At 50.6% G+C, this 59,407-nt stretch overlaps 1 protein-coding gene across 1 annotated transcript; it reads right to left on the bottom strand.

Annotated features, from left to right (window-relative positions):
• Positions 1–6,408: 6,408 nt before the first annotated feature.
• On the bottom strand, positions 6,409–40,057 carry DOC2B (double C2 domain beta). The gene is made up of 9 exons (XM_019755457.3): positions 39,447–40,057; positions 31,017–31,096; positions 27,972–28,046; positions 25,790–25,899; positions 25,496–25,622; positions 22,566–22,723; positions 10,988–11,069; positions 10,101–10,197; positions 6,409–9,483 (listed from the first exon to the last, which is right to left on the bottom strand). The coding sequence occupies exons 1-9, from the start codon at positions 39,817–39,819 to the stop codon at positions 9,347–9,349; spliced, it is 1,239 nt and encodes a 412-aa protein (XP_019611016.2). The 5' UTR covers positions 39,820–40,057; the 3' UTR covers positions 6,409–9,346.
• Positions 40,058–59,407: the final 19,350 nt, after the last annotated feature.

Consider the following 59,407-nt stretch of genomic DNA (forward strand, 5'->3'; position numbering starts at 1 on the left):
GCTGTCAACCTTGTGGTTGAGAGCCCACTGGCCCATGTGGGAATTGAACCGGCAGCCTTCTGAGTTAGGAGCATGGAGCTCTAACCGCCTGAGCCACCAGGCCAGCCCCCTGACTGGTTCTTTTTTTGTTTCCAGCTCTTTGTTGAAGTTCTTCCTGAGATCACTGAGCATCATTATAAGCAATGTTTTGAACTCTGCAGCTGGTAGATTTCTTGTCTATATTTTGTTTAGTTCTTTTTCTGGAGTTTTTTCTGTTCTTTTATTTGGGACATATTTCTTTGTCTCCCCATTTTGGCTGCCTCACTGTGTTTGTTTCTGTGTATTAGGTAGAGCTGCTATGTCTCCTGGTCTTGGTAGAGTGGCCTTATGTAGTAGGTGTCCTGTGGGATCGAGTGGTGCAGTCTCCCTGGTCACCTGAGCTGGATGCTGCAGGTGTGTCCCTTGTGTAGGTTGTTTGTGCCCTCCTGTTGTAGTTGAGCCTTGATTGCTGTTGGCATGTCAGTGGGAGGGATTGACCCTTAGGCTGATTGGTTGTGAGGACTGGCCGTGACGACAGTGGAGGAGCTGTGATGCAGGGGCTGACCCCATGAATCAGGAATTGCTTTAGTGGGGCTCTGGTGCCTGCCGAGTCTGCCCTTCGGGTGTGTTTTTTCTGGAGGTGGTTGAGTGGTGCTCTGGTGTTGTCTGAGGTTGGCCACTGGGTATATTTGTTCCAGGGCCTCTTGGGAAGTGCTCTGATGTAGGCCAATATTCATAAGAGATACTCATCAGTAGTTTTTTTTTCAGTTTCTTTGACTGGATTTGGTATGAGTAATACTGTCCTCATAGAATGAGTTAGAAAGTATTCCCTCCTCTTCAATTTTTTGGAAGAGTTTGAAAAGGAGTGGTGTTAATTCTTCTTTAAATCTTTGGTAAAATTTACCAGTGGAGCCATGTGGTCCTGGGCTTTTCTTTATTGGGAAATTTTTGATTACTGATTCAATCTCCTTACTAGTTTTACAGGTCTATTCATGCATTGCTGGTCAGTATGTATAGTGCTGAAGCCGCTGCAGAAAACAGTTTGAAAAAAGTTAAACATAGACTCACTGTATGTCCCAGCAATTCCACTCCTAGTTATATACTCAAAAGAAAACAGGGACTCAGATTCTTATACAACAATGTTCTTAAAAAGCAGCATGATTTGCAGTAGTCAAAAGATGGAAACAACCCAAATGTTCATAAACAAATGAATGGGTCAACAAAATGAGGTATATCCATACAGTGGAATATTGTTCAGCCGTAAAAAGGAACAAAGTTCTGATACATGGGACAACATGAAGGGAACTGGAAAATACTATTCTAAGTGAGGCAAGCCAGACTTAAAGGGACAAATATTATATGATTCCAGTTATATGAGGTACCTGTAATAGGCAAATTCATAGAGACAGAAAATAAAATAGGGGGTATAGGGGCAGGGCTGAGGGGGAGTGGGGAGTTATTGTTTAATGGGTACAGAGTTTCTGTTTGGGATGATAAAGTTCTGGATGGTGGTGATGGTTGCACAACATTGTGAATGTACTTAATGCCACTGAATTGTAAACTTAAAAATGGTTAAGATGATACATTTTATGTATATTTTACCACGGTGAAAATATTGAAAATGAAAAGGATTGTACTCCACACTCAATTTTAATTCTTTTTTTCCCTTCACTTTCTATTACCCTTTTCTAGAGTACCTCGCCATGTTCATAATTAAAAATGGAAATGGCTGCATGCCTTTCTAATCTTCAGATGGATCATAATGGAATTTATTCACTCTTTGTTAACCATTTAGTTTGTTTCCTGATTATTTTAGTTTTTTGTTCTTGGCTGTTCTTTGTTTTTTGTGTTTTTTTCCCCCCCAATTTTTTATTGGGGAACAGTGTGTTTTTCCAGGGCCCATTGAAGTCTTTGTCCTTCAGTCTAATTGTGGAGGGCGCAGCTCAGCTCCAAGTCCAGTCGCCATTTTCAATCTTAGTTGCAGAGGGCACAGCCCACCATCCCATGCGGGAATTGAACTGGCAACCTTGTTAAGAGCCTGTGCTCTAACCAAATGAGCCATCCAGCCGCCCCTATCCTTTGCTTTTTGAATGGTTGCTGCCCTCGCCGACAGCTCTTTGGCCTCTGTCCCTTCTTTCCCTCCTTCCTCCTTTCCCACTGGCTCTGGGACTTCGAGAGACATACTTGTCCCTGTGTGCTTTGCCATCAGCCATGGTTTTACCATGTGACCTCATTCCTGGGCCTTTGACCCAAGGAGGTGAGTCGTAACCTGGAGTGAGCCATTTCTCTCTGGAGAAGCTAAACAAAGAGTCATAAAATGTTCCTAGGTAGCTGTGGGGAGCCAAGCTGAAAGGCACCCAGACTTGGGGCTGAGGCCACCATTTTGGATCATTTATGTTCTGACAGATCAGCTGAGAAAGCGAGTGTGCTGAAAGGCAGGCCGATGGAGGAGGATGCAGAGTGGTGAGAGAGAAGAAGAAGAGAACCCAGGAGGCTCTGAGAGATCTTGATTTCTCAGTTTTCTGATTCCCACAATGCAGTAAATTCACACTGGCTCACATTTGGCTCCAGGGAAGCCACACAAATGCTCCCCAGTTCTACATCTTCTCCAGATAAGAGATCTTGCCTGGCCGTAGCCAGGGGACACACAGAAAGGAAATGGGGCTTGTGACAGATGGGAGCCCATTGGGCAAAGATGAGTGCTGCATTCAGTCAAGACTGACAGCTAGGACCCTGGGTGAGCCCTGGGAGATCTTTCCTGGCTAGTTCTGGAAGCTTGGAGGCAAGGGAGACGGAACCTGCAAGGGACCTGGGAGTCTTCTACGAGGCCTGGCAACATCATCTTCATTCAGCTGCATAGTGTAGAAATTAGAGTATGGATTCTGGAGCCATAAGGATTGGGTTTAAACCCCAGCTCAACCCCTTACTTATACTTGAGAATGCTCCTCTGTTCCTCAATTTTCCATCTGTAAAGTGGGAATTAAAACAGTATCTCATAATTATGAGGATTAAATTAGTACAACACGTAGAGCAGTCTGCATGTCTTACTGAGAGCTCTATATGGGTGTTATTGCTTCTAATATTGTAATTCTGGCACTATCTGGTCCCTGTTATTTTCTTAGTCTTTAAGGACTCCCTTCCCTGCTGAAATGGCACAGGAACTAAATAGCACAGGTCTGCTCCCAAATGGTCCTTTTCTTTTTACTCCCTCTGTTCAGGGCTTAGCGGGCAGACCTATGAAGTTGCTGCCTTATTGTGGTGGAATATTTAAGGGGAGAGTGGAGTCTCTGGAGGAGGCTGCCACACCATAGCCTCTGCCGGGACTGTAGCACCCTGGGGCATTGGGGACGGTTCTAGTGTGAACTTGTGAACAAGCAGTGTCCGGGTCAGGTCTTAGTGTCCACAGAGGGCAATGCAGCTCCCAGAAACCATGTATGCCCACGTCCCACCCCTCACTTGTCCCTCTGTCACGCAGCCCAGGCCTTTACAGCCTCAGGATTGAACTCTGAGCCTTCTGTCAGTCTTACCATTAGTGCTCTACCTCTTCACCCACCTTTAGACTCGTTCCATAGTTTTCCTGGCTGGGAGACGGTCCATTTAACTGTCTCATAAAAGAGCCTAGCACAATGCCTATTCATGCCCCAGTGAGTCTTAGCGATCAGGAATAATACTACTACACTGGCTCCACTGGACAACACATCTGCTTCCTTGTCCCCATTGCTGCTGGCCCTGGATGTGGGGACATGCCCCTCATGCTGTGATTTGTTCCTAGACCCCTCTTCAGCCCCTGCCTGGCGCCCTCCCCAGGGAGTGGACACTGTGAAGAGAGACAGCCATGCTGGGCTGCCACTTTCCCTGGTGCCCTGTGTGCAGTGGACCAGTGTGGCTGGCCTCCCTGACTCCTGCCTGCCTTTTCAGCTCTTCCCGGGCCCATTCCTGCCACCCCTTTTCTTCCTTTCCTGCTCAGTTCCCCTCGGCCTTCCTTTTCTCTTTCTCCTCCTTTCTCCCCCTCCTGCTCTTATTCCCTCCCTTTCTCTATTCAGGATAACCTTGTGGTACCTGGAGTCCTTTCTTATCTGTACCCCAGGCGTCTTTGGAGCTAACAAGAGTCTTGTGCACACTGGGCTTAGAGCCAACATATAATCTCATGCTCCAGACACATGATTTAGCTCCTTTCAAACAATGTCCATGGTGGCAACTTTTAAGCCATTCATTCAACAAATACTTATTAGAAGCATGCTCTATGCTCAGTCGTAGTCTGGGGTTACTGAGGTAAATAAGACAGATGTGGCCCCAACTCTCATGAAGGTTACTGATGGGAGAAAGGAGTGAACAAAGACACAAGATGGTTTTGTTGATAAGTGCCATGAAGAAAAGAAAGCAGGGTGATGTGGGAGAAAGTGACTGAGGTTGTCAGGGCAGGCCTCACAAAGAGGTGACCTGAGTTGAGACCTAGACGATCAGATTGCATCAGAGCACCAGGCAGTGTTCTTTGTCAGAAATAACAGGATCTGACTCTGGTTAACGTAAGCAGACAAGGAATGCACTGGAAGGATATCAGGTAGTTCAGAGAACGGGCGGGAGGCCTGGAAAATCAGGCCGGTACAGAGGTGGTTGCTAAGGGAGATGGGTGGCCAGAACCTTGACCAAAGTCATGTCTCAGCAGGCTCTGGTTAGGACCCAGCCATCACTGCTCTGGATACTGGACAGAATTTGGACCTTGAACCCTGGACCCACTGGCATGCCACCACAAGAGGGACCTCTGCCCCAGACCACAGGTTTGTTCTCTACTGGGTGGCCTGTTAGAAACGAAGTCAGCTCCCATCTCACACAGAGTGAAAGCCAGTCTTTAACTATAAAGACTTGATCTGGTCTCTGGTATCTCCGTGCCCTCATCTATTGCTTGTCCCTTGCCTCACTCTGCTCCAGCCACATGGGCCTTCTTTTTTTCTTCTTTTTTAAAGATTTTATTGGGGAAGGGGAACAGGACTTTATTGGGGAACAGTGTATACTTCCAGAACTTTTTCCAGGTGAAGTTGCTGTCCTTTCAATCTTGGTTGTGGAGGGCGCAGCTCAGCTCCAGGTCCAGTTGCCGTTGCTAGTTGTAGGGGGTGCCGCAGCCCACCATCATTGCGGGAGTTGAACTGGCAACCTTGTGGTTGAGAGGACACGCTCCAACCAACAGCCATCTGGGAGCTCAGCGGCAGCTCAGCTCAAGGTGCCGTGCTCAATCTTAGTTGCAGGGGGTGCAGCCCACCATCCCTTGCAGGAGTCGAGGAGTTGAACCGGCAACCTTGTGGTTGAGAGCCCACTGGCCCATGTGGGAATCGAACCGGCAGCCTTTGGCGTTAGGAGCATGGAGCTCCAACCACCTGAGCCACGGAGCTGGCCTCCACATGGGCCTTCTTGCTATTCGTTACACCAAGCCTGCCCCACCTACAGGGGCACTGGCTGTCTCCACTTGGAACACTCTTCCCCAAGTATCCTCAGAGCTCCTTCCCTCACCCCCTCCAAGTCTTAGCTAGAAGTTACCTTCTCTGGAGGCCCCCCTCATCTCCCTATTTAAGCCCAATCTTCCCGGTTCACATGATTCCTTTATGCCCATCCTTTTTTTTCTTGTCATCTTTTAACATATTATTATATTTACTTTTTACTGACTCTCTTGCTGATGAATCTGCCCTAGGTGCCTTGACTAGTGCCCGGTGTTAAATACCCCACAGGTGTTTGTTGAATGGGTAGTTGATAGCATGGAATGCTGATCCTGGTGTAAAAAATCTTGGGAGGCATGAGTTGAATTCTGGTTCTATCACGTCCAACTGTGTGATTCTGCACAAATATTTTAACCTCTGTGAATCTCAGTTTCCCCATCTGTAATGGGAATCTACCTGAAATGGGTTCTTGGTGAAGAGTAAATGAGAAAATGTTCTGAGTAAGCCCCGGTTGCTATTCTCTCCTTTTCTGCCCACCCATTCAAATCTATTAAAAGGAGTCTCCCGGCCTGCCTGGTGGCTCAGGTGGTTGGAGCGCAGTGCTCCTAACGCCAAGGTCGCCGGTTCGATTCCCACATGGGCCAGTGAGCTGCGCTCTCTACAGCTAAGATTGTGAACAACAGCTCTCTCTGGAGCTGGGCTACCGTGTGCCGCTAACGAGCGGCCGCCAGCCAGCGTGAGTGGCCGGCAACCATCGTGAGCGGCCGTGAGCTGCTGTGAATGGCCAACTGACGACTAGCGACCAACTGCCCCAGTGTGTGTGGGGTGGGGAGCACAAAGCTCATAACACCAGCATGGGCCAGGGACCTGTGTCCTACATAACTGGACTGAGAAACAACAGCTTGAACTGGAGGGGCCAGGGGAGGCAGAAGAAAGGGAAAAAAAGTCTCCCAAGCCAATATGATCGCAATGAACGTTTCCATTTACTTTGGATTATATGTCATTATAAATATTAACAAATAAGACTTAAAAAGGACACCTTCGGGTAGGTCAGACGAAAATACAAAAATTGTGTGTGGGGCTGCAGTTAAGGTTCGATTTCTGCAGCCATCACGTGGTAGCAAAACGGTATTAAGCAGTGCACGAGAGTCTGCATCGACGACAGCCAGAGTCCATGCATTGGGAGGTTCTCTCGGTTGAGAAGGAACAAAGGCTGGACATGCACGGGCCGGGAGGTGCAGTTCCTCGCTCTCGCCACTAGAGGTCAGGAGGTTACCGCTTCAGGGTTGGAAGACGGGCCCGTTGGGGATTGGCTAGTGGTGGTGATGGGTGGGGCGGGGACCAGGAAGGGAGGTGGGTGCAGCGCATCGGGCGACGCCCTTATTACTGACACCTGACTTTGAAATGACTCTTCTCAAGGAGCTTTTTCTTTTACAAAGATACCATCTACAAGGGGTCTAGAACAGTGCCAGGGTTCTGGTGAAGGTCCTGTCGCTTCCTGGGAGCCCTCCTGTGCCCCATCCTCCACTTGAGCTGCCTGTCAGGAAGCCCAGCCTCCCTGCCATAGTCCCTGTGGTCAGCTGGGACCATCTTTCAGGGAAGTCTACACTTGCACAGCCTGAGACAGTAGAGGGCCCTGGACTGGGTGCCAGCAGTCCTGGGTTCTTGTCCCCGCTGGGTTTCAGTTTCCCTATGTATCTAATAAGGAAGTTGTACTAGGTGACCCACAGCCCCTTCCAGCTTTGCCATTCAGCATTTCCATGTCTTCACAGAGAGGCTGTGAGGCTTATCTCTGAACGAGGCCCTCGGAAAGGCAAATTTAAGAAGGTACCCAGAGCTCATCCAGCAGCAAGTGTGAAGATTCATTAAGACGACGCACGTAAAACTCTTAACATACACAAAGCCAGAATTCTTAAACATGGGAAAACCAAGGCTCCATGACCAGCGGAAGTTGCCAGGTACTGTGTGGGGCTGGAGTCCCAAGTTCCCTGCAAACGGGGACAGGGCTGATGGGCACTTGGTGGGATTCGAATCATCACCCCAGGCCTCAGATGGTGGTGTGCTTTGTGTTTGCAGCAGAAGGTCCAACTCCTGTGCCCTTGCTGCTAGTGTGGGTGTGGGTGGGCAGCAGGTAGGGGTGAGCCTTAGGCAGGCGGCTAGCAGGACCTTTCATTGTGAGCCCGGCACCTTACCTTCCCCTGAAGTGTGGTGTCCAGACCTCTGGGTTGGGGGTGGGACAGGGGCCATGAAGCCTAATTCACCCCCCTGTGGTAAGGCTGGAAGGCCTTGGGCAGGTCATTTTCCTTATGTGGGCTCTGTTTCCCATCAGTGCAGTGATAGGTTGAACACAGAAATTCCTTGGTTATGCATTTGTCCATCCAGCATTCCTGAAGGCCCTTTGGTAGGCAGAAAAGTTTGGGGCTTCAGACCTGGGCTCCAACCCTTCAACCCTTCCCTGACTCAGGGTGCTGACAAGCCCACCAGGAAGGGTGTCTCCCTCTCCGCTTTCCCCGAAACAAGGCCCTGGACTGCTGCCCAGTATTCCTGAGAGGGACATCGGTGGCCACAGTAGGGCCAGGATGCAGGGGCAACCACCTGGGGTCCTGCCACCACCCAGCTCCGAACTGAGAAGGGCCCAAGAGGGAGGCAGGGGAAGGGAAGAGGAGGGCAAGGAGGACATTTGCTTCCTTTCATACAAAACAAAGGACCCTTTCTCTCCTCCTGACTACAGCTGACTTGATGCTTAAGTGGGAAGAATGAGAGGCAGGATCCAGCCTCCAGGTTCCTCCGGAGAAGAAAGACATCCAAGGTGGGGGAACTGGGTCTGAGGACTGAACTTGACCCTGCACCAACCTGTTTCACCATGGTTCTTCCAGTATGTCTGTCACTTCCCCCAAAGCTATGAGTCCAGGCTGGCCTGGCAGCCAGGGGTGGGGAGGGAGAAGGTCTGGGGGCCATTGCCCCTGGCCCCCAGATAAACCCTAGGTCGCTCACAGCACCCCCGGCCTAATCACCGTTCTCTACCCTCCAGGCCTATGCAGACCATTCCCACCGCGGGCACTGCCCTTCCCTTTGTCTGCCTAGAAACTCTACTATCCTTTAAGGCCTTGCTAAAGCATCACCTCCTCTGGGAAGCCCTCCCTGCTCTCCCAGCAGAAAGCACTCACTGTTGGGCCAGGCTGGCCTTGGCATTCCTCAGTCCCTGTTGTAATGGTTTGTTTTCAGTTCCCTGACTAGACGGGAACTCCACCAGGGCAGGCCCTGGAGCTCAGTCATCCCCAGGGGCTTGTGAAATCACCTAGTGAAGCGTTTGCCAATTGAAGCATGTTCACTGGGAGCTTCTGGAAACTTCACCAGACTCCTGGCTCTCAGGTCAACTTTTTTCCACCTGCCCAGTCATGCTAGAGATGAATGGATGTAGTCAGAGTCCTGTCCTGCCCACAGTCTCCTCCCGCCATGTGCCTCTTCCTAATGCTCCTCTCAGGAGTTCTCACTGGCCCTGTGAGGGCACCCCTGTACCGCTGTTCTCTCAGCCTGGGGCCCCCTGTGACCTTCTGCTGACTTTTAGAAGGGTCCTTGTTGTAGGGTCTTTGCCCCTGGACAGCCCCACCCCCTTCCCTGGGGTGGGTGCTAAGGCCAAGCTCCTCTCTTCCCACCTCTGGCCTCATCGGGCCCCAGGAGCTGAAAGAAGGCCCGCTCTGTCCTCGCTGTCCCTCGGAGTGGCTGGGTCCTCCATGGCCTCCAAGGGGGGGCTGCAGTGGTTCTGTGTCTGAGCAGTGTCCTGGATTTCCCCCAACATGGGGGCCAAGGCCCTTGGTGGCAGCTGAGGAAGCCCAGGGCCAGGCCTGGGCTGGGCCAGGTGACACGTAGGGGTGGGTGTGGCAGCAGGTGGGGGCCGGTCAGTCGCTGAGCACAGCCCCAGGGAGTTCATTGGTCAGCGTGTGCCAGCGCTCTATCCGCTTGTCCTTGTTCTTCAGGCAGTCAAACCAGTGCTTCAGGCGCTCGCCCTTGGCGTTGATGCCCAGAACCACACCACCTACAGGAGGGGAGTTAAGGGGGCAGCCAGGGGCCGGGGGCAGGTCCTCCCACAGGCCCATTCCCAGGGCGCCCACCACGCCTTCCTAGATTCCATGCTCTAAGGCCAGACCCTCCACCTTACCCACCGGGCTCTGAGGGTGGACAGTGTTCTGACTGCCATCCCACACTCGGTTCCCCAGATCAGGGCCTGGGGATCCTGCTCGTCCTCTACCCAGGACCAGAGCAGTACTGGGGCATGTGTTAGGGGACAAGGGATGGAGGCAAAAAAGAGCAAGAAAGGGCCAGGGCAGTTCTACTGTGCACAGCGCCCAAGTCTACCAGGGTTTCTGGGCCACAAGGGCTCAGAGTCCAGCCTGAGGTACTGACCATCACCACCTCTCACTCCTGCTCCACAGACTGCTGGGTGACCCTCCAGGCCTCTTTCCCTCTCTGGGCCTGTTTCTTCCTCTGTCGTATGGGGTCAGGCTGCTCTCAGGTGTGGGAGCAGGTGGTCTATGGCCCCAGATTTCCCCAGAGGCCAGGAAGGAGAGGCCCTGGCCTGATTTGGGGCTATTGCCGTTCACTGAAATCAGAATGGGCATGTGGCCAAACGACATTCTCGTCATGTCCTCTTACCAATGAAATCGTTGGATTTCCCAATGTCGTAATCCCAAACAGTGACCTCCAGGGTCTTCTTGGCCAGGTCCCCATGCTTAATCTCGTAACAGAACTCCTGGTGGCCAGAAGGGGACAGTCAGGGCCAATGCCACATGGCCAGGAGGGCTCTGAGGTATGGTGAGGGCATGAACCAAGGGAGGGGTGGGTAAATGGGAGGGTGGTCAGTGCATGGTGGTGGACAATGGTGGTGTCTCACCCACCTTGTCCATGTCTGCCTGAGAGCCTGGCTGGGGTCCTCAGCGTCCCTTTCACTCTAACCGACCTGCTCCTTAATCACTGAAGCCTCTCTCTCAAGATCCCCCGAGAGCCTCCTTAGTGCCAAAGCAACTCACATTCGGCAACCTTGGCGTGCATGACCTCTCTCGGGTCTGGTTCTGCTGACCACTCCCTTCTTTGTGGAACCTTCTCTCCCTCTGATTTCCATGGTGCTCCAACACCTGGTACCCACCCTCAATCCCTGGAAGCATCTCTTCAGTCTCCTCTGTTTGTCCTTGCGTCACTCAGGCTCTGCCCAAGGCCTCTGTGCTCCTTGCCCTGAGCACGTCCCCCCCAGAGCTTCCCCCGTCTCCCTCACCCCTCCCACTCCTGCTGCTGGGTTCCCCCACTTTCAACTCCACATCCAGTGTGGCCACAATCATCACTTCCATCCATCCTCTGCTCTTTCCAGGCCAGCCTCTCCCCTCCATCTGCACCACCTGGCTCAGGTTGGCCTGTGCCTCTCCCCTGTCCCCATGGCTGGGGGCTCTCCTATCGGCCCCTCCCCACCCTCCAAACTCCCACAGTGACCCTTGAAAACCCAGCCCCGCCCAGGCGCCCTGTCTTGTGGCTTCACCAGCCCCTCGTACCTCATTGAACTCTGGGTTCAGGGTCTTCTTCTTTACTGCTGTCTTATGTTTGGATTTCTTGTCCACATCTGGCTTCAGGTATCTGGAATTATAACCGATGGATGGGCAGAGGGTGGGGAGACGCTGTGGGTACAGATGGAGCCAGCAGGGCTTGGAAGAGCTTTTTGTCCCTGGAGAGATATTCCTGGGTCCCCCCTAATCATCATATTCCCCAGCACTACTTTGTGGCAAAGGTGGATAGTCAGCTACAGAGGGAGAAACAAGCGGTTCCTTCATTACCTGGACAGACTTCCGTTCACGTGCCCTTTCCTGAAATTAACCACGGAGCCCCCTCCTTCTCTCTAGGAAAGAGGATATTCCTCGTTTCTGCAAGTCTGATTTTCACAAAGCTCACATTTTTCACCAGAAAAACATTTTTAGCAGAGTTGGTCCCTTGTTAGAGCTTTTTTTTGTTTTTTTTTGTTTTTTGTGGCAGACTTATTGAGATGTAATTCACATACTATAAACTTCTTTTCCTAAAGGGTGAAATACAGCAGTTTTTAGTATATCCCCAGGGTTATGCAGCCATTGCCACTACCTCACTGGAGCTTTGAGGAAGGACAGTGACAATGATGCTTCCCCAAGAGAGGGAAGCCCGGCTTGTGAGCCAGCTCCTTCACAGGCATTAGCTCCTTAGACATTGATGCAGGACAGCTGTCTTTATCGGAGGCTCAGAGAGGTAGAGGGATTGCCCAAGGTCACACGGCTGCTCAGCACAGGGCTGGTGTTCAGATGGCAGGACAGGAGGCCCAGACCCTCTCCTTGGCAGAACCCCTTTCCTCCTGTCCCTGCATAGATAATTGAGTGACCACTGCTCTGCCCCTGCTGAGAGATCTCTAGGGGTGAGGACCGCATCTGTCTCACCCATCACCAGCTTCCTGGGACCCAGCTCAGTGCCTGGCACTGCGTAGGTCAGTAAACATCTGTTGAAGGAATGACTAAATTCCTAGAAGTGAAATTACCCATCCAAAGTCACACACATGTCAAGCTTCTTGCTTCGTTTTGCCAAACCGCCCTCTGGAAAACGCCATACAGTTGATACACAGTGCCCTTGACAAAATTGAGTACCATCACCTTTAAAATCCTTGCTAGGGATGGCAGCATCATGGCAGAGTGAGAAGACTCCTTTGTTTCTCTCTGTACATTTACAAGTTAGGTGACTAGAACAACAAAGGATCCTCTGCTCAACACACAAACATACGGAATATCTGAAGGTGGGCATATTGGATTGAGTAGGGGAGGTGGGTGAGAGGAAGGACAGGGATGGTGGCTGCAGATGCAGTTTGGCACCCACCGCGGCTCCAGCGAGCCTGGCACTGATGTAGAAGTCGGGATGCAGCCCTCACATTACAGCCTCGAGTGTAAGAGGGGCAGAAACAGTGTTCCCCTGGGAAAAGGCCTCACTTCTCCCTATCATGGCAGACCTCCATAGGAGTGGCTGGGAAGTCTTACACAGCACAAGGGTGCCAATAGCCATTGCTGGCAGGGGGGCAAAACTGCGAGATCATGAACTTGCCTCCTTTGCCCCGCCCATCCTAACAGCCCAGGAAAGATAGTAGAGAAGACTCAAACAGCACAGTGGTGCCAACCGCCACTGTTGGCAGGGGCCAGAGCTGCGAAGCATCAATCTGCTCTCCCTACCACACCCATCCCAGCAGAGCCTGGTAGAGGCAGTAGAGATGCCTCCAGAAACACAGTGGGACCAGTGACCATTAGTAAAAAGGAGGGAGTGCTGGGAGCACCCAAAACCGGTTCTCCACACACCCACCCCAGTGGTGGTGCCGCATAACCAAGGTGAGCTGGTCACAGAGGGGACACCCACCATCCCAGTGGGTATGTGGCATTTTCCTTAACTGAAGTGACACTACTATACTGTGATCCCAGAAGCACAAATAGTACAGGTAAGAGAAAACAAAACTTGTGCTATAACACCATCTACTGGAAAACAAAAGAAAGTACCCTACCTATCAATGTGCTGAATTGAGAGCAAAACAGTATCTAAACAAGAAATGAGTTCACTACCTCAAATGAGCAGGCAGAGAAACAATCCATCAAATACCATGAACAACCAAGGTAGCATGGCAGCACAAGAAAAAAATGAAAAGTTTCCAGAAACCAAACTCAAAGTCATGGAAGACTGTGACTTAAATGGCAGAGAATTTAAGATTGCAGTTATGAAGCAGCTTAACAAGATACAAGAGAACTCAGGCCGTTCAATGAGCTCAGGAATAAAATTAATGCACAGAAGGAGTACTTTACCAAAAAGATTGAAACTATAAAAAAGAACCAAATTCTGGAGCTGAAGAACTCAATAAATGAGATGAGGAATGCATTAGACAGCACTGGAAATAGAGCAGGCAGGATGGAAGAGAAAATTAGAGAGCTCAAAGATAGAAACTTAGAAATGACCCATGAGGAGGAGAGAGAACTGAGAGTTAAAAAATAATAATAAAAGAACTCTATGAAAACTATCTGACTCTATTAGAAAGAGCAACATAAGGATAATGGTTATACCAGGAAGCGAAGAGAGGGAGAAGGGAACAGAGAGCCAACTCAACGAAATAATTGATAAGAACTTTCCAAGCCTATAGAAAGAACTGGACTTTAGAACAGAAGAAAGTAACAGAGCACCTAATTATATCAATGCACAAAAGACCTCCAAGACACATTTTATTTAAACTGTCAAAAATTAATAAATAACTCTCCAGGCAGCCAGGGAAGAAAAGACTGTAACCTACAAAAGAAACCCTGTTAGATTATCATCAGATTTTTCAGTAGAAACATCATAAGACAGGAGAGAGTGGAAGGAAATATTCAAAATATTGAACGAGAGGAGCCATCAGCCGAGGATAATATATCCAGCAAATTGTCTTTTAGATACGGAGAAAGAAAGACTTTTCCTGACAAACAAAAGCTGAGAGAATTTACCATAAGACCTGAATTACAAGAAATGTTTAAAGGAGCTCTTCTATCAGAAACAAAAAGACAAAACTATATAGAACTTTGCGTATGATGACTAACAGACAGGAGCAGGAAAATGCAACTCTACTTCAGAATAGGATATTAAACAATTATAAAGGTTTAAGGGGGGAACGGGGGCATTAAAAATAACTATAACTGCGGTGGCCGACGGCTCAGTTGGTTAGAGAGTGAGCTCTTAATGGCAGGGTTGCTGGTTCGATTCCTACATGGGATGGTGGGCTGCGTCCCCTGCTACTGAAGATTGAGGGTGGCAACTGGACTTGGAGCTGAGCTGCGCCCTCTACAACTAGATTGAAGGACAATGACTTGGAGCTGATGGGCCCTGGAGAAACACACTGTTCCCCAATTAAAACACACACACACACACACACACACACACACACAAACAACAAACTACTGCAATTAGGTAACCAGTGTACAATATAAAAAGATAATTTGTGACAGCAAAATCATAAAAGGGAAGGGAGAAAGGGACTGAATATGTATAGATGAATGAAGATAAGAGGAAGTAAGAATAAAAGGGCTATTGCATGTATGAGACATTGTACACAAACCTAATGGTAACTACAAAACAAAAATCCAGAGCTGAGACATGAAACATAAAAGAAAACAGAGACCAAAAAAATCATAGAAAACTGCCAAATGAAAGTAGCAGACAGAATCACAATGGAAAAGAAACAATGGAGATACAGAGAACTCAGAAAACAAAAGATAAGATGGCTGTAGTAAGTCTTCATATATCAATAATTACCCTAAATGTAAATAGACTGAACTCACCAATCAAAGGGCAAAGAGTAACGGGATGGATTAAAAAACAAAGACCCAGCTATATGTTACCGCAGGAGACTCATCTCAGCTCCAAAGGTAAACATAAGCTCAAAGTGAAGGGGTGGAAAATGATACTCCAAGCAAATAACATCCAGAGAAAAGTCGGGGTGTAGCAGTACTTAAATCAGACAAAATAGATTTCAAGATAAAAAAGGTAACAAAAAACAAAAATGGACGTTTTATAATGATAAAGGGGACAATTCATTAAGAAGACACAACACTTGTCAATATATATGCACTCAACCTGGGAACACCAAAAAATATAAAGCAATTTCTAACAGACCTAATGGGAGAAACTGACAAAAATACAATTATAGTAAGGGACCTGAATACCTCACTTACAGGAATGAATAGATCATCCAGACAGAAAGTCAATAAGGAAATACCAGCATTAAATGACACGAGACCAAATGGACTTAACTGATATTTATAGCTCTTCCCATCCTGAAACAACAGAATACTCATTCTTTTCAAGTGCTCATGGAACAATTTTCAAGGATAAACCACACATTGGGGCACAAAACTAGTCTCAATAAATTTAAGAATGAAATAACATCAACCATATTTTCCAATCACAATACTGTGAAACTGGAAATTAACAAGGAGAAATCTGGAAAAACCATAAATGTGTGGAGATTAAACAACTTGCTACTGAACAACTATTGTATCAAAGAAGAAATAAATAAAAGCAGAGGTCAAAATACATAGAGACAAATTAAAATGAAAATAAAACATACCAAAATTTTTGGGATGCAGCAAAAGTGGTACTAAGGGAATTTTATAGATTTATAGGCCTACCTCAAGAAACAAAAATCCTAAATAACCTAACATTACACCTTAAAAAATTAGAAAAAGAAGACTAAATGAAGCCCAAAGTCAGTAGAAGGAAGGAAATAATAAAACCAGAGCGTGAATGAAATAGAGAACAAAAAGACAATAGAAAAAAATTAATGAAACAAAGAACTGTTTCTTTGAAAAGATAAACAAAATTGACAAACCTCTGGCTAGACTCACTAAGGAGAAAAGACAGAGGACTCAAAAAGAAATGAAAGAGAAGTTACAACGGACACTACAGAAATACAAAGGATTATACAAGAATACTGTGAAAGGTTATCTACATTTGATAACCTAGAAGAAATGGACAAATTCTTAGGATACAACCTTCCCAGATTTAATCATGAAGTAGAAAACCTAAATAGACTGATCACTAGTAAGGAAATTCAAACAATAATAAAAACAAACCTCCTCAAAAACATAAGTCCAGGACCAGATGGCTTCACTGATGAATTTTACCATTCAAAGAAGATTTAATACCAATCCTTCTCAACCTCTTCCAAAAAATTGAAGAATAGTTTCCAACTCATTTTATGAGGCCAACATTACCCTGATACCAAACCCAGGCAAAGACAACACAAAAAAAGAAAATTACAGGCCAATATCATTGATGGACCTGGATGAAAAGATCCTAAACAAAATACTAGTAAACTGACTATAATACATTAAAAGGATCGTACTGAAGTGGGATTCATTCCAGGGATGCAAGGATAGCACAACATCTGCAAACCAATCAATTTGACATACCACGTTAACAAAATAAAATATAAAAATCATATGATCATATCAATAGATGCAGAAAAAGCATTTAACAAGATACAACATCCACTTATGATAAAAACACTCAATAAAATGGGTATAGAAGAAAACTACCTCAATATAATAAAGGCCATATATGTATGATAAACCCTCAGCTAGCATCATCCTCAGTGTGAAAAACTGAAAACTTTTCCTTTAAGAACAAGACAAGGATGCCCACTCTTGCCACTGTTATTCAACATAGTACTGGAAGTCCTAGCCAGAGCAGTTAGGCAAGAAAAAGAAATAAAAGGCATCCAAATTGGGAATGAAGAAGTAGAACTGTCACTATTTGCAGATGACCTGATTTTATAGATAGAAAGCCCTAACAACTCCACCAAAAAACTATTAAAAGTAATAAATACAGTAAAGTTGCAGGATATAAAATCAATATACAAAAATCTGTTGCATCACTATATACTAATGACGAAATATTAGAAAGAGAAATGAAGAAAACCCATTTGCAATCACAGCAAAAAGAATAAAATACCTAGGAATAAACTTAACAAAGGAGGTGAAGGACCCATACACTGAAAACCATAATGCATTGAAAGAAACTAAAGACATAAAGAAATGGAAAAATATTCCATGTTCATGGATTGGAAGAATCAACATAGTTAAAATGGCCATATTACCTAAAGCAATATTCAGATTTAATGCAATCCCTATCAAAAGCCTAATGGCATTTTTCACAGACATAGAACAAAAAATCTGCAAATTTGTATGGAATCACAAAAGGCCCTGAATAGTCAAAGCAATCCTGAGAAAAAAGAATAAAGCTAGAGATATCACACTCCCCAACTTCAAACTGTACTACAAACTATACTACAAAGCTACAGTAATCAAAACAGAATGGTATTGGCAGAAAAACAGACGCACAGACCAATGGAACACAATTGAGAGCCCAAAAATAAACCCACATATATATGGGTAACTACTTTTTGACAAAGGAGCCAAAAACATGCAATGGAGAAAGGCAAGCCTCTTCATTAAATAGTGTTGGGGAAATTAGAAAGCCACATGCAAAAGAATGGAAACTAGACTGCTATCTGACACCATACACAAAAATGAACTCAAAATGGATTAAAGACTTGAATATAAGACCTGAAGCTATGCAATACATAAAAGAAAACATACACACTAAACTTGTGGACCTTGATTTCAGAGGAGTTTTTGTGAACTTGACCCCAAGGACAAGGGAAATAAAAGCAAAACTAATAGGGGCAGCCGGATGGCTCAGTTGGTTAGAGCGCGAGCTCTGAACAATAGGGTTGCCGGTTCAGTACCCGCATGGGATGGTGGGCTGTGTCCCCTGCAACTAAAGATTGAAAACAGCAACTGGACTTGGAGCTGAGCTGCGCCCTCCACAACTAGATTGAAGGACAATGACTTGGAGCTGATGGGCCCTTGAAAAACACACTGTTCCCCAATATTCCCTGATAAAAATTTAAAAAAAAAAGCAAAAATAAATAAATGGGACTATATCAAAGTAAAACGCTTCTGCACAGTAAAATCAACAAAACAAAAAGGCAACCAACTGCATGGAAGAAGATACTTTCAAAATGATACCTCTAATAAGGGGCTAATTTCCAAAATATATAAACAACTCACACGACTCAACAACAACAAAAAAATCAAACAATCCAATTAAAAAATGGCAGAGGACCTGAATAGACACTTTTTCCAAGGAAGACACACAGATATATGAAAAAATGTTCAACATCACTGGCTAAGGGAAATGCAAATCAAAACCACAATGAGCTACCACCTCAGACCCATTAGAATCGCTGTTATCAGTAAGACAAAAAGCAATGTTTTGGAGAGGATATGGAGAAAAGGGAACAATCTTGTACACTGCTGGTGGGAATGTAAATTGGTGCAGCCTTTATGGAGAACAATATGGAGGTTCCTCAAAAAATTAAGCACAGAGTTACCATTTGAGCCAGCAATTCCTTTTTGGGTATCTACCCCCAAAATTTGGAAATACTTATTTGTAAAGATGTTTGCAACACTATGTTATTGCAGCATTATTTGCAATAGCCAAGACATGGAAACAACCTAAGTGCCCTTTCATAAGAGGAGAAAATCACTGTGAGTAAATTATACCTCAATAAACCTGATTTTTAAAACAAGTTGAGTGGTTCCCTTAAAAACCCTCCACCCAGATATGGTAAGTTTCTTCAGTTCCTTAAAGGTTCCATATGCTTGTTGACCATGTTGCTGTATTTTGTTTTCTGACTTGTCCTTTGCCTATTTTGCTTTGGTGTGAGAGAAGGGACAAGGGAGCCCCACACAGTGGGGACATCCCTCACGCTGCCTTTGGAAGCCTCTAGAAGGAAAGCTGTTCTAGGATCCCCATGCCCTGAGTGCTGCACGGCCGCTGTCTACCTAGTGACCCCAAACCCGGCCACCAGCCTCAGGGCCTTCAGCCACAGATGTTCCCCTAGGATCCTCCTTTGTGCTGCCTCTGGGCCAGCCCTTTGTGTGGTTTGCTCTGACTGGAGCCCCTTGCCTGCCTCACCTCACCACTCCGGTGAGCTCCCTCCCAAGTGTGACCTGGGTAGGCCAGGAGAGCACCCTGGCAGAGCCCGAGGCCTGCCCGGTGGCCTCTCTCCCTCCCTTGCTGTCAGGACCCCCTCTTGGACCCCCAGCAGGGCTCATGGAGCTCCCCCAACAATGTCACCTCTGGTCCCTTCTGTACAGTGACTACTGTTCGCCTAAGGCCCCTAGAAGAAACCAGAGGGCCAGAGAAGGAAGGAGCTGCCCAGGGTGGCACAGCAAGTTGCTTGGGTTTCCTCAGCTCCTCTAGGTGTAACATGGAGGTAGTAATAGGCGTAACTGTGTAGGGTTATGGGGGGCAGGGGGGCTGAAGAAGCCCAGCACAGCCCTTGACGCAGCGATTGCTCAGTACCCGTTAATGATTATTACCATCACGGTCACCTCTGGTTTCTTTCCATCATACTCTGAAGAGCTAGGTTTGGGGTCAACTTTCAGCCTGGGGAAACTGAGGCACATGTCACCTGGGGTGAGGTTTATAAAAAGAAAGGTGCTGACAAAAGGTCTTGGCTCATCTAGCTTTGGCCCTCAGCACCTACCATCTGGCACTTTCCTTGATGGATCTCTTTTTGGGGTCACACAGTTCAGAATCTAACCTGTGCCTTTATTTCTCCTGCTTTTAGTAAGAAGCCCATGGTCCACGAAGGGGCTTCTCAGAGATAGGGAACCATCAGGAGGCCTTGGCAGCAGCCCCGATGTCTCACCCAGGGAGTTTTAACCAAACGTGGGGTTTCCAGGTCGATGTGGGGCCCCCCAGTGGAGTGCCACGTGGCTCTGATACAGGGAGCCACCCACATATCTGTTTGTCTTTGAAAGGCACACTGACCTGCCCTGTGGCTGGGTGGTGGGGCGTGGTGGCCATGTCCTGCCAGCGCCACCTCTGCCTGACCGTGGACCATCTGTTGTACCAGTTGAGACCCTGCTTTCTGGGTGACTCAGCACAGGACCCTGGAGTTCCTGTCAACCTGGCAGGTAGCCGCGGAACCTGATTTAAAAATTTCACACCATTTTGGCTTCAGACTATATTTCCTGCTGTAAGAGAACTCTAGTATCACAGGTACAGGTAGAGGTACCTTGTTCCCCTCTCCATTCGCTTCACCCTCCGCCCTCCCCAGAGACCACTACAGTGAGATGCTCTGCAGGGTTTAAGAAATGCCCAGAAACAGCATCACCCTGTGTGCAGCGTTTTGCAGTTTGCTTTTGGGCTTAGCGTGTTTTGGATAGCTGTCCATGTTAATTTGTTTAGTCCTAATTTATTAATTTTAATTGAATAGTATACCATTCGATGCATATGCCACATTTTACTAATCTATCCCTCTGCTGATGAATGCTTGGCTATTTTCAGTTTATCGCTATGACAAGCAATGCTGCAATGAACAGCTTTCCACCCAGGCACGGGTTTCTAGGATACAAACCTGGAAGGGAAACAATGCAGCAATGGGGCGCACAATTTCCTACTTACTGGATACTGCGGACTTCCCCTCCAGTGGTTATTAAGGGTCTCCTGATTGTTTTCTGAACTGTAACAGCACTTCCCCTCACAGTGGTCTCTAGCTCATTGAAAATCATTGTTTTGCTAATGGTTGGCATTGGGGCCCAATTCATTGTTTTTTATGTGGAAAATGAGTAGTCCCTGCGCCAATTGTGGGCAACTGCCTTCCCCCAAGGATGCTGGTCACCTTTCCATTACACAGGGGCACTGCTCCTGGGGTCTGGTGGCATTGGATTTAAAAAAAATAACAGCTTTACTGAGATGTAACTCACATGCTGTACAACGGACCCTTTGAAAGTATATAATTCGAGGGGTTTTAGTATTTCACAGAGTTGTAGAACCATCACCATGATCAATTTATAATTTTTTTTTTTTTTTTAAGGAGGGCGCAGCTCACAGTAGCCCACGTGGGGATTGAACCGGCAACCTTGGTGTTATTAGCAGCACGCTCTAACCAACTGAGCTAACTGGCCACCCCAATGTATAACATTTTTATCACCCCAGAAAGGAATCTGGCACTCATTAGCAGTCACTCCCCATTCCCCCACTTTGCCCCCCCAAACTCCCCCCAGCCCCTGGTAAGTACTAATCTTTTTCTATTTCTATGGTTTTGCTTATTATGGACATTTCATATAAATGGAAGCATATAAGGTATGGCTTCTTTCACTTAGCATAATAGTTTCAAGGTTCATATTCATACATGTAGCATGAATCAGCATTTCACTTTTTATAATACTTCATTGTGTAGCTAGACTATATTTTGTTTCTCTGTTCATCTGTTGATGGGCATTTAGGATGTTTCTCCCTTTTGTTTATTGTGAATATTGCTAGTACCGTGTTTCCCCGAAAATAAGACCAGGTCTTATATGAATTGTTGCTCCAAAAGACGCATTAGGGCTTATGTTCAGGGGATGTCATCCTGAAAAATCATGCTAGGGCTTATTTTCCAGTTAGGTCTCATTTTCGGGGAAACACGGTATCAACATTCATGTACAAGTTTTTGTGTGGGCGTCTGTTTGCAGTTCTCTTGGGTTGTACACCTAGGAGTGGAATTGCTGGGTTATATGGTATCTCCATGCTTAACCTTTTGAGTAACCGCCAACCCGTTTTCCATAGTCTCTGCATCATTTTTGTCATCTGATTCTACAAGTGACAGAAATATGATAGTGGTCAGTGGGAATGGTGGCCCTAGAGTTGTGCCATGTGGCAGCACTGGCTTCCCTATGGTGTCAAGACTTCCCCATGGCCTCTGTCACCTGGGCCTCCCTGTCCCTCAGACCAGGCCCATTCCTGCTTCTGTATCTTAACTCCTCTGTCCTCTGAACAGCAACACTTCCTTTCTGCTGAGCCAAATTCCTCCCCAAGTACCCCCCTTCAAGAGAGTCTCACTGAATGCAGACTAATACCTATCTTTTGTTTGTGGAAGGCCCAAAGCAGTGATGGTTGTCACTGCGACAGCTGTTTCATCCCTATCCAGAGGGCCACCAGCTCCTGCCTGCCCCTCAAAGCTAGGATCACAGCCTATCCTGGCTGGGGTTCACGGCTTGGGGCCCAGGTTGCCTTGCATGGCCTCTGAGTTAGTGTCCCCCCCCCAGTGCCACCATGAGCCCCTGCTGGCAGGGCTGGGTGGACCCTTGTCTGCACCTGTGGCACCAGCACAGGGTTGGGCACGTAGAGAGCACTAAATCCTGGGGGAGTTATTTCACTGGATCTCTCAGCCTCTTGGCACCGGCCTTCCCCCTCCTGCCCCGTCCTGCAACGTGCTCGTGGCCCCTCCTGGGCCCCCGTGAATGTGGTGTCAGGAGATATCCACTCTATCTGTGAGGCCTGGGAAGCCACTCTACTTCTATGGGCCTCAGCTTCCTTATCTGTGAAATGGGGCTGGCCAGGCTTAACCCACGGAGTTGCCAAAGGAGCACAGAAGGTAATGTGGCCCATGGGCACAGGTCTCTCTCAGTGCCTGCCACGTGAACTACTGAGCTTGTCACACAGAACTACCATCCCCTGAGGTGAGGGGGAAGCAGGTGGCTGGCCTGGCCGCATACTCACGTTTTCACGTAGGGGTCCGAGTAGCCATTGGCGTCCATGGCAGCCAGGTGTGCACAGCGCACGATGCCGACCAACAGGCCCTGCTTCTGTGAGCTGTACTTGAGGGAGATGAGGATGCGGCCCCGCTCCTCCAGGGACTTGTCTTCCGTCTTGTCTACCTGTGGGCGGGTGGTTACTAGGCTGACTTCACCTGCTCTCGTCCCCTCCACCCCCCGGCCATGGGTCACCCAGGCTGTCCATGGAGACCGTGGCTGGTGAGGAGTCACCCTGGCCCCCACCCCCACTAAAGGCACTTCCTGGAGCCTCTCGGGGTATAGAGGGCAGCCGCTTTGGGGGAAACATGGAACACAGAGCTTTGACACCCCCAAACCCAAGAGGCGCTGGGAGGCAGATAGGGGCTGCCCAGCTCTCTCCTGTGCCCACCTCTGGGATCAGACCTCAACTTTTGGCCTCCCTGTTTGGCTTCCCCACCCCAGCCAGCCTGACATTTCTCTTCCTCACCCTCTTGAGATCACCCATTTCCACATTCTGGCTGCTGCTCATGCGGACCCCTCTCCTTTACGCTCTGTCTACCCAGACTCACCCAGCTGGAGTCTCATCACCCAAGGCCTCTCTGCCACGTTTCTCTCACACAAAGTCTCCACCATGTCCCTTTGCCCATGACTACCCTTGACCTATCGCTAAAGTGATACCCCACATGGCCCCTGGTAGGCAGGGGCCACACCTATACATGGCCCCTGGTAGGCAGGGGCCCCTGGTAGGCAGGGGCCACACCTATACCTCCCTGGAGATGGCACTCCTGCAAAGAGAAGGAAGGACCATCTCCCTCAATCCCCCTGCCCAGAGCAGACATGGCTAATTGATCACAGCATCCACCTTGAGCTCAAATGCAGCCTCAGCACCTTTCTCAACACAGGGCTCAGGCAGCCATCACCAATGGACCAAACTAGGTGTGTGAAAGTTAAATGTCTGCCACTCTGGCCTAGGGCCTCACTAAACCATGGCTCTTGTGCTACTTCGTGTGATGTGTGAAAATTAAACAATATAAATGAGCAGGGATATTTTCAACTGTTTTTTAGAGGGTATAGTGTACTTTGGGCTGTTTCATATACAGACCATTAAACGGGGCATCATTCAGCATTTACTGAGAACGAGTAAGTTCTCAGACTATGTCAAGTCTAAAATGTACCATCAAAATATGTCTTTACTGCCAGAGCCGTCAATCCCAAACTGTACTCCTATGGTCACCCTGTGTCCCTGAAACCAGACCAATGAGCTCCTAGCAAATTCATGCAAAACTCAGCGACACTCCGATCATGCCCTGTGCACAGGCATGTACTCTCTCACCCATCCACGTGCACGAACACACGTGCACACATGCACTCCACACAGGCATACTCGTTCACACGCAGATACACGTCTACTCACGTGTGCAATGCTCTCATACACAATTCACACTCACACACACGCACGCAGGCTCACACCCCCACACAGTTGCTTATTTATGCCAGGGATCAAAACTCAGGAACACAACTACAGTAGGAGTGGATGTTGCCTTTTATAAGTGACATAGATCATTTGGAAAAACTGGGTTACCTGTGGTTAGTGACTAATAATAAAATAAAAGGGCTCATATCCATCACACAAATGTCTATGAGTGGGAGAGAACATGACAAAGGAATAAAATTTGATCAAGTTATGCAAGAAGACAGAGCGGGGATTCTGGCAGGGAGCTCTGGCCTCAGGCTGACTTGTTCCCAGGGCTTGACCAAGGCCAGGCTGCTCTGAGCTTTTGTCCCAGGGCCCAGGCCCTGCCAGGGGGTGGACACATGGGGGAACCTCTGTCCTCGAGCTTTCCCCTTGCCCAGGTCTCTTGGGGAAAAACGTCCTGGGAAGGGGATTGTGCCCTGAACACTAGGCTGCCAGAGGGTCAAGGGTTCTCAGGACCCTGGGGCCTCCTGGTCAAACCTTCCCCGCCCTTCTGAACGGGGTGAAGGTGAGGCCTCTTTAACTGGATAAAGAACTGAGAGACAAATGGACTGAGATTCTGGGAGGACGCAGCTGCTGCAGAGGGCCAGGGGCAAAATCGGTTTTGACATCATTTTCAAACAATTGCAATTTCTAGGAAAGAATTATTTTCTGTCTCCTCTGGGTATCTCACAAACACCTCCTGCCTAACATGTTCCAGTTGAGCTCCTGCGTCCCCAGCTGCTCCCTCCACATCACAGCTAATGACCCTTTATCCTAAGTGCTCGCCCCCCACCCCCCAGTGCAGATCTGCCAGCACACTCATCCAGGACTCAGCACTTTCTCCGCTCTGCTGCTGCCCGGGCCCAGGCCTGGGTCATGCTCATCTCCTCACTGCTCTCCCCGCCCTCCCCCTCCTCTCTCTCCCCTTCTGAGCCCAGAGAGACTGTTAAAATATAATCAGGTGCCCTAGGCCCTGCCTGGCACACTCCCGTGGCCCATCTCAGGGTGAAGGCCCGAGTCCTTCCCAGCTCCCCCATCTCCCAACTTCTGTTCTCAACTCCTAGGACTCCCTCCCCTTTTTCTCTCCACCCCACTCAGTGGGCTTCTTGCCTGTGCCTCCAACAGGCTGGGCGCTTTGCACACGGGGCTTTGCACCTGCTGTTCCCTCTGCCTGGAATATTCCTGCTTGCCTCGTGAGCCCTTCCCTGAGCACCTGTCTAAACCACCCACCCCTCTCATGCTTGGCCTTGATCACTATCTAGCATATGATCCGTTTGGGTGACTTATCCCATTTTTGGGTCTGTCTCTTACCCAAGCTCCATGTGGGCAGGGATTTTTGTCTGTCTCCTAGCACCTGCCACTGTGCCAGGCACATAGTAGGTGCTTAATAAATGCTGCTGGCCCTGCGCTCACAACAGGGAGGGCCCCCGACAGCCTGTAGAGTCCCTTGGCCCACCCACCGGCAGCTGCTTCTCCAGGCAGATGCTGAACGTCTTGGTGTGGTTGGGTTTCAGTTTCTTCAGGGGCACCCTCGTCTCCCCAATGAACTCGTTGTGGCGGAATTTGTCCTCATCACACACGGAGATCCTGGAGGGCAAGGCCAGTTCTTCAGACATACCTGGGTGCTTTCACTTTGCTTCCAAAGAGGCGTTGCAAACAGTGGGTGGGGAGTGGGTAGGCAGGGCCAGCCCGAGGGTAAGGCTGGGGTGGGGCTGGGTGGGGAGGGAGCCTGTGGCCCCGGGGCCCTCACCCACCGCAGGGTCTTTCGAATCATGTCTTCATCTGTGATCCCGTAGTAAGTGAGGGTCTCATTCCACGTGGGGTTCAGAGTATTTCGGAGAGTTTTTGTTCTGAGCTTATTTGCCTGGAGAGCGTAAAAAAGAATCCTATGAGCATCAAGGAGTGCAGTGGGCAGGACAATGGCCCCCAAGACGGCCACGCCCTCATTGCCCTGAACCTGTGAATATGTTCTCTTCCTTGGCAAAGGGGAATTAAGGTTGTTAATCAGCTGACTTTAAAATAGAGAGATTATCTGGGTGATCTGAGCGGGCCCTATGTAATCACAGGGTCCTTAAAGGCAGAAGAGGGAGACAAGAGAGTCAGAGGGAGACGTGAGGAGGGAAGATGGGCAGACGGAAGCAACACTGCTGGCTCTGAAGACAGAGGAAGGGGCGGCCTCTAGCAGCTGGAAAGGGATGGGACATGGCTTCTCCCCTAGAGCCTCCAGACGGGGCCACAGCCCTGTGACACGTGGTTTTTAGCCCAATGGGACCTATGTCGAACTTCTAACCTGCAGAATTGGAAGATAAGAAATTCGTGCTGTCTGGCCCCCTTCAGCCTCTGAGCCCTGTACTGAGTCCCTTAGATGTCTGCCACACTCGGCCTAGGCTGAGGTCAGATAGGCCTGGGTTCAAATCCCAGCTCCCCCACTTATATAAGCTCTGTGAAGCTCAGTGGGTTATTTACCTTCTGTGACTGTCAAGTTCCCCACTGTAAGAATGGTATAAATAATACCTCTTTTTCAGCATTGCTTCTGGGAACCTTCTTTATTGGGAGACTTCTTTTGCAAACGCTGCCCTGTATGGGGAATCCTATGGAGGGTACTGCTGGTTCTAGGTCCCAGGAGTCTAGGACTATGGTCACTGAGCTCCCAAGTTGAGCACATTCCCCTCAGCCCTGGGAGTCCCACCTGTAGTGTGAGGATGTAGAGGCCTGGAGTGGGGAACCCACTGCCCAGGTGGTGGGCACTGCGGTGTCTCCTGTAGCCCTGCCTTCCCAGAGAGGGAGTGATGGCCCCTCTGGATGGCTCTCCTGGAGGGTGGTGAGCCTCGGCCCTATACGCTGGTCCAGGGGGTGTGGCCTCAGAGTCGACTCAGGCCCCAGCAGCCTGTGGCTACTCAGCTGGGGGCAGGACTCTCTAGTGGGCCTGCAAGCGTCCCACCAGGTGTCAGCCCGGCCCTCTTCCCAGGAGGGCACTCCCATGACTGATTCTTCCTCCCTCTCAGGCCACTAGAGGGCCAGGAAGGGTTCTCCAAGTCTTGGCTTTGGAGAAAGAAGCCAGGACAAGGCCACCGGCCACTGAACTCTGCTGCTCACGCTCCCATGTCCCATGTTCCCCTGACTCCCCTCTGGTCTTCACTTGGAAGCAAAGCTGCTGGTCTCACGACGAGTCCCCCTGGCATGGGGTCTGCACAACCTGCCCCTTGAGACATCAGTGGGGGCCAGGGCAAGACCCAACTAAAAAACTGATGTGACCTTCCCTCCCATGAAATAAAAAAGAAAACAACACTGAACTGTAAGACACGTGTAAGGAAGTCTAACCAAGTTTTGATCTTTCAGTGCTGAGGGTCACCTTGATGCTTTTGTTTCATAGCAAATTTTTGCTAAAAAAATTTTTTTCCTCTTTCTTAGATGCACCACATGCTTGGTCTGCCTGTTGGGTCATCTGGTATGGGAACAAGAGTTCTGTGGTCAAAAAAATTGAGCAGATGTTGCCCCCTCCATCCCTCTTGTGGAGTATCACAGCGCAGCCCATCAACACATTAAAGGCTCTAATAAGTCCTGCAGTAAAGAAACCTGTTTAACAATGTTTCCAAATGTTATTTGAACACAAACTTTTTTCTTTTTCTTTTTTTTTTTGCACATTAATATTAACCTCCAGCTAAGACTGCTTCTTATAAAATTCTGCCCTGGAAATTCTCTGGAAGGTTTCCTCTAGTCAGCAGGCAGGTAGTGCTGACTTGAGGTTCCTGGGAGGTCTGGAGGGTATGGGGCTGACCGGGTACTCTGGGTAGAGGTGCATGGCTGAGGTTCCCATTAGCCTTTTGGGCTCCGAGAGGGTGTGAGAGCTATGGGCCTCCCCAGGTGCCCCACGCCCAGCCTGGGCCCGTCTCAGCACGCAGAGCTGGTAGGCAGGCCGAGAGCAGACCCCCTCACCTTACTGGCTCCTGGCAACAGGTGCAGCTTGACATAGGGGTCCGCCAGCCCATTGTGGTCCATCGGCTTCAGGCCCTGAGCAGAGAACAGCAAAGGGTGTGAATTGGGGGTTGGGAGCATAGAGTAGTCAGGGCCTCCAGGCGCCTGGGGCAGCCCTTGTCTCCTGGGCTTCCTGGCTGGGTCCACTCATAACCCTCTTCACAGAAGCCCCGTGGCTCCACACTCCAAGAATGGAAGAGTGAGGAGGGCTCAGCGCTGGTGCCATCTCCCCTCCTCCAAATGCCTTGGCCCAGGGCAGGTGTGATGGGCGTCCTTATCCGAGCAGCCTTCCTCTTTCTATTCTCCTTATGGAGGCCAGGTGACTCACCTCTCTCTGCAGAGGCCCTCATCATCCTGCTTTGGTCAGGCCCTTCCTTCTTCCTGATTCCGCTCCCCTACTCTCCAAACATGGGACTTCCCTCTCTGACCCTAAATCCACATGACCGTCTGTCTATTCATCCAAACGCTTTCCTTTGTGGCTGTGGAAAAATGTTCTACGACCTGCAGCCCAGGCTCAATTTCTCTCTGGATTTGCCACAGCTCCCAGGTTGGCTGCGTCCCAGCTGGCCGGCCACGGAGGGTTCCTCCACAAGATGGCACCCCTCACTCATTCTGAACGATCGGTCAAGTGTGCACCGCCAGGGAAGCAGTGGAACTGTAAACAGACAGGGCTTAGCCGACCTCATGCCTGCTGCTATTTCTGAAAATAGTACGTTTTTCTTCTGGGATGGTGCACAGGGATGTAGACAGGCAGCTGTGGCATGTGTGGGCAGAGCTGGCAACCCCATGACATCATTCAGAGATGACTTACGAGTCAGCTGCTCATGGCCACGCCCACCTCCAAGGGTTGCTGAGGCTCTTCTCCCACCCGATCCCCCACCTTGGTTTAAAGGACCTCCCAGGTGGAGGCTTCTAACTACCCGCTGTTCTGCTTCTGGGATGGGGCACACAGGTTTCAGAGCCAGGCTGGCCTGGGTTCAGATGTCAGCTCTTGCACTTATAGTCGGGGAAGAGGAGGACTTCCTTTGCTGCCTGAGCCTCAGCTTTATCATCTGTAAAAGGGGTAAATAGTTCCCACTTCCCGGGGTTAATGCTGACAAGGATAATGCTGACCAAAGGCCTGGACAGCTGGGGTTTGCTCCCCTTTCCCTACATGCTAGCCCCTTGGGCAGATGCCAGAGAAGTGGCTGAGGGCCAGAGTGGGCTATCTGAGCTCTGCCCTGCCCGGGAGGCCGGCTCTGGGACGAGGCCCAGCTCGGACGCCCTGTATGTGCCACGGCAATGAGACGGCCCTTCCGAACTCAAGTCCCTCATCCTGGCCTCTCATCTGCTCCCACAAAGCGCCCAGGACTGGTAGTCTGCCAGTTTTCTTAGTTCCTCTGTGAATGCGAGTGCCCGCGTGTCCATGTGCATGTAGGTAGGGGTGGGCACCTGCCACTGCCCTCCAGGATACATTAGGTACTGAGCACTTCATCATTTAATGCTCTGATTAACCCTATTTTCAGATGAGTAAACTGAGGCTGCTCTGCTAATGCAGGCGGAGAGTGGCCAAGCTAGGGTGCAGCATCGGGGCATCTGGCCTCCTCCTAAACTCCTCTGAGGGGCTCTGCTTATCAGCCCTGCCTCAGTCTCCTCACTCCCTGGACCTCCTCCCCACCCCCCAGCCGAGACCCCCAGCTGCTCCCATGCCTGTGCCACCTCCTCCTCTTAGAACTGGATCTAAGTAGAGAACAACCTAGAGAATCAGGGAGTTGCCATGGCTTGGGGTCCTCCCACCCCCCACCTCCAATGCGTTGAGTGACACTCCTAAATGAACACACACATGTGTTCGCACACAGGTGACCACAGAGACCTGTGCACGCACACACATGTACATACCCCAGTATACGTTTACAGCCTCTCTGGGGCCCAGGTAGGGCAAGTGGGGCACACAGTACAGGGGGGCCCGGTGTGCCATCGGGAGGAGAAGGGATGGCTCTGGCCAGAGTGCCCTGGCAGCCAGTGCCCAGTGCCAGTCCCCAAGCCTGGACAACCTCTATAAAGCTGGGTGGAGGGAGAGGGGAAGGGATCTAACTGGGATTTGCAGCCTGCCCTCCCCTTGGCATAGCTGGGGGGTCACAAGATTCTCAGCTCTGTACGTAGGGGTGGGTGTGAAGCCCCTGCTACGCGAGGCGGGGTGTGCCCGCATCACCACCGGAGCAGCTCCCAGCGGAAAGGGCAGGGCATGGAGGGGATGGGCTTCTAGGTGCCCAGCTAGGGCCCTGGGCTCAACCTGGATGTTATTCACCCCTGCCATGGCAGTCCAGGTATGGGGGCCCAAGTTGGGTGGGGCAGCAGCAGGTGGCCTGTCCCTCTGCGTGGGCAGAGCCACAGGCAGGGTAGGAGGAAGGGACAGGAAAGCTCACAGGTTGGGGGGCTGGAGAGGAGTCTGGGCCCAGGGAGCTCTGCTGGAAGCTCGTGGCTCTGAGCTGGGCCCAGGCCCTTCCACGACTCTACTGGGAGGTTCTATTAGGCTGCATTGCCGCCCTTACCTTCTGAGAGAACATCAACTTTGGCACCTTCCTCCCAGGGGGAGCGATGTGTGGGGAGACGAAGGGAACAACGTGGCTGAGAACACAGAGCTGACGTGTGCCAGCCCGAGGGCTCAGGCCGAGTCCAGGAGACGAATCCCCTGCCTAGAGTGGTCTCAGCGTCCAGAGTGGGACAGTGGTGCCTGCCCACCCTTCAGCCCCTCCCCAGCTCTGGGGGCCCTCTGTCCCCTGAAAGCCCCACCCAGACCTTCATCCTCCCATTCTCCTCCCCTTCCTTTGTTCTTCTCCTTCCCCAAATGCCTCTCTCTGCAGACATTTTAGGGCAGCTGAGATGACTGAGGCAAGAATCCTCTCCCTGCTCTGCACCCACACAGTACAGACACCGCCAAGGACAGGAAACGGGGAGACTGGCCTTCCGACCTCAGCGCCTGCTGCAGGACCCTGGGCCTGGGGCAGTGGGAGCCCGGGGGCCTACCTTGGCCTTGCTGATGGTGCAGTGGAGGGCATTGTTCTCTTGGTCATAGAGGAGGCTGAAGTCCAGCGTGCCCAGGGCGGCTGTGGACAAAGGACGGCTCAGGTCACTCAGCAGCCACATGGTGAATTGTCACCCACCCCTGCGAGGTCATATGAGGAGCCAGTGCCCATGGTGACTGCCACCAACTGGGCACCTACTACACATCAATCCCCTCAGCCAGTCTCCCAGCCCCACCAACCCTGGGAAGTGAGCAATATTCTCTCCACTTTCCAGCTGAGGCTCAGAGAGGCTGGGTCAGTTACCCCCAGTCACGGTAAGTGGAGGCCGAAGAGTTAAACCCAGGTGGTCAGCCCCACAGCCCAGGCCCCTAACCCCTGTGCTGTGGTGCCCAGCCCACAGCTGGTCCAGAATGGTGCCCATGTGTACTGGGCACTCAGCTAAAGGAGTTCCTGTTCTCCTGCCCTCCTTGTGCAATTGCCTGTCTGGGCTCTAGCCTCAGTCACCCATTAAATGCCACAAAGATTATGTGAGAAGGCAGTGGAGACAGAGCTTTGCAAGGCTGCAGGCCCTGGCTGGGCTGACTAGCTGATCCACTCACCCACCCCCCAGCAGTACTCAGGGTACAGCTCCCTGGTCTCTCTGGTCCGCTGGGGGCCTGGGCAGGCTTCAAGAGGCCAGCTGGCTCCGCAGGGTGCTACTCCCAAGCCTCTTAAAGGCAGTGGGCTATTCCCAAGGGCTGGGCAGAGAGTGCAGCAATAATTGGGTGCAGCTGCCACCCTGGGGGCAATCACATATGGCAGCTGTGGCCTCCCTTGTCGACGTGGCTCCTGGCATGAAGGCAGGAGTGGTAGTGGGGGCAGAGCTCAGGGAAAATCTCCGGACAGCAAGGGGAACATTCACAGGATGTCTTTACCTCTAAAGACAGGCTGCGGGGCTGGTGCACTGGCATCTCCTTCATTTCTTACCAAGTGTTTACAATACGCCAGACTCTAGGGATGAAGACAAGGCAGGGTCCCTGCCCCAAGGAGAGCGCGGCTTAATGAGAGGAAGAGATGAAAAGAATTTGCCGCAACAGTGTGGTGGGGCAGGAGCAATGGGAGATGCCTGTTGTTGTTTTTTTTTTTTTTAAGTGGTGAAAGAGTAGTTTATGAGGAGAAATAGTACACCTCAAAGACATAGAAGCGGACCTGAGCAGAAGAGAATGGCTCAAGGGCCCAAGGTGACATTATTAGGAGCAAAAAAGTACACTCCAAAGAGTTTGGAGAGGGCCGAGCAAAAGAAGAGGCTCAAACGGCAAAAAGGCCCAAAGGGCCAAGGGCCCGGGCTCAGAAAGGGCCTGAATGGAGAGGACTTGGAATTTTTACCTTTTTCTCTCAAAGGGGCTCTTCTTTTCCGGGTGTGAGACCACTTGATTGACACCTACGACTGACAAGAGGCTATTACCTCATCTTGTTAGACTACGTAGTTGTGAGTGGCCGGTTTGATCTAGTTGGGTATCTTGTACCCATTTGTTTATAATGAAAAGGGGAAGTTTTGGACAGAGAGGGGAAGTCTTTTGGACGGTAATGCAGAGATGCCAGGTCTTGATGTGAACTGGGGCCATCAGGGAAGCCTTCCTGGAGGTGATGCTTTACCTTAACCATGAAGGATGAGGAGTTGGCCAGTGCACAATGGGGCTGGGGAAGGGGCATTCCAACCACAGGCCAACCAGAGGGTGGGGGGCTGAGTGGCTGATGTTGTGGGAGGGAGGGGCTCTATTCTTCTGGCCAGGGGCACCCAACATGGGTCTAGATCAAACTATGGACTGCTGGCCAAGTCGGGCCACACCTATCCATTTGCACCTGAACCACAGATGCTTTTGCACTGTAACAATGGCAGAGCTGAGTCGATGCCACAGGGACCATGCAGCCTACAGATCCCTGGGCTCATACAAGGGCCCAGACCTGGCAAAGTTTTGGGGCTGCTGAGAATTGGGCAAATGAAGGCCTGTGCGTGTGGAGCTGACCTTTATTCTGAGGTGCTGGCGCTGAGTCAGGTGTGTCTTGCTCCCCAGCTCTTAACACAAGGTAAGGCACACAGGTCCTTGCCTGGAGGCACAACTGGGGAGTGAGACCAGCCCTCTGACATCTGACCCCAGGTTCAAATCCTAGCTCTGCACTTCCTCGCTGTGTGACCGCAGGCAGCTTATCTAGCCTCTCTGTGCCTCAGTTTCCTCATCTGCAATATGGAGATGAAATAGTAAGCACCTCACAGCATCGTGCTTTAACACAGCACCTGGGATATAGAAAGTGCTCAATAGATAATTATAGAAGGAGCAGATCCATTTAGGTGACTTTTCTAGGTAATTGTACTGGCCCCTCTGAGACACTTTCTGGAATGAACTTGTTCCAAACTGGATCACTCCTCTCCTAGGCTTTGTGAGTAGAACATATAACTGGTCACTTATACTTTTCTGAATAACCTGAGTCATTGCTGTGATGACGATTACTGCTCTGTCACAGCCCAGACACGGAAGAGGGTGTGAGACAATTCCTCCACCAAGTGACCCCAGGTGGTGACTATTTTTGAGGTTTTCCTCATTTTTCTGCCTCCTGCTTTGCCATCAGCTTGAAACTCCTGTTAAAATACTTGCCTCAGCCGGGGGGAGCGCAAGGCTCATAACACCAGCATGGGCCAGGGAGCTGTGTCCTACACAATTAGACTGGGAAACAATGGCTTGAACCGGAGTGGGCGTGGGGCAGGCAGAAGAAGGGGAGAAATAAAAAACAAAACTTGCATCTGGTAGCAACAAACAACTCTCCCTTCTATTCAACAGTTGTTTCTTCTATGAAACCAGGTGGGAATTCTTGTTAGAATTGTGTCCAAACTACCACGTTTCCCCCAAAATAAGACCTAACCAGAAAATAAGCCCTAGCATGATTTTTCAGGATGACATCCCCTGAACATAAGCCCTAATGCATCTTTTGGAGCAAAAATTAATATGACCCGGTCTTATTTTCGGGGAAACACAGTACAAGTCAATAGGCGTTGCGTGGAACCGAAGGGACTTTTTCCTGAGTAGACTATGTGTGCTTTTGGGCTAACTGTATCTGGCCTTTTGCTGCCTGTATCCTAGGTAACTCCCATCTCTGCAGGTGGGCAGGGGAAGGTGACGTAAATGAGGTATACATCACCATGCTTCTAACTAACACAGCCGTGGGCCCAACATTCTCCGGGTCCATGCTTTTGTAATAATATTCTCCAAACCTGTTGACTTTACATAACAGTCAATCAGCCTGCTGCTCAGTTCAAGCCCACCTGTGGTTTGTTCCCCCCAGACATTAGCCTCCTGAAGGCAGAAACCATGCCTCGGCCACGCCTGGGGCACCAGCAAAGAACAGATGTTAAAGCCACATGGCTGTCCGTTCAAACCAGCTCGCTGTCCAGCTGCTCTGTGCTGTGAGGCCTGTGTGTTAAATGCACACTCCACGATCTCTGCCTGTTTCCCAGTCCCAAAGAAGGACCAGCCAGTGAGATGAAGGGGCCACCTGCTCTCCACTGGTAAACAGCAGCAGGAGGAGACAGGAGCCCCTTCCACTGGCTCTCCAGACATCCCAGTTTAAGGAGGACCCCATACTGCTCAATGGAACCGACACCTGTTATCATTTCCCAGGAAGGAAGTGCCGCCCCAGGATGAGATTGATCAATTTCTTTGAAATCCAAGGGAAGTTTTGTAAGAAATAACAGTTTATAAATAGAAGTTCAGTCACCATTTTTTGAGACTTGCCAGTGGTGGTGCTCTCTTAGGGGCTTATAGTCCAAAGTCTTCATTTCCCATTTGGAGAAATGAGGCACAGAGAGGGGAGGTGACCTGGTCAGGGTAGCACAGCAGAGCTGGACACAGAATCTAGGCCTCTTCACTTCCATCCTGATAGTTCCTGCTTTAAAGCCTAGTGGCTTCCCCACCCCCCACCCCTTTTTTTTTGTCTGCCACTTAGTTTAGCTGAAATCTCAGGAGAATGCAATGGAGGAAAAAGAGAAAAGCAGAGTTGCTCTTGGGGACCAGAAAGGGCTTGGCTGTGCCCTGGAGGGGCCTCTGAATTGGAAATGCACCCTGGGCATGAGGTGTAGGTGAGGAGGGCCCTCAGGGCAGGTGAGGGTGCTTGTTTGTGTAAACTACAGGGTCCTGCCCTTGAGCCACTCAAATCACATGTCCTGGCTAAAGTTTACATCCTTGGAAAAATAATGAGGGTTGGTCACTAATGGGCTTTTGAGAGTTGTCACCCGGTTGTTGATAATTATAGAGCTTTAATGGGGCTAATTCAGAGAAAATCAAGCTCAAGCCCCCGTTGGTTCCTCTAAGGCTGATGGGGACTGACGGCAGCATTTTGACCTTGGTTTGCACCTGGACTTTCCTCACCCGTGTACACCCTTGAGAATAGGAAATCTGCCCTGGTTTTTTTTCTTTTCTTTTAAAGAAAAATGACAAGTCTCTCAAATCATTTTTAAAAACTATGGCAAGAACCACAGAAAATGACCAAGGCTGAGTTGAAAGCATTTCATAGGTGGAGAAACTGAGGCACTGAGCTGGGTGCTGCAGAGGATACAAAGAGGAATGAGCCATACATCCCTGCTTCCCAGGAGCGCAGAGGCAGAGAGTTAGGATTTTTATAAATCTATTCATCCCCCTGCTTTATATTGTTCAAAGGTCCTCCACTGCCTCCTGCACACAGTTCAACCTCCTTGGAATGGCATTCGGGGCCCTTTGTGATACGACCACTTGGGCCTTATCGTTGGTCTCTTCCCTTGCTTCAGCCCCTTGGCTGTATTGTTGTGCCTCCGCTGGGCTGTGTTTCCTACACCTCTCTACCTGTGCACGTGGTAGTCCCTCTGCCAGGAGCACCTCCCTTCGTACTTCCACTTTACCAGCCTTCTTCCTTCCTCCCCACAAACCCCAAGCAGAGTCCTCTCTATGGGTGAACTCTGTGCAAACCAGTGCTTCCTGTTGGGCTCCTGCCTCCCTGTCGTCACTCCCGGGCTCTGTGTGTTTTGATTTCCGTGAACTCTGTGACGTCAGAGTGTATGTCTCAGGCATTCTTGAATCTCCATGCCCAGCACAGAGCCTGATACAAAGTTGGTGTCGTAATGTGGAATGCATAAAAATATGGTCCGGGCAGACCATGACTGGGCTCAAGGAAAGGGGAATCACTGCCCGTGGGACCCAGGAAATGGCCCCAGCTGAGGGCCTTTGGGGCGGGCCTCACAGTGATTCCTCCACTCCGTCCTTGCTGCAGGTCTCCATGACATCAGCTACCCCTACCCAGGCTGAATCCTGCAGGGCAGGTGTAAGCGTGGGCATGTGATGCCATTCTGGCCAATGACGCAGGACAGGTCTCCTGGGAACTCTGCTGGAGAGGTTCCCTCGCTCTTAATCTGAGACATGGGAGAGGAAACTGATCTTTATCAAAGTTAGGATCTTATTGTTATATGTGACGTCCAGACCTGCCAGCAGCCACCTTGGACCATGAGAGAGGTCATCCTAGGAGGAAAAGAGCATGGCCAAGTAGAAAGACAAACAGAACCTCCATCACTGATGTTGCTGATGAGTTGAATGAATCGACCCCCATGCCACCGGCCTCAACAATCCTCAGTGTTTCAGGCACTTTGAATTTTCTGTTACTTGCAACCCAAAGCATTTCAGTCATTACAGCTTTGAAAAATGGATTGGGATTCCACAGGTGGAGAGTGAGTGGGCAGGGGAGTGGTACATGCAGAGGGTGGGCCATAGGGCCTGTCTGGAGGGCATGAGCCAGGCCGCACGGTGGACCATTGGGAGGAAAGACACAAGTGGGGGGGCACTTCTAACTTCGGCATTCACTGTGTTTCTCCCCACCATTACTCCTCTATTAGATCAGTCTGGAACATGTCGATTTTGTGTTTATGCCTTGAGGTGACTTAATAAGGATGAGCTTTAACGAGAAGGGAGAAAAGCCTGAATAAATAAACAGCACTTCACTCTCGGCTGTGGACAACAGAGCAACCGCCCTCATTTCTTTTTGTTAGAAGAGAGATAATCCAATAATTAGGGCAGCAAATAGTATAACCCTGGCTAAAGCCGTAATGAACCATCTGGCTTGAATCATTTAGGCTTATTTTAGGGATCTGGTTTTGTCAGAGCTGAGAAGGGGGCGTGGCCTGGGGTACTGGATGGAGAGCAGTTCTGCCCCAGAACCTGGTCCCACTATGGGCAGGAGCCAAGATTTCTGTGCTCCCATGCCTGGGATGTTTGCTCAGCCACGGACGGGATCCAAGCCCAGGGTGGGCTGCCTCTTGAAGGGGGTGAGAGGGCCCAAGCTGGCCCTGGCTCAGCCACACTCTCTCCTCGTTAGCTCTTTTCACCAGAGTGCCCTGGTGACAGAGGTGTGGCGAGCCCACAGTTCAGGCTGGCAAGGCTGTGTCTAGGACTGCCTTGTACTGCTGACTCCAAGTGAGTCTGTCCCCTGCTAGGACATGTGAGCTCTCTGGGTCCAGAGCCCCCGCCCTGTTCCCTCTCTACTGCTAGGACAGTGCTCCATCAAGGACTGTGAGTTGATGCACTGGAGGTGTGGCAGCTGGCCTGAGTTTTGGACTTTCTGGACCCTTCCTTGCTGTGGGCTCAGGGATCGCCAAAAGAAACAACCAAGTTTCTCACCTCTGTGCTGTCATCCTGAGGGCCCTTGGAGGAACTTGGAGGACTGCCTGACACTCAGGCAGCGCCCAGCCCTTTTCCCTCACTCCCTTGCTGAAGCAGGGTAGGTGCTGGAAGTGGGGACGAGTTCCCCACTCTTTCTTCTGGAGGAGGCTTTGGATTCAGGGCATCCAAAGGGGTGACTTGGGTCCCAGGTAGGGCCTGCCCAGAGGTAGAGCAAGTGAGGGGGTGCACTTTGCCCAGGGTGCCAGGAACTGGGGGTAGGGAAGATCCAGGGAACAGCCCTGAGGCCAGGAAACTCTCCAGACCCAATTTCCCCAAGCAAGTGGAGGGAGAGGACTGCTCCCCACCTCTATGCCCAGGGGGTAGGGACTCAATATGCCAGCCTCTGGCCACCGGGCTGTGGGTCAGGCCCAGAGAAAGTGCATAGCAGGCATTTTCCCCACAAAGGCGGGGCTCTGACCCACGGCGCATAAAGGGCCTCCTTCGGCTCATTCCTCCTGGGCTTCGAGGCGCTGAGAAGTCTGACCCCTCCTCCTTTCCCTCCACCCCAGCAGTGCTAATAACACCCACCGTCAGCTTCCAGAGGTACATTTTATGCTGGGGGGTACTCCAGACCCCCCGCCCGAGGTCCTTGTGAGTACCCAAGCCAGGTGCAGCCACCCTCGCGCGACGCGGGTATGGGGCCGGGCAGGCCTTGGTGTCACCGGTGAGTGACCCCTGCTCCAAAAGGTCCACATCCCGGGCAGGGTTGGCGTTTGAGTCTGGTTTTCCAGGTCTGGGAGTGACGTGGCTGGGGCCACAACTGGGCAGGGGACCTTGAAAGCAGCGCTTTCCTCTCCCCACCCCCATCCCGTGCAAACCCATTCCGCAATGGGTAGGGACCTCTTCAGCCTCGGTTTCCCCTCCAGTCCCAGGTCGGGCAGGGCAGGCACCCTCAGAGGCCGGAAAGGCACCAGGAGAGCCCACCGGCGGGGCCTCGGCCCTGGGCGACTCCAGCTCTCGCCTGCTCACTCCCTGGGGCTCGGGCTCAGCCCCGGGAGAAGGAGGCGCGGGCTGGGGGCGCTTCCTGGCGGAGGAAGCAGGCGTAACAGGTGGGCGAAGGTCGGCAGTCCGGGAGAGCGCAGTGGCGGGGTACACAGACGTGGTAGGAGGAACCGCCAAGGGTTTTTCAAAGGACAATCGGCCACACAGTCCGCTGATCTTCGGCCCGTGCGCCAGCAAAGCCGCAGCGCTCTGCGGGCAGCTGGGCCCATCCAGAAGGGCCGCCCGGCTCCCGGCTCCGCCCCTGGCGCGGGCCCACTGCCCGCCAGTCAGACCCTGGGCCGCGGAGCGGGCCCGCAGCGGGCTCCCGGGCAGGGTGAGACCTAGCGGCCGACAGCAACTGGTGTCTCCCCAGGGCGCAGCTCCGCCCTTCCCGGGAACAAAAGCCGCCGCCCGCGCTGGAGCTCCCGGTGGCGGGCCGAGAGGGGGCGCGGCGCGGTTTCTGGGAAGCCGGACCTCGGAAATGGGACACCCTCAGAGGGCGCCCCCAAACTTCCCACCTCCCACCTTCCCATCTCCCACCGGGTGGAGATGTCGGGGCTGGGTCTGCAGGGCAAACGCAGAGCGCACAGACCTGGCGAGGGGGCCGCGACCCAGCGAGGGTGTATCCCTAGGGTGGACGAGAGACCTCAGAGGGACCGAGGGGCCAGAGAGGTCAGGGAGCGCGCGAGAAGCCGAGCCAGGGGAGGGGGCGCAAAGTCGGCGAGTTGGAAACTTACTGCAGTCGTCGGACTCATAGCCGTCGGCGTCCGGCTCCTCTTCGGGTGGCTTGGCGGGCGGCCGCGCCGGGCTGGGGCCAGGGCTGGGGCCCGGGCTCGCACCGTAGGCTCCGAAGAGCTGGTCGACATCCTCGTCGTCGTCGCGGGCGCCGTCGGAGGGGCTGCGGCGGCCCGCGCTGGCCGCGGCCGGGGGCGCGGGGGCGTCCCGGGGAGCAGCCGCGCGGGGCCCCGCGGCCGGGGGTAGGCCCCGCGGGAAGCGAGGAAAGTAATCGGAGATCTGCTTGATGGGCCGGATGGGGCCCGGGCACACGTCGATGGCCATATGCTCCTGGATGCTTATGGTCGCCTTCTCCCCGCGTCGCCGGAGGGTCATGCAGGCAGCGCTGCCCCGCTCGGGCGCGGCTCGGCCTGGCCCGGCGCGGCCCCGGCCCGGGGGCGTCTCGGCAGGCCGGGGAGCAGCGGGGGCTGCGGGCAGCGCCAGCGGCGCCCCCCCGGACGTCCCTGACGCGGCTGCTACCTGCTCGGCAGCGGCTGGCGCGAGTGAGTGCCAGGGGCGGGCAGGCAGGGGGCGGGCCCAGCCCGCGTCACCCGGTAGCAACCAAGCCGTGTGAGGGTGCGGGCTGCGCGGGCGGCGCGGAGCCGAGCGAGCTGAGCAGCGCCGCACTCACTCGCACTAACACCCGCGCGCACGCGGGCCTGGGACCCCGCACGCGCACACATGGGCGGGCAGGGCCACCCGGGCGCCCTCCACTCACGCACGCTTGCAGGACGTGCCGGGAGTTGAGAAGGGACCCGCAGGACGCACACTCCTCACTTTCCTGCGGGTGCCAGCTCTTTCTGGGTTCTGTTTACTCTCACAGGACACACGCATGTATGCAAGGACACTCCAACACATACAAACGTGTGTAGACACTTGGCAGAAGTGGCCTCTAGCTCATACCTGCAGGACACAAACACAAACATATGCATCCACACAGAGTTGGTTGACGTTGCTGTGGCAGTACATCCCCGAACAGGACACACAAACACGCAGGCTTAGCGGTGGTCCGGGGACTCAGGGCACAGTCTTCCATGCCCCTAAACATGCCTCACAGGGCACACAAACACACCATAGAAGTGATCAGGGGATTTGGCCCAGACACACCCCCACACTCACACAGAGACACACTCCTAGGATTGCTACTCACACTAGCAGGAAATCTACATCCTGAGCTAGCCAAGGTCATTGCTGAGCACAGTCTGTTCACACTTCCTCTCAGGTCACATACACATATGCACTCCGTAAGCTCAACTTCGCCCCTCACTTGGCCAGTGAGTAGCTTGAAGGGACCCATGGGGACAGGGTGGGTGAGACTCTTGATCACAAGCTGTGGTCAGGAGGTGGGGGTGAGGGCAGGCAGGGCCTGGGCAGAGGAAACCTTCCCAAAGAGTGATGGATGAGGCACAGGTGGAAAGGCAAGGCGTGGTCTGCCCACCCACTCCGGCCTCCCACATGGTCAGATAAGGAAGCAAATCCCAGACAGCCCAGCCCCAGCTGCTGTCTTGCTTTCCGGGAACAGAGCCCTGTCGGGAATTGCTGCTGCCTATACAGGTGTGTCTCTGGAAAGCCCTGGGCATGGACGTAATCCTGTTTACTGTCTGGTTTCTGTACTGACAGATCAGAAATGCTTATCTTCTTGGCTGGGTCCCTGCCGTAAGTCTGAATGATGGGCCCTAACCCTGTGCCCTTCCCTCCACCATAACCCCTGTGGAAGGGTAGGGAGCAGAGAGAAGGGAGAGGAGGCCTTGCCCTCATCACTTCCAGCTGCATTATTCTGGCACATCATTTATCTCTATGAACCTCAGTTTTCTTATCTGTGAAATGGGGCTAATTCAAACCTCACAGCCTTATGGTGAGGACCCATCAATCGTAGAGCATGACAGATAAAAGGTGCTCAGCAGGGTAGGCTTTCTCTTTTCACTTCCTGTGAGAGATGAGAGTCACTGTGAGGAATGATGGAGATGCCTAGACCCCCAACAATCATTCTTCATGGTAAGTTCTGCATTGGGTGGTGATGGTCACCACCCATCGTTGAAAACTATGGTATATTGTGTCAAGAATGTTCAAAGCTATAATCTCATTGATTCCTTATACTACCCCATGATGTAGGCAGGATTTACTGTTCCCATTTTGCAGTGAAGAAACTGAAGCTCAATGACTTGCCAAGGGCAACTGCTGGCTGGTAGCAGAGCTGGCATTAGAACTGACTTTTTTTTTTTTAATTTTTATTGGGGAATAGCGTATTTCTCCAAGGCCCGTCAGCTCCAAGTCGTTGTCCTTCAATTTAGTTGTGGAGGGCGCAGTTCAGCTCCAAGTCCAGTCGCCATTTTCAATCTTTGGTTGGAGAGGGCATAGCCCACCATCCCATGCAGCAACCCTGTGTTGTTGAGAGCTCAGGCTCTAACCAATGGAGCCATCTGGCTGCTCCTCTGGAAGCTCAGCGGCAGCTCGTTGCCTTCAGTCTAGTTGTGGATGGTGCAGCTCACTGACCCATGTGGGAATCGAACTGGCAACTCTGTTGGTCAGAGCTCACGCTCTAACCAACTGAGCCATCTGGCCACCCCAGAACTGACTTTTTGAGGCTTCCACTCTCCCCTCCCTGGGCTCCCCCTCCTCATCCCTACAGAAGTCCAGGGGTCAGAGCAGAGGTGGAAACATAAGCAAAACCTTGTTCCCTAAACCTTCTCTTGAGGCTTCTTGGATGGGGACGGCCCAAACTGAGGAGGAAGAGGGGAAGAGAGAGAGGGCCAAGAGCCCTCAGGGGTTACAGTAGGAATGAACTCACCTGGGGACTCCCTAAGGACAATCTGGGATCCTGATGGGAGAAAAAAATCAGCCTTCCAAGAGTCAAGGGCCAAGGGAAGGACAGGAGAGCCTGAAAGCCTAACGCAGTGGGTTTCTCATTTCCAGGAATGCTTACGGGGATTAATCCTTTAATAGGCACAGAATGACTTCTGTGCCAGAGGTTGCTGCATCACTAAGTGATTATGTAATGATACAGGGTATTAAAACATGGACACTGAACCATCATTTCATAATTCTTTCACTTGAAGAGCAAGGGAATGTTGTCATCATCCTACAGATGGGGAAACTGAGGCTTCAGGAGGTCAAGTGACTGGGAATGATTCCTGGATATCCTGACCCCTGACCCTGTGCCCTTTTGATATCAAAGTGTTCACTGGGGGTGAGGACAGAGGGGGGCTGATAGCTCCCTCCTGACCTCTGGAACTTCTGTGGGTCTGACATTTTAGAAGATCAGCTCACAGCTCTTGGCTCTGCAGGTGTTGGCTCTTGGGAGGCTCTAGAAGATATGGGGTAGAGGGCCAAGATTCCAAAGCACAGAACTGGGGGACCCTAGGATGCACGCTGGAGAAACACGGGGCATATATGGGGCCAACCTCTGGCAGGTGGTGGAGTGAAAGCCACTCTGAGGGGCCGGCCCAGTGGCTCAGGTGGTTAGAGCTCCATGCTCCTAACTCCGAAGGCTGCCGGTTCGATTCTCACATGGGCCAGTGGGCTCTCAACCACAAGGTTGCCAGTTCGATTCCTCGAGTCCCACAAGGGATGGTGGGCAGTGCCCCCTGCAACTAAGATTGAACATGGCACCTTGAGCTGAGCTGCCTCCCAGATGGCTCAGTTGGTTGGAGCGCATCCTCTCAACCTCAAGGTTGCCAGTTCGACTCCCGCAAGGGATGGTGGGCTGCGCCCCCTGCAACTAGCAACGGCAACTGGACCTGGAGCTGAGCTGCGCCCTCCACAACTAAGACTGAAAGGACAACAACTTAAAGCTGAACGGCATCCTCCACAACTAAGATGGAAAGGACAACTTGACTTGGAAAAAAGGCCTGGAAGTACACACTGTTCCCCAATAAAGTCCTGTTCTCCTCGTCCTGTTCTCCTCCCCAATAAAATCTTAAAAAAAAAAAAAAAAGCCACTCTGAGGTGTGAGTTCTTCCAGCCGAGATGGGGTAGGGACGCTGGGGGGTAGAATTGGTGTTCTCTGGGCAGGTGTGCAGTTTCTAGAAAGAGTATGGGCTGTGGAGTCAGGCAGAACTAGATTCAAAAGCCAGTGTCTCCCTCCTTCTAATTGCCTGACTCGGGCAAGTCGCTTAACGTAGAGCCTCAGCCTCACCTGTGGAATGGGGGAGGCCAGCAACAACTTCGTGAGAACTGAAGGTGGGGACAGACAGTGCATAGCGCAGTGCCTGGCATGCAACAGGCACTCAGTGAATTGTAATTCTCTTGCTCCTGCCTTCCTGGTGCAAACCATCATCATATGCTCTGTGCCTGCCTCAGTTTCTCTACCAGTGAAGTGCAGTTGGCTGCCCTCTTTGTCTACTGCAAGGACCAGGCGAGAACACGGGGAAAGTGCAATGAAAAGTGAACGTACTTGCCAAGGTGGGGGCACCAGCTGGTATGTGTGGGGATCTTTAAGCAGCTGGACGTGTCCAGACCCCATCAATCATGTCACCTCTAGTCTCCATGCTGGGTGGGCAGCTCAGCAGCTGGACCAGCTCTTGGCAAAGTTCAATGGGTAGAATCTGCCCTTACAACCCCAGGAACCCTGTGCCCTCATTCCCCCCCCGACCCCCACATGCTTTTCCCAAAGGCTTCTGAGCTCCCACCCGCACTAACACACAAAGCCCCTTGCCCAATGAGGTAGAAGTGGGTTCTGGAAGGGTGGTCCTGGTATCTGTACCTCCGGGAAGCCTATTAATAATACAGATCCCAGCCCCTGCCTCACACGCGCTGACTAAGAGTGAAGAGTCTGGATGCATCAGATCAAGCACCCCTGGGTTATTTTTCTGCACAATTATTTTTACGAGACTTGCTGGGTTAGAAGGTGCTAATGGTTTAAGACAGTGATTCTCACCTGCTTGGCCGCCTCTGCAATGTTCAATGTGCAACACCTGGGGCTGTGCATCAGCCTCTCTAGAGCACTTTGGCGAAGTCCCAATGGGGAGTCTGATACATCCCGCTTTGCGCATTGTGACCTGCTTCCTGGCTGAGAATCACCAGTTACAGCCTCTCCTTCCACTGGGCCACAGGCATTTTACAGGAAATGACTTTTACCCTGCACTTGGCTGGATGTCCTCGGTTGGCACCTCTGGCTGGTGTCCATGTGCTCTGGGAGGAAAGGCTCTCCCTGACCCCACCCTAACGTGCACCCCTATTTTCCACACTTTCCTGATTACTGGAGGAGCTCTTGGCATACTGTGCTGATAGAACCTTCTCTATATTAATAGCAATTTTTAACGCAAAGGTGGGCAGCTGAGGGAGGAATTCCAAGCACTTGCTAGTTGATGGAGAAGGGGTCCCTCTCCATTCACCTATTTATGAATCCACATTTTAACAAATACTGAGCACTTACCCTGTGACAGGCCCAGTGCTGCTTTCTGCAGGGGGCCCGGTGATGAATGAGGCCCCATTTTCCTTTAGATTCTGGATGACAAAGGGTATATCAGGACAGGACATGGAAGCCATCCGCTCTGGCTGATGGCTGCCTCTTCCTTGGCCCAGACCATGGCCTTGGCACGGAAAGCATGGTGGAGTGCCGACATAAGCAAGTCAATGTAAAACTTTGCAATATAGCTTGTGGCAGCTGAGAGGCAAACTTGATATATTAAGCAATATTAAAAATGCAGCTCTTTCTGGTAATTTATTATGCACACTCTCATAAACACATTACACTCGTCACAGTACATTTACTAGCACTAGTGCTACCAGTGGGAAAAAGTTAACACTTACCTAATGATGCTATTTTACAGATGGCAAATTCTCCGAGAGGGGCTGTGATGGGCTAAATGACTCTAAGAGAAGTTTGTCTTCTTTCCTCCCCAGGACACCTGTCCAGTGGTTTGCAGACCACAGGTCTATGAGCTCCTCACCTCACCCACTCCTCTCACTTTCCACGCGAGGAAACTGAGGTCTATGGGCCTGGCTCAAGGTCACATGAAGGACACCTGGCACTCACATGCAGGCGCTGAGTGGAAGGACTACAGCTCTCTCTCCCGCCACACAGGCCGTGGTCTGGGCTGCTGGATTGGAACAAGGTCAAGATGAGAGGCTCACCTGCCAGGAGGGGCTTAGCCCAGGATCAGGGTGCCTCTGGCTGGAGATCAGATGCCAGAGAGGGATAATGCTGAGTCCTTAGGAGAAGCTCCAGAAATAACCTGGTAGAGGACGGGGGTAGCCCGAGGCTTAGGTGACGGCACAGATGAGGCAGTGCCCATACTTCCTGCTCCATGAGACCCAGGGACCCCTGCAGCTCGGGGTCTTGTTCGAGTGTCTTCTGGACTGGGATGGACATCTCAGCCTAATGAACAGGTTAGAATGGGCAGGCGCTCTAGCTGCCAATTTTGAAACCCAGGGCCAACAGCCAAAAATGGTCCCTCAAATAGCTTTTAATTACTGACCCAATTCAGAAGGTATTAACAATGCAAATGGTGGCTTCCAATTTCAACTCTTTTTTAAAAACAAATTTTATTGGGGAATATTGGGAAACAGTGTGTTTCTCCAGGGCCCATCAGCTCCAAGTTGTTGTCCTTCAATCTAGTAGTGGAGGGCACAGCTCAGCTCCAAGTCCAGTTGCTGTTTTCAATCTTTGGTTGTAGGGGGCGCAGCCCACCATCCCATGTGGGAATTGAACCAGCAACCTTGTTGTTGAGAGCTCACACTCTAACCAACTGAGCCATCAGTTCGCCCCTCTGGAAGCTCAGCAGCAGCTCATTGTCTTCAATCTAGTTGTGGAGGGCGCAGCTCACTGGCCCATGTGGGGATCGAACCGGCAACCCTATAGTTCAGAGCTTGCGCTCTAACCAACTGAGCCATCCAGCTGCCCCCAATTTCAACTCTTTTCACTTTCTAAATTTACGAAATATTTCAGTCATACAAAAAAGGCCGAGGGTAAAATGTAAAGACTGCCCAACCCACCAGCCAGCTTAAAAAGAAAACATTACAGGTTCCTCAAAAAGCTAAACACAGAATTAGCATGTTACTCAGCAATTCCACTCCCAAGAATATACCCAAAAGAATTGAAAGCAGGGACTCAGATACTAGTACACCCATGTTCATTGCAGCACTATTCACGACAACCCAAAGGGAAACAACCCAAATGTCCATCAACAGACGACTGAAGAAACAAATGTGGCAGAGCCATACGATGGAATATTATTCAGCTCTAAAAAGGAATGACGTTCTGATCTATGCTACAATCTAGATGAACCTCGAAAACATGTTAAGTGAAATAAGACAGACACCAAAGCACAAATATTGAATGATTTCACTTATATGAAATATCCAGAATAGGCAAATTTATAGACACTGAAAATAGATGAGAGGTTACCAGGGGTTGGGGGGAGGAGAAAATGGGGAGTTATTGCTTAATGGGGACACAGTTTCTATTTGAGGTGATGAAGAAAAAGTTTTGGAAATAGTGGTTATAGTTGCACAATATTGTAAATATGATTCATGCCACTGAATTGTACACTTAAAAATGATTAAAATGGCAAATTTTGTATTTTATATATTTCACCACAATTAAAAAAAATTACAAATGCATTTGAAATCCCACATTCTTCTTCCATTCCTTACTCTCTCCAGAGTCAACCACTAGCTTGAATTTAATAACTATCACTCCATGCATTCATTTTTACATTTACTACATATGTATGCATCTACAAATAATACATGGTATTGTTTGGCATATTTTTAAACTTCATATAAATGGTAACATACTGTACAGATTCTCACTCAACTGATTTTTTTCACTTGTCACTGTTTGTGAGATTCATTCCTACTGGTGCATGTAACTATAGTTTGTTTTCATTACTGTATGATATGCCACTCTGAATACACCACAGTTTATTTCTTCTTTCTCCTGTTGTACATTTAGGTTGATTCCCATGTGTTGCTATTATAAACCTGTTGCAATGGGTATTCTTGTTTCCTGGCCCACATATGGGAGTGTTTCTTTATAGCTTCCTGGACAGAGAATTGCTGGATCGAAGGACATGTGTGTTTTCAGCTTGACCAGATCGTGTCAAACTGCTCTTCGAAGTGGTTCTGACCATTTCCATCCCTCCTCGGCCATGTATGAGAGTTTCAGTTCCTCCATGTCCTCATCCACACTTGGTATCGCCAGACTTTGAATTTTTGCTGGTCTGATAGGTGTGAAACTGCATCTCATTGTGTTTAATTTGTTCTTCTTGCTGACTAGGTGCTGTTGCATTTTTTTTCTACTAAGGGCAGGCATGCACTGTCAATAGATACATGTAGCAAATTGAAAATTGAAAAGTTTCTAGCAATAAAGGATAGGTTACATACAGCATGATTCACCTGTACAGTGGAATATTATTCAGCCATTAAAAAGGACAAGGCAGCTCTGTGTGTTATGGAAGACATATTGATATTCTGATGCACTAAAGATCTTTTCATCTCAGACGTACTGTTAAATAAAAAAGCAAGAGGCATAAGACATTGTGTTCTCTGTATATAAATAAAAAGATATATACATATGTATCTATGTATATATTTACATATGCATATATATATATACATATTTATATGAATAAGATACCTCTGAAAGAATAAACAGAAAACTGATGAAAAAAGAGTTCATCTGGGAAGGGAACTGAGCAACAGGGAAACTTTTCTACTCTGTTCATTTTTACCACAAACATGTATTACACATGAAAAAGAACTAAGCTGGGAATAGGCAAATTCATAAAGACAGGAAGTAGAATAGAGGTTACCAGAGGCTTGGGGTGGGGTTATTATTTAATGAGTACAGAGTTTCCCTTTGGGATGATGTTCTGGAAATGGGTAGCAGTGATGGTTGCACAGCGTTGTGACTGTACTTAACCCATTGAATCATACACTTAAAAATGGTTAAAATGGTAAATTTTATGTTATGTATATTTTACCACAATAAAAAAGTAGGAAAAAACATAAGCCCCACAATGAAAAATTTTTAAAATTGCATTATTAAAAAAACAATAATTCAAAGAGAGTAGACCTTCAAGTTCTCATTATAAGACAAAAGTTTTTCGTAACTGTGCGGTGACAACGTTAACTAGACTTATCGTGGTGACCATCTCACAATATATACTAGTCTCGAATCATTATGTTGTACACCTGAAGCTAATACATGTCAGTTATACTTCAATAAACAAATTATAAATATTTAAAACGTCACTGTCTGAATCTCTGGCCTGAGACAACTCCTAATCCTGGCTCCACGGTGAGGATGGTGGGAGCTGGGAGGCAGGACCTGGGTCTACTACGCAGGACTCCCCACGGGAGGGGTGCTGTGATTTCCACAAGGCAGAGTCCTCCACTTGGCTGAGCACTGCCTAACTCCCTACAAGGACTTTCGTCCCCATCGAGCTGGTGGCCTGAGGGTCCCATGCAGCTCTGAGCTGCTCAACCTTCTTTTCCTGCTGCCTCGCTCCCAGCCCTCTCCCTGAGCCTTGGAGATCCCTGCTTCTCTGTAAGCAAGGCCTCTGGTGACTTGGGCCTCTCCTACCATTTCACCCAGTCTGGCCCACTTCCGTCCCTTGGCAGTGGAGTCCCCCCACATCCTGTTAAGGCTCCTACCAACATGCTGTGCCCCAGCTCCCACAGACACACCCACCACCCCATCCCCATAATCTGGTGGCTACTGGTGCCTTTTCCAGTCAACACGATGGCCCCACCCCTGGACCCCTCAGCCACCAACCACCTCCCGATGGCTTCATTTCCACCACCATCTCCCACGGCTACCCCTGGGCTGCACCATGCCCTGTGGCCATGTTACTTCTTAAGTCACAGCTGCAGCTCAGGCAAGGTGGGGGGATCAGACGCCAGAGAGGGGGCACCTAGTCCATGGGACAAAACACCCTTCACATTCCCCTGCTGCTGCTCCCCCCTCCTCACCCGCCATGGCATGTGTCTCCGCCTGCCTCAAACCCTCTGAGGAACCATTTGAAAACCTTTGATGCCCATTGAAAGCCCAAAGCACAGCCAAGCAGGCCCCCAAACTGGCATTCCCTAAGCTTTGTCACTTATGAACCAGCTTCTCAGCTGGGACCTGCATTATTTATTTAATGTTTCTCTTTAAAAATCAACTCGCTTAAAAAATGCTTTAAATATTCAGGTTAGCTTTGTCCTAACAATAATATCTATGATGGAAATTGATGTGTTGGTAATATTTCTCCACTGCATGTTGAAAAAAACCCATAATTATTACAATAAAATATTTTTCTTTAAGTAAATGAGGTTAAGTCAATTGCCAATGGTCTCATAAGTAGAAAGAGGCAGAGCCAACACTTGAGCCCAGGTAGTTTGGCTCCAGAATCCACATCCTTGACAATCACCAGCCCTGATATGTTCAGCCCTGTCATGCCTGGGCTGTGAGAGTTACTGTCCCCCCAACTCCCATTGACAGACCACGTTTGCCACGCATAGTTAAGCTGAAGATGGCAGAGCACAACTCTTTGCAGGTGTGTGAGGGAGAGGGGTAATCGAGCCTGGCTGAGGTTTGCTTAACCTCGTCCATTGCATCTGTCAGCTCTGGGCCAATCATCCCCACCATAGGACAGGGCCCACACTCCTGCAGGATCAGGCCTTCACCTCACCTCCAGGCCTCCTCAGAGAGCCTAGGGTCAGGATAGCAGTGGCAGCCCCCCTCCCCTGCACCACCGCAGGGTTCCTGAGCTCCCAGCTCGAGGTCCTCAGTGGCCCGGACAGTGCCAACGCCTCAGTCCTGAAACCCAGAAGGCTCAGAAGGAGGCCAGTAAAGCGGGTGGAGAAAGGACGAATGTTTCCACACAGAGGGAACAGCATATGCTAAGACCCAGTGTGAGAGAATGTGGTGTGTTTGCAGAACTGCTTGTGGTTGAGCTGGCTGGAGCTTGGGTGGGAAGGGTGCGCCCTTCAGGGGTGGAGGGTGGAGGTCTGATGCCCCTGCTGAGCGGCACACTCCTTAGGATACTGTCCCCCCATCCCCATGGGGGCAGGATCCTCCTGCCTTCTGGACAAGTGTGTGGAGGGCTTCACTGTGTCTGCATTTCAAGTCAAGGACTCCAGGACAATGAAGGGTCCTCACAGCTCAGGCAAATCCTCTCCCACTGTGCAGCCCGGTGCCCACACACGCCTGTTAGCTCGGCCCCATGCTCTGCCTGCTGCCCTCACCTGCCCTGCCCACCTGGCACTCCTGTGCTGCCCTGCTCAGGCGTTGTTCCTTTCTGAAGCCAACTCAGGCATTCTTCCCACAATGCCCCTCATGGCTGTGTCTGTCTGTGCTCTGTTAGAGGGCTTACCACATTTCTGTCTGTTTCCCTAGCAGTGCAAATTTCTGGAGGACCTGGAGGGGACTGCTCCATTCATGGCCCTAGAGCTGTGGGGTCAATCTCAATGAGCCTCCGAAGCCCCTGGGAAATTCCCAGAATGCATCCTCGGGGAGCCCAGGCTGCAGGCTCAGAGTAGGGCCTGGGAATCCATCATGCTCTCAGGGTTCTGAAAGACAAGCACAGAATGTCTTTGTTAATATGGAAACCTAGGCCCAGAGAGGTGAGCTGACCAGTCCAAGGCCCACACTAACTTTGAGGCAGGGCCAGGAGCTCAGGCCCTGGGTGCAGGGAAGGTGATTCTACCATCTCCGGCCATCTGGGAGTCTTTGGGAACAGCCTTTGGCTCAGGGCTTGAAGTCTTGCCCAGTTAGGCCAGCGGGGTTTTCCTGGGATTGCTCCCTGGGCTCTGCCTAGGTTCTGGTGGTCTTGGTGGTGACTGCACCACAGCCCCCTCCCACAGGGCCTTGGCAGACGATACTTAGTCCTGAAGAAGAATGCATTTCCTTTCCTTCTTCTTACCCTCTCCTGCCCAGGCCCAGTGATGTAAGCCTGCGCCTGCCTCTGGGCCTTTGCGCTGGCTAGCTCCTTCTCCAAAATATCCTTGCACCAAATCATCTCATGGGGGCTCATTCTCACTTTTTCAGCTCAGTTCAAAGTCATTTCCTAGAGAGCAGCTGTGTTCAGGTCAATGGTACCAAAGCAGCTGTGTTCAGGTCCTGTTTATTGTTTATGTCTATGAACTCTGTGGGGGTCGGGGTAGCACAGTGCCTGGCCCATAGCTGGCAGGCACTCAATTCGCAGTGGTTGAAGGGAGGAATCTGAGCACATAGGCAGCCCAGGCCAGCCAGGCCCAGCCGTAGCGGTGGGGGAGACCTTGGGGTTCCAGGCAGGGCAGCTGGGAAGAAGGAGGGAGGGAATGCCAGTGGAGGCCCCGCCAGCCAGCCGCTCTTCACTGCCTTTGGAGGCTCCCACTCCAGGCGGGTGGGTGGCCTTGGAGACAGCAGCCTTTAGAGGGAGGAGGGAGGGAGAAAGGAGGGTCATCTATCAGCCGGAGACGTGGAGAGCCTGGCAAATCAGGGCTGCTGTCTGAGGCTTCATTGCCAAGTGTCTGCCTGGTACCCCAGGTGTCTGGGAGCCTGGGGGGCAGGCTGAGGGGCTGCTTCAGCTCAGGGGCCCCCATGGGGACTGGGGACAGCCAAGGCAACTCCAGGGCCACTCTGATTGAGGAGGGAGGACCAAAGCGATCCCGCTGCCTTCCTTTACCCCAAGCATTTCAGTGTGTTATCCCAGAGGCAGCCAATTACTCTCTACAACCCTCATCCCATCCTGCAAGGAGGTCACCCTTTTGTTTTAATTATTTTAAATTTCAATATGCAAGAATAGAGAGATGAACATAAACCCCAAAACAGACCCATCAAAATGAACATTTTCATCTTTTTTTTAGAGGTGATTTAAACCTAAAAAAATGTGAATTATAACATAGAAAATTGCATAGAACGCAGATGCACAGTGTAATGGAGAGTTATAAAGCAAACACCAGAACAATCACCACCATATCCTCACAGAAGTCATGAAGTAGGAAGTTACCAACCCCCAACCCTGCGCTGCCTGTGATGTATCTCTCTCACTCACACTCTTCCCTTGCCCCTGCATATTCTGATTTTCATGACACCATTGCCTCAGTTTCCTGGTCTTTTAAAAATGCAAATATAATAAAACATTACAGATGAAAATTTCCCTTCCTGAATCCCGTATTCACCCCAAGCATAATTATGAAACTAAGGTCTATTATTCCAGGTTCTGTTTTATATTTTTACTATGCATATTGGTATCAGAGAAGAATTGTTTTATAGAGTATAAAACTTCTCCTAAATGGCATCAATACTGTACGTAATAATCTGCAACTTAGTTTTCACTTAACTCTAAATGCTTTATAAAGAAAAGCTTTACTGAGGTATAATTTATACACCATAAAATTCAACCATTTAAAGTGTATGATTTAATGATTTTTCAGTCAATCCATTTTATAGAGTTGTGCAACTATCAGCACAATCCAATTTTAGAACATTTCCATCCTTCCTTCCTAAAACATCTAAATGCTTTTTTGTTTTCTCTCTTTTCCTCTAAATGCTTTTTGATACACATTTTAATAATTGCCCCTTATAAAGCTCTTACTTTGTGCCAAGCACTGTTCTGAGAGCATTCCATATATCACTCATTTAACCCACGTCTGTAAGGAGAGTTCTCTTAGAGACAGGGACTTGGGCACAGAGAGGGTGAGAAACCTCCCAAGGTCACAATGCTAGACACCGACAGAACAGGCTACGAACCCAGCCATGGACTCCAGGGCGTACAACCGAACAGCCCCACAGCTGCTCTGAATCCACGTGTTATTCCTTTCTATGGTACGTCAGGAAAACACTTTTATCCCCCAGATGAGAAACTGAGGCCCAGAGAGGCCAAGTGACTTGCTCCTTGTCCCTGGGATGGGAAACAGCAGAACTGAGATTTGGATCCGGTCTGAGCGACTCCCAGGCCTGCTGGCTCTTTCTAGTCCCCTCTGCTGCTTTCCTTTTCATTACAGAAATAGGAAAGGGAGAGAAAGGAGGACGGGTGGAAAGGGACAGAGCAATGTCAGACCAACTTTTCAATCCTTTTCTCTTCATGCATGGATGCACAAACACATTGCTAGACCTGCACACGTGCATTCACTGGGCACACACATCTGCACGTACCTGTACAGGTACACACCACACAGGTGCACACGTTCACACACACACGCACAGTAACACACGCATAGCTGTACACGCACTCAATTGAAACTCACCAGAGTCAGTGTACAGAGGTCCTTTGTGGCTCAGATTGAAGAGCTTGTGAGTGTGTGTGTGTGTGTGTGTGTGTGTGTGTGTGTGTGTGTGTTGGGAAGTCAGGGGCTCAGCTTGTGCAGTCCCCTGGTGGCCCTTGTGTCAGGGTCCAGGCCTGGGAAATACCCTGGCAGGGGCAAGGCTCCTCCCTGCTGCGAGAGCTTGGTCTCAGTATCCACAGCCTCTCTTCTGCTCAGGTGCCTACTGAGGGCCTTTGCTAAATAAAGTTTCGGCGCCAGGGAAACAGAGCTGGGCATGATCTCCAAGGACCTCACTGAGTTGCTGGGGCTCCAAGGCCAGCCCATCCCGGCATTGCCAGCCGGGGGTTGAATCCATCATGTCTCCGCTCACTGATCTGGATGCTTCCTGGCCCCAATGATCATTCCTGTACCTGCAGTCATGTGAACTCACATATGTAAACCTCTGAGCGGCTGTCGAAGCTTCATCGAAAAAGCAACAGCAAACAAGGAGCGAGCACGCACTGTATGCCAGGCACATGCCCTCACCACAGGTCCATGAGGTGTGGATGGCAACAACTGCCATTTTAAAGGTGGGGAAACTGAGGCACTGGGGCCTTCTGCAGGATCCGATAGCTAATAAGAGGTGGGTTCCAGATTCAAACCCAGGCTATGTGTCTGGCTACCTAGTGAGGAAAATACCCAGCTCTGGCCCATGCACCAGCACAGCAGCCGCCCTGAGCCTGCAACCCTGGAGTCTGGCATCCAGCCCCAAGATTTCGTCCTGCCCGGTGGTGGTTGGCAAAAGCTGGTGAACAGACAGGTTGGTGATGAATTTGTACCCAGCCGTGGCAAAATGGGAAAAGCAGAGGACAATGCTGAATGTTTTTCACAAAGTGAAATTCCCTTAATTTAAAAAAGATGACCTTTTTCTTGCTTCTTTTTCCTTTCTTTTCTGAAATGATGGTGATATTATATAATGGTTATGATTTTTCTATTCTTCCGGCAAGATAAAAACGTGAACAACTGCATACCAGCCCCCACAGCTGGGGGAGGCTTATGGATCCCCTAAAGTCCAGGCCTCGTTAGGGTGCCCACCAGTTGGCCCAGCTCAGCCTGGAACTGGGACTTCTTCTTTCGTACCTGTCCTTCCCAGTTTCATATTTGTATTTCCAAAACAATGTAGTTGAGGAAATCCTAGCCAGGATGTTTGAAATCTGTATGTCGCCAGCTCAAACGTTGGATTGAATTAACAAGGAGGAAGGGAACACTTTTTTTTTTTTTTCAGCAGTCAAACTTCAAGACAACTCAACCCGGGAATTCAGCCAGTTCCTGGGAAGTGAAGGAATCAAAGGCCTTTGAACAGTATGAAAATGTCTTTAGAACAGAGTTCCAGCCTGAGCTTGGGCCTCGCCGCAAATTAAGAACAGTGATTTGGTAAAGTTTATCTCCTTCCACCAGCAAACACAGTCTCCCCAGGGGCAGTGGGCAGCAGATGGGAAAGGAGGCTGAGAGCACTGTCTGAGGCTGGTTTGCTAACAAAAGCATTTAGGGGAGCAGGCAGCAGCTCCAACACCCCAAGGCTATTTAGTATGAATGCAGAGAGGTCTCCTCATTCCCAGAGCACCCTGAGTTGTCCCGCCAAGTTAACAAAGCACTTAGATGTTGATCTGGAAAAAAGGGGAGCTCCTACCACATCTCAGAAAGATTTTAATAAAACTGGCTAAAAGCCAATCATAAAACCCAAACAAAATCCAAGCAACCAAGGGAAAGGATACATTTCACAGATCTGGAAGTTTCAGAGAGTGGAGAGCAGCACAGGATGAGTGCCTTGTCTGCGCAGGAGGCCTCTGCTTGGGCCCCCCCACCCCCCCCCACCCCAGGTACACAGGCAGGAGCTTACCTCTGGGAGCTGCCCCTTGGGATGGGCCTGTAACCCAGATGGTCCCAGGGTTATGTGTCCAATGGCAGTTTCCACTGTCCCCAGAGCCTGGTAGCTATTCTATGTCCCCTCTGATCGTGGGAGTGGGTACAGCCAGAGAGGGTGGATGAGTCAGGGAGTTTACCGTCGTAATCATGAAAGAGGCACTGTTTGGAGCATAAGCCATAAATCATTTCATGTAATCATCACTATTGTTATCTCTAGGACATTGAGTCTCAGAGAGGTTAAGTTACTTGCTTAAGGTCACACAGCCAGCTGGTGCCAGAGCTGGGAAGAGAACACAATTTTATCTGACTGCAGAGCCTGGACTTTCTGCCCTTGACTCTCCAGCTTCTTTAGCCAGCTAGTGGCAGGTCCTGCTGCCTGGGCCTTCCAGGGAGGTCACGTCTGCTCTGGGCCAACTCTGTGTCCAGCCTGGGATTGACCTCACACTTTCTCACCGCCCCCCCCTCCCCCCCCCAACCCCAGACAGCAGCAAGAAGAATGCTTTCGTTTCTCTTTCCCCTGATAGCAGCTCCGACACCTCCAATTTCTACGGTGATCACAGTGTCTTCTGAGTCAAGCAAGGTATAAGGAAAATTGCTCTTTCCCTGGAATAATTTATCATCTTGTTACTTCCATTAGCTGACTCTGTTTGAGCCTATTTTGTGATGAGCTGTTTGAATTCCCAACTTGGAAATCCCTGGGCTGGGGGGGGCGGCGGGGTGGGGAATGCTCCGGATAAGGGAGGTGCTTCTAGCAGGTGGGGGGGAGGGGGCAGGCATGGAACACAGCGGGGAGGTGGCTGAGGATAAAAACAAGGGCAGAAAGCCGGGACATTTTTGTTTTTTCTGACTCCAGAGATGGGTGTATGGTGGAGTTCCACAGGGCTCTGCTGGGTTGATGGGTGGGGGTGGCAGAGGCCTGGTGGGACCCACAGCCAGGGATCCCAAGGAAGGCAGAGCCATTGGCAGGAATGAGGGAAGTTCCAGGAAACTAGAAGACTCCTAGGCCCTGGATTGGGGCACAGAGAACAACTGCTTGAGGATGCTGATTTCCACTTTGGACAAGTTGAGCATCCCCAGGAGACGATGGGAATGAGCACACAGCTTAAGAGCAGGGGCCTTGGGTTCAAATCCTCACTGTGCCAGTTACTAGTTGTGTTATCTTGCACAAGTTGCTAAACCTCTCCCCGCCTCAGTTTTCTCATCTGCAAAGTGGGGAGAATAATGTCTACCTCCCAGTGCTGTGAGGACTGACTGAGGTGAAGTGTGTGAAAAGCCTCGTCCAGCATCCAACCGCGGCACATGTGACTCAGATGTCAACTCCTCCCAGTCTGACTGGAAACTTTCCTGGTGTGGACACTGAAAGTCCTGCTTCCTGGGAAACCCCTTAGTTGTGGGAAACTGGGATGGGTTGTCACCCTGGCTGCAGTCTCCATGCTCCTCCATCTAGGAGAGGAGACTTCAACGTCCCTCCTCGGGAGGTGTCCCGGGGGGAGGCCAAAGCCTTTGCTGAGGTTTCTGTGAAATCCTGGAGCGTTTGCATCACCTTTGACTCTGAGGTCTTGCTTTGGTTGAGTTAACTCCATGTTGGGGGGTGGATCTAAGTTTCCAGATACAAGATTTGGAACCACAGAGATTCAGATGTGACATTGAGGCCCTTCTTTCCCCAGATTCCCCTCCACAAGGCATCTGTGTGTGTGCAGGTGACATCGGGGACAGTTGGGGGGGGGGGTGAGGAGTGGCTTATATCACTGCAGTGCAAACAGTACCACATGGCATGTGACACATCGGTCCTTGAGCCACCCCCGCGTGGGCTGTGGCCATGTGGGGGGCCATCGGGGTTTCATTCAGGGATTCCTTGCCTCAATGGATCTCCCTGGCCTCACCCTCTGACCTCTCTTCCTTCCTCTAAATTCCTGTTAGTTTCTAATTCGTTTTTCGTGACCTTGGCCCCGGGTTGAAGGGTGTTCTCAGGATCATTCCCAGTCAGCTTTAAAAAGTGTTTTCCTAACAAAGACAGTTCCCTTCCCAAGAGAAATTGTAGGGCCAACCCTTCAGGTAATAGCTGGTATGTTTCACATGAACCTATGTTGAATGGTCTGTTTAGACCTGAAAGGCCCTAAGAGATGGGAAAGGTCCCATTTGGGATCGTTCCAGGTTGGGCAGACCACCCATCTCTCTGGCTGTGCTGGGGTTGAGTGATGGCCTCCTTCCCAGCTTACCCCTTTGAGAGGCCTGCTGCTCCAGGCCTGGTCTCACCTCACAACCTAGGGGAGAGATGCTACAACGGCACAGAGCTTCAGGGCCAGGAGACCCCGAGCACAGCTGGTTCAACCTTTTAACAGGGAAACCGAGGCTCATGTGGCAAGGCAACTTGCCCATGCTCACACACTCAGGAGGCAGCAGAGTTGAGGAGAACAAGGAGAGAGGTGCCATCGTGTATTTGAATGATTTATTTAAAAATACTTCTGTGTGAATGAATTTAAATTCTGATCTGCATACATATTTAGGGCTGGCTAATTAACATGTGAAATAAACCAGTTAATCCTCATCTGCAAAACCTCTTCAGGGTTGCTTTATTAGCACAAGCAATGATGCAGTGGTTTTGATGGGTAGAATTTGTGAGCTTTAAGTTGGGGGGGTTGGGGGCAGGAGATGCTGTGCAAACTCTCGTGAGGGGGTTGCTGAGGCGGGCTGGAGGCCCTTGGAGCTAGGATCCTGACATGAACCCTCACACCTTCCACAGGAGGCTGAGCAAGGCTGGATAGGCTCTGGCACCCGGGAAGTGGGTGGGCAGCCAGAGGGCAGGCTGGACGGATTTGTTACTCTCTTCCCACAAGCAGCAGTTGCTTTGGGGCCTGTAGGCCTGCCTGGTGCCCAGGCAGGGTACTGAGGCCCAAAAGACTGGGCCCTCAGCAACCAGGGCTTGCTGCAACATCCAGTCTTCCCAGGGGGAGGTTGGGGGGGCTATCAGCTGCTTTGAATAGAGTGAGTCCTAGGCAGGGGACCCCATAGCTTGTGGGAAGCGTGGGCGACAGATCTGCTGGCTTTTCCCTAGGGATGGAGAGCAGGTGGCTCCACCCAACCATCCATCCATTCATCCTCCCTTAGGACAGCAGTTCATCCTTTTGTCCATCCTCTCAGCTGTCTTTCAGTACACCGGTCCACACATGATATCCATCCACCTATCTCTCCATCCCTTCCTCCCTCCCTCTCACCCCCCCTCCCTCCCACTCTTCATCCACCCACGTCCCCACCCCATTCCCCAACTCATCCATCTACCCATCTACCCATCTATCCATCCAGCAATAGTTCTTTTTTTTAAAAAAGATTTTATTGGGGAAGGGGGCAGGACTTTATTGGGGAACAGTGTGTACTTCCAGGTCTTTTTCCAAGTCAAGTTGTTGTCCTTTCAATCTTAGTTGTGGAGGGCGCAGCTCAACTACAGGTCCAGTTGCCATTGTTAGTTGCAGGGGGTGCAGCCCACCATCCCTTGAGGGAGTCGAGGAATCAAACCTGCAACCTTGTGGTTGAGAGCCCACTGGCCCATGTGGGAATCGAACCGGCAGCCTTCGGAGTTAGGAGCATGGCGCTCCCACCGCCTGAGCCACCCACCGGGCCGGCCCACCCGCAATAGTTCTTGACAGTTAACCAGGGACACAAAGATGAATAAGACATGGCTCCTGCCTTTAAGGAGCCAGTGGGTACGGTGTACTCGAGGGAACCCAGCTCTGCCATACCTCAGCTAGAAGCAGAGCCAGGCAGTGGGTGCAGGGGACTAATCTGAACAGGCTCCTGCACTGGGGACAGGGATGATGCCGTCCAGCTTTAGGTTCCCTTTTCC

The sequence above is a fragment of the Rhinolophus sinicus genome, chromosome 12 (genome assembly GCF_057876585.1).
Source record: "Rhinolophus sinicus isolate RSI-liver-muscle chromosome 12, RSI-T2T, whole genome shotgun sequence".
NCBI classification, from domain to species: domain Eukaryota; kingdom Metazoa; phylum Chordata; class Mammalia; order Chiroptera; family Rhinolophidae; genus Rhinolophus; species Rhinolophus sinicus.

Excerpts from the sequence above, each read along its gene's own strand:
- DOC2B (XM_019755457.3), bottom strand. The coding sequence starts at position 39,819 with ATGACCCTCCGGCGACGCGGGGAGAAGGCGACCATAAGCATCCAGGAG. Across the intron at positions 25,900-27,971 it reads TGTTGCCAGGAGCCAGTAAG|GCAAATAAGCTCAGAACAAA; the intron begins GTGAGGGGGTCT and ends TACGCTCTCCAG. Across the intron at positions 9,484-10,100 it reads GAAATCCAACGATTTCATTG|GTGGTGTGGTTCTGGGCATC; the intron begins GTAAGAGGACAT and ends CCCCTCCTGTAG.